General features: G+C 39.6%; 2 protein-coding genes and 1 pseudogene across 6 annotated transcripts; 2 read left to right on the forward strand and 1 right to left on the reverse strand.

The window, feature by feature from the left end:
- Window positions 1-30,370: 30,370 nt before the first annotated feature.
- On the forward strand, window positions 30,371-33,106 carry LOC103328381 (G-type lectin S-receptor-like serine/threonine-protein kinase At2g19130 pseudogene; annotated as a pseudogene). Its single transcript, XR_016126390.1, has one exon. The product of XR_016126390.1 is annotated as a G-type lectin S-receptor-like serine/threonine-protein kinase At2g19130 pseudogene (transcript).
- A 3,245-nt stretch (window positions 33,107-36,351) lies between these two features.
- On the forward strand, window positions 36,352-40,582 carry PYR4 (pyrimidin 4). 4 transcript variants are annotated; one of them, XM_008230773.2, is made up of 9 exons: window positions 36,352-36,432; window positions 36,681-36,757; window positions 36,860-37,005; window positions 37,095-37,276; window positions 37,867-38,003; window positions 38,780-38,945; window positions 39,088-39,204; window positions 39,419-39,579; window positions 40,134-40,582. In XM_008230773.2, the coding sequence occupies exons 2-9, from the start codon at window positions 36,728-36,730 to the stop codon at window positions 40,326-40,328; spliced, it is 1,134 nt and encodes a 377-aa protein (XP_008228995.2). In that variant the 5' UTR covers window positions 36,352-36,432; window positions 36,681-36,727; the 3' UTR covers window positions 40,329-40,582. The 4 variants fall into 4 exon arrangements, with proteins under 4 accessions (XP_008228995.2, XP_008228994.2, XP_088906816.1 ...); XM_008230772.2 differs by having other exon boundaries at window positions 36,359-36,501; XM_089050690.1 differs by having other exon boundaries at window positions 36,379-36,501; window positions 36,624-36,757.
- Window positions 40,583-43,299: 2,717 nt separating this feature from the next.
- Window positions 43,300-44,317, reverse strand: LOC103328383 (ubiquitin-like domain-containing protein). Its single transcript, XM_008230775.2, has one exon. The coding sequence runs from the start codon at window positions 44,189-44,191 to the stop codon at window positions 43,427-43,429; it is 765 nt and encodes a 254-aa protein (XP_008228997.2). The 5' UTR covers window positions 44,192-44,317; the 3' UTR covers window positions 43,300-43,426.
- Window positions 44,318-72,089: the final 27,772 nt, after the last annotated feature.

Here is a 72,089-nt window from a genome sequence, read left to right on the forward strand (position 1 = left end):
TCCTATAACCTTAACCCTAGGGTTCGCGATTTCGGAGTATCTGGGACCCCGATTCACGATCCGTCGATTCCTACACGGTCTTGGAATTAATTGGTTCAACATATCTGAAAAGGATTACGATCCAACGACTTAACTATATTGAACCCGAAAATCACACGCTATGCGAGATCCGTTCAGGGCTCAAACGTTATCCAAATTGAATCCGAGCATACCATCATACTCGGGACGACGTGGGGAACATTCTAGGACAAAAACCCAACATTGAGACCCCGGTGATGCGCCGCCACTAGCCGCCACCATCTGCGGGTGTATTGAGTAATTTTCCGGTGATCGGAAAACTCCAAACCGTCAGCCAATAATCATACCTACGGATTAAGCACATCAAGGGGAGTAACTTTATACCTTGGCTCGATGATCAATTCCACCTCTAAAGCCCTCGAACGAAGCTTTTTGTATCTTGAAAAACCTAAAAAGTGCTAGTTTGGGGTTTGCCAATTTCTACTTGAAATTGGGTCGAGTCTTTGAAGGAAATTCTAGAGAAGGTAGGGAAGTGTTTTGGAATTGATTGGGTGGCTGGTGGTGGGAGATGGCGGAAAAGACCACGAAATTTTCAAGAGATAAGTAGAGAACAAGAGTTTGCAAGTTGTGGCACTCGATTTGGTTGGACGGACGGAGGAGAAAACTGAGTTTGAAGATGCTTTCATGAGAAGAAGAAAAATTTGGGTTTAAGAAATCAGGAAAAGCAAACTGACCATCATGGCATATTGTGTTCTTTCTCTCTACAAGGAACAACAAGGAACAAAGTAGAGTTGGGAAATTAATGAGGGCAGGTCTTACAGAAAGACTTTCTTTCAGCCAAAAAGCAATATATATATATATAGGAAAAGAGAGAGAGAGAGAGAGAGAGAAGCTACCTCCATGAAGAGATAAGTAGAGAACTGATAGGAAAAGCAAACTATTGATGGTTCTTGCCAAAACGGATAATGAAAACTGATTATTGATGGTTCTTCCCCTTTTCTTTGACATTTAAAAATAAATATCCTGCTTTTAGAAAATCTGCCGCCCATTATTTAAAGACTAGAAAACCCACTCTAGTATTTCCTATAAATATGAGAGGAGGTGAACAGATCAAAGGACAGCCAAAAAAATCAATCAAAACAAAAACTCAAAATGATCATTTGATCCCAAAAAACCTCCAAAACACTGAAGCAACCAATAGCTCATTGAGCCACAAGAAACAAGTCAGCTACAATTCAGAATCTCTAACTTCGCTTTAGTTTCAGAGACATAGTCATTCAAAGCGAGGTTTCCCTCGTTACAAATTTGGTTCAGCATAAGCCAAAACAAGTAGAGTTTGGGTTTACAAATATGAAAACCTCAACAAATTTATGGAGAGCCCTGATCAAGCAGAACATGTGCTACATTGCATAATAATCATAAAATCCAGCCACTTCGCCCTTCCAGATGAAGAGGTCCCAATTCCACCCATTTAAAAAGCCTTCCAAGGCTTGAAATAGATTAAAGCTCTGCCAAACTCGAACGTTGGTATCGATTTACAGCTAAAACTTGACAATTGAAGGTGTTGATAGTCCATCCAGCACAGGCATACCCAATCTAGCCCAGGATCGAAGCATTTATCCAGGCAGAAATTAAAGTCCAAAAGCTCTTTTTGTCTTTTTAGAGTTGGTCTTCCTTTTTGAGCTTTGTAAAAGGCAGTTCTGCCTAAAACATTTCACTTTCTTATCATTTATTCTGCTAAGAACTTACCAATTTTGTATCTGTGAAAAATTGTGAAGTCATCACCAGTCTAAAGCAAGAAAAAAACTTACTTGGGAGATATTCCTTACCCAAATTCATAATCGCTTGTTTAAAAATCAGTAACTTAGGGCGCAAGTTATCTTTTTTTAAGAAATCTGCTAGAATTTTCATTACTAGCAGTGGCACACTCGCACATCAAAGAAAGTTGACTTGTAGACCAGTCAATGGTTTTCAAGACAATTAGGAACTTTACCTTACCATCACATGAATAAATCTAAAACGGGTGAACAGTATGGCCTACTGTTACACCCTGTATCTCCCTAAGGATGCGGCTTATAGGCGATTGTCTCGGAGGATGCTTTATGCCCTACGTCTTCCGGAATACACGGCTTATGGGCAAAGGTGTGTACGGCCTATTTTTACACCCTGCATCTCCATGAGGATGTAGCTTATGGGTGATAATCCTACAGGTGCTTTATGCCCTACGTATCTCGAATGCAAGGCTTAGGGAAAGGCGTGTATGGCCTCATCACGCCCTACATCTCTTTAAGGATGTGGCTTATGGGAGATTGTCCCGGAGAATGCTTTATGCCCTGCGTCTTCCAAAGCACGCGGCTTAGGGGCAAAGGCGTGTAAGGCATATTTTTACACCCTGCATCTCCCTGAGGATGCTACTTATGGGTGATTTTTCGGAGGGTGCTTTATGCCCTACGTATTCCGAATGTGCGGCTTAGGGGTAAAGGCATGAATGGCCTATTTTGTAGTTTACACCCTGCATCTCCTCGAGGATGCAGCTTATGGGTAATGGTCTCGAAGGACACTTTGTGGAGAACTATACACTTCTTTTAACAAAAAGCTGAACATTGCATGATTACATTACTTTATTTGAAATAACTAGTAGTAATCTGATAACTGTATTTTCTTCTTCACGATTCTGGAAGATTAGTCACCTACAGAGGGCTAAGCTTGTAGGTGGAAGTCTTATGGGTAATATCTTTGAAGGTGTGGGCATTCCAATGTCTTGGAATATCCTTCCCTTCCATAGTGTCGAGTGTATAGCTCCCTTTGCCCCCGACTGGCTGATTACGTAAGGGTCTTCCCAATTGGGTTTCATCTTTTTGGACCCATGTCTTTGTGCGGTAATGAATGTCTTTCTTAGCACAAAATTACCTGGTTGAAACTGTCTGATCTTGGCTCTTTTATTGTAGTAAGACTTCAACTACTGTTAGTAGGAGACGACTCAGATAATGGCCTTCTCGCACTCACCTTCAAGTAAGTCAAGGTTGAGCCTCATCTACTTGGAGTTCTGCTCAATACTGCCCACTTCAATGCCTATAGAGGAGACAGTGACATGATGAGGAATGATTGCTTCAGTTCCATAGGCGAGGGAAAATGGGGTTACGACAATTGATCTCATTTTGGTGGTTCAATAAGCCCATAATACTCCAAGGAGCTCATCTAGCCGTTTCCCATCGGCGGCTCCTAATCTCTTCTTTAGACAGTCCAATATAATTTTGTTGGATGCCTCGACTTGGCCATTGCCCTGTGGATATCTTGAGGTAGACAGATGCTGCTTGATGCCATATTTTTAAAGAAGGCGATGATCTACTTGCAGATGAATTGTGAGCCATTGTCGATAACCAGTGATTGTGGATAGCCAAATCAGTAGATAATGTTTCTCCAGATAAATCTTTCCACATCGACTTCTTTAGTAGAGGATAAAGCTTCGGCCTCAATTCATTTAGTAAAGTAGTCAGTGGCGACAATCATCATTCCTTCTTGGTAGGTGCTAATGGCATAGGGGCCACTAAGTTGATGGCCCATTGCATGAAAGCCCATGGACTGTTCTGCTGATGGTAGACTGCGACAGGTAGGTTAGGAACTGGTTTGTATCGTTGGCAACAATCACATCTTTTGACATATTCAGTGGAGTCATGGCTCATGGTAGGCCAAAAATAGCCTATGTTTAAAGCCTTCTAGCGAGTAACATGCCCCAAGAGTGGTTGCCACACTAGCAGTCATGCATTTTGCAGAGGACCTCAAATGTTTAAGGGTATTTTATGTAGGTGAGATGAGGGTTGGATTATAATCTGTGAATGAGAACACAATATGAGTCCCTGCTCCACACATATTCCAGAAGAAGTCGCATACCATCTATGGAACTCGCTAGTCCCTCGCTCCCCTTGCCTCTACAGACCCAGCTTCTACTCTTGTATGTTGACGAGATTGTGATTACTGGCAGTGATTCCTCTATTTTACAGAATTTTATATCTCTTTTGAGCCACCAATTTGACATCAAGGACCTTGGTCTTCTTAGTTACTTCTTCGGTTTACAGGTTGTTTCTCATGATGGTGCTCTTCATCTCAATCAAATCAAGTATGTTCATGATTTGTTACACAAGTGTAATCTCCTACATGCCAAGCCAACTTCCACTCCTCTTGTTGCCAAGCCTATTCTAACTGCCAGTGATGGTGACTTGCTCGATTCTCCCACAGAATATCGTGAACTTGTAGGGAGTCTTCAATACCTCACCCTTACCCGCCCAGATATTTCCTTTGCAATCAACATTGTGGCCCAATTTATGAGCTCTCCTTGCTCTCCTCACATGGTTGCCATCAGGAGGATTCTCCGCTATGTTAAGGGCATCATTGACTTTGGCCTCTATTTTACACCCAGGGTCCTTCCACTCGTCTCATCGTTTACTCAAATGCCAATTGGGCTGTGTGCCCAGACTCCCGCTCGACAACCGCTACCTCATCTACTTGGGCTCCAATCTTATTTCCTGGTGCTCCAAAAAGCAGCCAACAGCCAAGGCCCAACGCTGAATCTGAGTATCATGCTCTTGGGCATGCCTCGAATCTCTTGGCTCTATTCTCTATTACATGAACTGGGTGTTCGACTGCCTTTTCCAGCTCTCATGCATTTTGACAATCTCAGCACAACTTATATGGCGGCAAACCTGGTTTTCCATGCTCGTACTCGCCACATTGAACTTGACTACCACTTTGTTCGCGAGAAGGTAGCCCGTGGGATTCATCAAGTTTGCTTCATCCCTTCTGTTGATCAACCTGAGGATCTTCTCACTAAACCACTTCACAACCCACACCACCATCTCTTATGTTCCAAACTTGTTCGTCCAAGGCCGCTCAGTTTGTGGCGAGGTGTTAAACCACACGCACTCATCAAGGAAGAACAATCTGAAACGGATTCTTCTTAATCACAATAGTTGACTTGCTCTCCAAATATTTTGTATTTACTGCCATTCAAGGCTCTTAACGTTTATATCTTTATTGTACAATTATAAATATTGTAATATATACACAAAGGAATATAATCAGAATTCAAACTTCTACATATATATTTAAAAGAGAAGCATGTTGCTTACATGACTATGTAAAATAGGATGATCAAAGTTGGATGCGATTCAGCTTACAGTTGGAATCTCTGTGGTTTTGCTTCCATTTAGAATGGGGGAGAGAAACTACAGTAGGCAATGAATTGAATGGCCTAGAGCCTTCTTCTGATTTACATATATGCATCCTATATAATAAATAATTAACATCATTGACGCCACTAGTGGTCCAGAAGTCATGTAAGTATAGAAAATTGAAAGTAGCTGAGTAATTAACAAATGTAAAAAATGTATCATATGATGCAAGTGTACTGACATAAATTCAGGTCTTTATTTATTCCTGCATTATTTTTTGTACTTATATTGCATCTTGTTGCAGTCTTGCTTGGATTTACTTGTCAGTCAACAATGCCACCGAGATTCTGTTTTTGAATGGGTAGAAGGAATTATATAAGGTTTCATGGAGACATCCTATGGTTACTTTGGATTATATATACACATTTCGTTTATCACGTGTAAGTTTGGATTATTATGATTTAAAATGGAAATATCTCCATAAATCAACGATCTGATTTTCATTAAATCTAATTGATTTACCCAATCTCCTTATTTATGGAAAAAAATAATAATTCCCTTAAAAAAGGAATTATTCTCCCATAAATCATACCAAAGATAGCACAAGATGAGAAGGCTATATAAAGATAGCATTCTATCACAATGAAGTAACTTCCACACCCTAACACAAGATCAAAGCTCATGCCACACACACACACACACACTCTCTCTCTCTCTCTCTCTCTCTCCCCCCCATAGAGAAAACTGAAGGGAATATTGTGGGAATGGTGTTGTGTAGAGATTTCTAAACACTCTACAACCAAACTTTGAGAGTATAAATCATCCTAGCATTCCATATCTAATATGAAATCAAAGTAGGAGCGGAAGAATTAAATAAACTAGGGATTCATGCAAGTCTCATTTAGTCTCCAATCTTTATAAGTCTATGAAAGTGTGCACCAAAGACTCTCTAAATCCTATTTGAGAGAAAGATAAGAATGTTCATACCCTTGGAGTGAATCTTGAAACCAAGAATGGTGTTCAAGTAGAGGGAGTGGTCCCTTTGTTGTTGGCTCTCCCTCCGATGTTGATTCTCTACCTTGTAGCTTTCTAAATAGGTACAAAGATATGCATCTCCCCAAAGCTCTTCACCAAGGATTGAATGGGATGAGAGAATGAGCAGACAACAAAGAAGAGTGTTGTTATCACCCTCACTTGATGTGATAGATTCAAGGGGTCAAGGAGAGAAAGCTTGATGTTTTCTCTCTTCCAATTTCACCAACGTAACTTAAATTGAATAATTAAATTAATCTAATCAATTTAATTACTCCAGTGACTTGACTAATTTAATCACTCACTTGTCTAACGAGTGTGTCTCCATGAAACCTTATTTAATTACTCCAGTGACTTGACTAATTCAATCTCTCTTAGTTGACTGTTTCAAGTGTCTGGTCAACCGTTTGACCTTTGACTTTGACATTGACATAGACCAAGTCACAAAATCATTCATTCTTTTCTTAATTTCCCAATCAATTCTTTTTTGGTGTGCAATCTTATAGGTTCTAATTAGCGAGGCAATAGGTATAAATGATTCACTCTAAATCAAGTGTGAATTGTATCCCTCCATACAATTCTCCCTATTGGCAAAAGATAATTATAATTAGTCCTTACAGGGCTTCCACAAGCTATGAGTGACACCTAACAATAAGTCATAGCTTCCCAAACTAAAAAGAATTCATTTAGAGAACCTAGTCAATTTGTGATTACAATGCAATTCAATACTCTATGTCATATTCTCGAGGATATGGTAAACTTGTGTCAAAATCCCTCATATGACATCTCTAGATTATATGATTTAATTTGATGAAATTGCAAACATTCTTGTTTCAGTTTCCATCCCATACTTTGGCCAAAGATTCACGAATCATATCTTTAAAGTATTCTCTCTTCTTACTAAGAGCATAGATTCCTTGTGGTACATTCGCCTGTCTTTGTGTACATGCTGAGAATCCTGAGGAACACCTTTAAGTCACATTATTTTGATATGACCATATGGTGCTCTCAAAGAGAAACAACATATATACAAGACAATTGTGATGTCTCAAGTCTAAGGATTAATTTGCATTATCAGAACTTAGAATTCTTTGTTTGACACTTGTGAGTAAGACTTCCATGCAAGAATTCCAGAGTTGATCGCATTCAATATGTTAGTATGAAAATTGTGTTCTCATATCCTAGACTCTAGCATGGATTGAAAACTAGTGTGTGAAGAATTGTTACTGGATATTTTGGCACAACTCGCTCAACCCCATACTTCAGAGGCATGACTTGACCGATATGAGAAACTGATTTCAGGTGAATCATGACATAATCATGCATTCATTATAGGATTCCTAATTAGAGTTATTTTCAATCAAGTACTTTATTATTAGCCCTATTTTTAATAGGATTAGATTTTATCTCTTGATATTATTTCCTACTTGTTTGGTCTAATTAATATGTTTAGGTAGATATTGTTTTTCTATTAAAGATTAGTTGGTTGGCATATTTACTAAGAATCCATATTGAATCAAATCTCTTGGTCAAAAGTGAATAAGAGATGTGGTCCTGCTTTGACGTCCTGGCTAAGAGATTATATTGGATCAGTCTTGTAGAGTCATAGTTGAATAGGATTCATGGTCTGTTGGGTTTTCCTTTTTGAAGTGAAAAACTCCTTTCAATAAAATGTAGGCTTTTCCTTTCATATGTACAGCCTTTGACATATTTATGTGGAGCATATAGAATTCTTAGAAAAAAAGTTGTTGTGCATTTATTTGAGATAAATCATCAAGTGTTCCTTGTTTACTTGGTGATTTATCAAATCCTTTCATCAATCATATTGTAGTCATATGCATGTCGATAACTCATACGGTTGAGGGCACCAAGACCGTGGTGGCGGTTTTCCTTCGGTGAGCTTGAAACAATTGTGACCAGTATTGCGTTCAACATAAGGAGTGTCGAAGATCATCTCGTGACAGAAGTTGAGTTACGAAGAAGTCGATAAACATTATCTAGAATAGGTCTAGGATAAGTGTGTGAGTACTTCTTGTAATCATCGTTCTATAGTGGATTTGTGTTGGATTGAGGAGTTCCGTGGATTTTCCCCAGAGGTGGGGTTTTACCATTTAAAATAATTCTCTGCGTATTCTTTTATTTTATGCCTAGCACGTTTCAGGATTGATAAGCCATATCAATCATGCTACCAAAGTTTATTTTTATTTATTCTGTTATAATCTTAAATTGGCCTATTCACCTTCCTCTAGGCATTTTTAGTCATTCTACAGGTAATTTCACAATAGATTCCATCTTCTATAGAGCACCTACACATCTGTCTTAGTGTCTCTACACGAATGACTTGAGACTAATCATCCTCCCAATTGCCCAAACATAATGTGTATTAGTCTTTGCGGGTCACCATTGTCCAATTGATAATCCTATGACCAGGAACATTTTAGGATACGATATTCATATGTATGGAAAGGTCTCGTGCATCTAACTTCTTTAGAAACTTTCCATTTATATCTTGATCCATGGACTTATTACTTTGTGTACGTTATGTATTTAAAGTAACGTTCTTACCCCTTTGATTGTTATATATTATTTCCTTAGAATATCCATTTTTATATTGGTTTCTAGGGCATATATCTAACAAAAACTCCCTTCCTTTCAAAAATATCTATATCTTCTTGAGACTATATTATGACTTAGGCATCGAAGAGCCCCCTGGCCAACACCACGCTAGTGTTCTCCAATTGGCCCTTTTTATTTTGCAAGGTTCTTGGAAGAATTCATTAAAGAGGTGCGAGCATCTTCTATGAATCTACTTGAGGAGAAAATTGCATCCACAACTATTAAAGAGGTGCGAGCATCTTCTGAAGTCCACTTAAATAAATTTAGGTCTTTATTTATTCCAACATTATTTTTTGTACTTATATTGCATCTTGTTGCAGTCTTGCTTGGATTTACTTGTAGGTCAACAATGCCACCGGAGATTCGGTTTTCGAGTAGGTAGAAGGAATTATATAAGGTTTCATGGAGACACCCTGTAGTTACTTTGGATTATATGTACACGTTTCGATTATTATTCATGTATTATGTCATGTTAATCATTAGAAAATAAATAAACTGTTAACATAACTAAAATTGTCTCGTCCTTCACCCGACACCGTCTCCAAAGATTGAAAAGATCATTTCTATATGTACACGTATTCATGTTTCATTTACTGTATTTACTACCCTCTATCTGTTAATCACCTGTAACATAAACTAAATAAACGAAAATGTTAATATAACTAAAACTCTCTCTGTCCTTCACCCGACGCCATCACCAAAGATCGAAAAGTTCATTTCTATAAACCCCTAGCCATCTACCACGAACAAAAATGTGACTCCACCGGAGGAAAAGTCAATTTTTAATGATAATAACAAAATGCATTTCATACTCAACAAAATAGTAGCAATAACAATTAAAACAAGGGGTCGTTCTTTCGCTACTCGAGGAGAGTCGTGCGTCAAATATTAGGGTTTAGGTTTTTCACGTTCAGTCGTAATCCCCTCCTCGGCCTAACCACGCTAGTTTTCATCCACGTTCAGCCACCATTGTCACCCTCCTCATCACTTTTCTTCCACATGTCGAGTCACTGCAGTCACTCCTCTCTTCGACTCTAAGATGTCGGCCTCATTGTTGTCTCTCTCATATCCTAGGCATTGGTTTCATCATTCTCTTTCTCCTCGGTGCGTCAACGTCTCTGGTGGTTGCGTTGGTACGGTGGTTTCAGCTAGTCTGCTCATGCTAGTATGCCTACGGTCTCCAAGTCAACAACGATCATGGTGCAATCTACTTCGTTGGAGTTGACAGTCAAGGTAGAGGTGGCTATCCTGTCACCCCCTCCATCATCCGATCTGCGATGTTACCTTTAGGGGAATAAGGCCGATGTCCAGAGATTTGGCATGACTGGCTCTTCACCTAGGGTCTATACCTTTGATCCTCTTTTTCACATTGTTGGGCTAGGTTTTTGGCCACTAGGTCTGTTGGGTACCATCCTTTTACCCATCTTTACTGATTTGGCTAGTTACTTTATAATGGGAACTGCGAATCTGGTTTATGTTGGTGTCCTTCTTGACAAACCTATGGAGTCTGGCCAAGTGGAGTCTTCCAGAAGCCTTCCTTAATGTGTTCTTAGAGCATTCGCTGGCTGGGCATCCGGCAAATGCTCTTATGCCTGATCCCCGTGTTTAGGTTAAGTGGCTAGGCCAGTTTTGTTATTGTTGCGTGGCGTTTTCTTCTTTCTCCCCTTAGCGGATCTTTAATTCTCCGTCTGTCTCAAGGACTATATTTTCATAAGAGGTTCTTTGTCAATGTTGAGATGATATGGCGTTCTTGGGGACTTTTTTATTTATTTTCTTTCTTGGCCTGTTTGCGGTTAATCTCTTATTTGTGTTGCTCCTTGAAGATTTCTCTTCTTTCATCACCAATTGCTATTGGGGGTAGCTGGAGATGGTAAGCTTAGTAACTATTTTCTTTATTCTTGGCGTATTGTGTTCTCTGTCGGATGTTCTCACTATCTTGTGGCTGTGCAAAGGACTATGATTTCATAGCATGACTCTTTTGACAATTGGATTGTGTTGTAGTATTCTCATCGGAGGTCTTTGCGTCAAAGGTCTAGGTGTCAGTTTGCTATTTTATTTTATCTTACTCTAGCATTGGTCATGTGTGACTGTTTCAGACTCTCTTATTAGTCTATGACATGTGTAGTACTCTTTCTTACCCTGAGGTTGTCCCTCATGAAGGTTTTAACGAGGCCACTGTTTCTTGTAGTTTGTTTTGAATTACTTGTACGTTATCACCACTATCGAGATTCTGATTTTGAGTGGTAGAAGCTGTTGGAAAGATTAGGCCTTGTTTGTAATGTCTTAGCGGCCCCAATTCTGATTTCCAAAAATGAAAACAAGAGTGAGTACCGTTAAACCAAAAAGTATAACAAATACTGGCAAACAGAAATTTTTTAAAAAAAATTCATCAATGCACTAGGTGTAACAGGGGTGAAAACCGCCTTTAATTTTTCGACCCTTGTCCGGCAAATCTTAGACTCTTCCTAAGTCAGCCTTCTCTACACCTCCAAACCGTGAGGCTTCAGAGTTCACGTAGCGGGATAATGACACAAGTGACACCAACACACACACAAGCAAGACTTGCCTCACGCAAGAAACTCTCACACATACACACATGTATGAGAAATTCCCAACCTTCTATTCACAAATAGCAAACGATTACAAGTTCTCACTTTTGGTTGGATACCACATCACTTGGTCATCTCAAACTTCACCTTCACAAGGTATTTATAAGCCTACACTATGTAGATGACACCCACATCTACTTAGGAAACTTTGACAACCGTTAGATTAGCCACCTAGACATGTTTCTCTAACTCAAAAACCTGTCTAGCCACACAAGGCGCCACCTCGTAGCCCACTTTGATCATGGGACTTATTTTTCCTCCTTAAAAATCTCCCCTACTCCTTGGAACATGCAGCCACTTTCTAGTAACCGCCCATTATTGCTCCAAGATTAGCCACAACCCGAGTTTTAAGCATACAGCCACTCTTGCCACGTCCAACTGCCCATGGACTGCTCAAAAATAGTTTTGCCACGTCCTAGACCCACTCCAGCATGTTTTCAGCCAAACTGCCACGTCGGCCATGATTTGCCTATGTGCGCAGACAAGACGCTGCGCTGCGCATAATCGCCTCGCGCTGCAACCTTGCGCCAAGTGTTGTCGTTATCCTTCTAGCATCCTGCGCTCATGCTGTGCGCGCTCCTATCGGCATCTTCTCTCGGCATCTGTCGCCGACAAGCTGTCGACATCTCTCGGCATCTGTCAGCAGATTTTGTCGACAGCTCGGCATCTACAGCTCCCATGCCATGTCGCCATCTGTTGTCTGCTGCCATGTCTTGCTGCGCCATGTCTTGGCTGCCAAGTCCCAGCCCAAAACACATGTCTTCCGACCTTGTCTTGCTTCACGAGTGCACCTCCCATGCACCTTGGCTTGCCTTGGCATGGTGCAAAACATCAAAATCATGCCATGGCCTATGCCAACTTGTAAGGGTCTTACACTAGGTGTCATTCAAATTTGGGACCGTCTTCATCATTAAAGAGAGGAGTATATCATTAAACCTAAAGTTTAACAAATACTAGCAAATGTGGCTTGTGCCAGTTTGCAAGGTAATGTGTTCGTTCCTTTGCATCTGAGTTCGAATCTCCTTCCCATATATAGAGTAGCTTAAAATTGTTTTGAATAAGAGTGTTGCTAAATGTTTTGTATCTGAGTTCGAACCTCCTTCCCATTTATTGAATTACTAATTTACAATGACCAAAAAAGATATACTGGATTATGAAACAAATATAATTTTAATAAGTACACCCTACTCACCATATTCGACCCTAATCAAACATAAAAGAAAAGAGAAGAGGAAGGACGACAAAGGAGAATGGGATTGGATTGGAAGTATTCAAGTATGCAAGAGTCACAAAGAAGAATAGTGTTGATTCAATTCCTAACAACTAAAATGAGTTATTAAAAACAGCAACTTTAATTCTCGCAAGTGCACGAACCGTTTATAGTATAGCTTATGTAAATACGAGGTCAATCCCACAGAGAATGGTAACTTGGTTCCAAGCTAAATTACTTAGAATGCTAGAAAAACATAGAACAAAGAAACTGACTAACTAGCTAAAGGCAAGGTCAAATTCAACAATGCCTCTTGCTAATTACTCAAGGTCTAGGACAGAATCCTAGCACCACAAACGCACTTTCGAAATGGGGTTTTGTTGTTTAAATGAAAAGAAGAACGTGAAATGAAAGTGCTCAAAAGTAAACACTGGCAGCAATCAAAAAGTTGTGAAACAAAGATTGAGATGTGTTAGAGCCTTGGAATCTACCACTAGTCTTCCTATCCAAGTTATGAATGCATAGAAATTGACTCAAGCTTCATCAACACTAGATTATCGCATACAAGCCTATGGTATCTAGGTGCAGGATGCATGATTCTCCGAGGCATGTGATTATGCATGGTATCTACACAACACGTGATCTCTAATACGCAACCTAAGCATGGTATCTACTTAGAATAAAGCATACAAGAGTCATTAAGCTCCTTGAGAATATGATAATCACACAAGTCCTAGAACATGGTATATGTCCTAGTCAACCTATGGTTATTAACCCCTTGAATGATTCTTAGGCCATTCATGTGTTGCTTGTGAAAGGAGAGTAGAATTGGTGAATCTAAACCCCTTCCCAACCTGTGCTAGATGCATAAAATCTTAGTTAGCTACTCCAAGAAAACATACATCAAGCACATAATAAACTAGAGATTAACAACTTGGTAGAAAGCAAGGAAATCAATTAACTATAAAATCATCCATAACATTGAATATTCATGACTAGGGCTTCATCCTAAGCCCTAACTAAATGGGTTAGTTAGACATAACTATGAGTACAGAAAATAAGAAATACATAGATAGGATAAAGAGAGGAGAAGAACTAGATGATGGCAGCAAGGAATTCCCAGGACAGCTCCAGCTCTCTTCTCTCTTTGTGGTGAATCTGAATGTGTGTTTGAGAGTAATGGATGAAGTGAATGTGTGTGTCTGCCTATATCCCTTGAATGAGTGAGCAGCTCTCTATTTATAGAGAGAAATTTCGTCCTCCCCTTTGGCTGGTGAAGCACACCTCTCTTAGTGCTCCCAACTGCTCCCTTCTGCCCATGCTTGCCACTTGCTCCAGCTGCCCATGCTTTGGTATGGTGTCTTTATGGAAAGCTTGACTTTTGTTCATCTTTCTGAGTTCCTGAGCTGATTTGACTCCCATGTATGGCTGCCCATGCTGAGCACATGGCTCTAGGGATGTAGATGTGATGGCAGCCAATCATGACATTTCTGTGACCTTAGTTCAGTCTTTGACGTGCTAAGGGCTCCAGATTTATCCAATTGGGGTGAAATTTGGATATGTTATAATAGACACCCATTGGAACAACTTCTATCAAGGATGTCTCCTCATCCGACCTGTGTAAGTTGCTAAAATGAGGCCTACAAGATGACCTACGAAACTGGACTGACAAGGAGTGTGGCCCAAATTGGGTTTGTCTTTAAGCCCATATTCCTCTTATCCCAATCAGCCCTTAACAAGCATGGTTTGCATCAAATGTGATCTCTTGCTGTCTTAACCTACAAAACACACAAACATAGGTAAGAGACTCAAAATAAAGAGAAGCTAAACAAAATTACTAAGCAAAGAAGGCATGCAAATGTGTGAAATTATGACCTTATCAAATAGAGAAAGAGAAAATCTGATAATCAAGCCCATTATTTTGCAATACCCTTACTGTTGTAGAGTTCAATGGTTCGATCATTTCATTCCCAGATCCACTGATCCATTAAGAGATATTTAGTCATATACCCATTCTTAGCACTAATAATATAGATAAACTCTACACATTTAATTTCTACAAACAAACCCAAAAAAAACCCAAACAATGACAGTTGGCCCTATTGAATTTAATTTTAATTATTAAATTACTGTGATGCCCGATTGAGTGTTTTAGGCTTTTTTATGAGATTTTGGGGTTGAGTTTGTTTTAAGAAATCAATGATAGTTTTGTAATTTAAAAGAAGTTAAAAGCCTTTTTGTTATGTTTTAAATGGGCTTTGGGTGTGTTTCTAAAGTCCATTTCATATATGATTTTTTTAAAAAATAATTTGGGCCCCTATATTTGGTATAATATTGAGTGTCCCATCTATTAATTTGAAGGGCTACTTTTCTCTTCATTGGCTTATTATGATTGCTAATGAATTCAAGCAATATAATTATTGATATTTAAAAGGAGGGAATTCCAGTAATACTACAGGAGTAATCTTGGTCTTATTTGGGGGGTCACAGAAGATCCAAAAAGAAGCAGAATAAGGTGTGATTTCTGGGCCTCTTTGATCTTCATCTTGGAATCACCCCATATTCTTTTCTTAGATCAAAGGTATAAGCGTAAACGGTTTCTTGTAAATTCTTGTGCTATCTGTTTGTGCCTAAATAAATCACGGTCGTCGAAGGACCCTTCTCGCCATGGCACTGCTCATGGACTGAAATGGCCACGTTTCATCAAACATTTAGCCTTTTCAAAATGAAGGAAAATACGAAGGCATGGTCTTCTTGGCCTCACAACCACAGCATTATGGGCCGAGGCCGAGGTCCATGAGAGACATGGCCAAAGATACTATGGTCAAATTGCCACGTGGCCTCGGGTCCCACACCCCATTTAATGAAGTAGTGCCTCACCACCACAGCAAAACCACTGGGTGCAAGAAATATTTAATGCACGAGGGCAGAAGGCAAGTGATTGAAGTCAGGATTTGGTAACAGGAACCAGAGTGGTTAGGCGCAAACATTCTCACAATGCATTCTCACAGCGAGGTCGATCACCAACCACTGGACGAGCATTAAATCGTTCCCACGGCCAAGAGTGCGGAGCCCACGATCAGGCGGTGGCGAGATTTAAGATTTATGGGGGTCACACCACTATGTTTCACGATCCCAAATGCCGATTTGACTACCCACTTGCCCCGATCAGACTCCACCATGCAGATATTTTCAAGCCATCAGGCAGATCTTTTTTCAGGCCTCGATTGGCCCTCCAGGACTCCTCCTATAAATACTAAGCTCAAGACCACGTTCAAAAGGTCCAGCACCAAACAAAAGCCTCCCACGGAGCAACTTATTTTTCCTGTAATGCACTTTCAATACCTTTACATGCTTTCCTAGGAGTAGTGGTAGATTGTAAGGAACATTCATTCATCAATATATCATACGACCCTTGATTTTCAAAGCGCTGAGCACCATCCTGTTATCGCCTCATTCACCCCATATATCATACGACCGTCGCTCTCCGAGCAACAGCGGCGGAGCATCGCCTAAAACCCACCACCAATACCACCACTAAACGGCCTTGTAGCTCGGGCCGTGAACACGGGCAACGAGACCAATTCCTCTCTCGGCCACAATCGTTTGATTAGAAGTCGAACCCAAACAGCGCATCATTTGAACATCTTATACCCAAATCCCATCATCATCTCGAAGCACGGTAGACCTTGCCGGCACACCCGCCATAACCGCACCGCATCCAAAAGGAGGATGCGTCACGTGTTGGCGCATCCCCTCGGCCGAGCACCGGGCGCGCGAGATTTGCGGCGGACCAACACTTTGCACGCCCGGTGGGACCATCGTCAAAAACCATGGTGGGAGCGATGTGGAGGATCGATGGCTAAGCGAGCCGACAGATAGAGGCGTCCTTCATGTGCCGCAATGGACAGATTCTCCTCGAACTACGGCGCTCTTTTAGGAAAGGATGCGCCCGTCATTCACGACACCTCGAGACGGACAAAGAAGCCAAGAGCATGAAAGGTTCGAGCTATACGGTGAAAGCAGCAGCCTCGGCACCTCTGCCCGTACCGCGTCGGGCTACGGCCGGCATTCTCGATCGCCCGACCGATGGCGGGGCAATCCCAGCCAACAGGTAAGTCCGGGCCGACCTACTCGGCAAAAACGGCGCGCGGCCCACTCTATGCTTTGGCCGTATCATTAGGGAGAAGCAGCCCCACGCGTTCGCGGCCTAGCAAACCGGCCCGATTTATTCCATGGCTGTCTAGCCCAACGCAACATGCACTTACCGGCCAAACCTACGGCGCTTACCTAATGCCGCCGCGGCTCGGCCGGCCGAGCCCTCGTTCGGATGGCCCGGCAGACTAAGCCATCGGACGATAGGCCGAGGTCCGGCGGCCACTTCTAACCCAGAGTCGCTCCCTCGGGGTTCTCGGACCGAAGGGTCCGGCGCGTGACCAAGGACGGCCTAGCCCAAAGTGGCCGGAAAGGCCGAGTTGCACTGAGCCGTACCCACTTAGAAAGCCAGGACTTGGTGCGACTTGCTCCTAAGGTTTTTGGGCGCGCCACACATCAAAACACTCGGCCATGGGCACATCCCCTTATGTCGAGACCTTCGGCCGTGGTATTAATAAACTAATAGAGCTAAAGGCTCAATTTCTTGGGCTTTTAAGCGAGTTGGGCGAAGACGAAGAGCTCTGTGTGATGCCCCAAGGTGTAGAAAAGTTAGAACGATCGGGGCTCGACGCTTACAAATCGGTGCAAGTGCAAGAAAAGATGGCACCAAGGGCCTACGACAAAAAGTCAAAAAGAAAAAAAGGTGGAAGTAGGCGAGCGAGTTAGACAAAACGGCGTGGTATAAAAAACAACATACAAGGCATTCAAAAAAAAAAAAGGCCGCGCCTTATATTTAAATTAAGAACATTGTTTTTACCAAGAGAAGAAAAAGAACGGCCAGTCATGGCCGACAAAGAAAAAATATATACATATACTTGTCTCTGAAAAAAGAAAATGTACAGAAATTATTAGACCCCCTCACTAAACATTCCCGATCAGGCAGGTTATCCTCGCCCGGATGAGCTTCCTCTCGGCCAATGCCATCTTCTTCTCGATCGCCGTCTTGAGGATTTGCCCGGCCGAAGACTTCAGCTCGGTGCCGACCGTAACCACACCATCTCAACGCTGAAGGATGAGGGCTCGACGGGCCTGGCGCTCAGGCAATCTGAGCCTCGACTGCGTAAGTTCTTCATTCTCTTGTTGGACAACGAGGTCGTTCTCCTTCAAATGAGCCATGGCAGGTTGGACTTGTTCTTTTATCGGCCGGCTCCGCTCGAGCGAGCACCCTTCGGTCATTCTCAAAGTTGGCCTCGGCGTATTGACCAATCATCTCCTCGCCCTCGGCCAGGCGTGCACTGAGCTCATCCACCGGTGAGCCGAATCCAGAGCCCATCGCCATGGCCGTATCCAGCAAGACTGAACTCCATGAATGCCTCGGCCGTGGTCATTTAGTGAACCCCAAAGAAGAGGAACTCCGGAGCTTTCAAGAACGGCCTGGAATCCTCGTCCCAAAGAAGCCGAGGCTGCCTCCCTCTTCATGGAGGTGGCGTATAACTCCTCGAGATCATCGGAGGAGGTGGTCTCTGAAGATAGGAAAAATGGGGTCATAAAGAAAGCAACCAGGTGGGACATAGGAATGACAAGGAGAAAAATCTAGTACTCACTTGGGTGGCTGGCGCACCTAGAGCTGGCGGAAGCTTCGGTCGGGACCGCCGAAGAGATAGGCGGTGAGCTCGACGCGTCGATGGCGAGGCCTCAACCACCGCTCACCACAATCGACTCACGAGGCAGCGGCTGGGGCATGCTAATAACGACGCGAATAACGGCGCGACGGCGGGAGGTGAAAGCAAAATTTTGGTCAATAGCGCGCGCCACAACTCCAAAGAATAAAATAAGACATAGTAAAAGCAAAGCACTTACCGAGCGAAACACGATGCCTCTTGGGCGATGGGGCGCGGAAGACGCAACAAGGCGGCCAGAAGAACTTCCGCCATGGTGGCCAGCGTCAGTTCTACGGCAGGAAGTTCATCATCCGGCATATCCGCGGCAGCTCCTCAATAGCGCACTTCTTCGGCACCCAACGCTTTGGTATCCTCGGCGGTAGCCACCTCCTCGGCGACTAACTCCTCGAGGTCGGCCGCCTCCTCGACACCGGTGCCTCGGCGATAGCCTCCTCCTCGACCTCTTCCTCACCACGAGAAAAGACCAGATCAACAAAATAAACAAGGAGGGAAGGCGTGGCTGGGAAAGGAAAAGGAGAAAAAGTTAAAGGAGAAGTACTTACACGGGAGGGGCTTCACTCACACCACCAAAGGGACTTCCTCCTCGTCCTCGCCCTCCGAAAGATCAAGCAGGGACACCTTACCTCGGCGGTCTAACGCCGCCATCTCAACCACAACGCCGGCGCGGCCTCAACCACTGCGGCCTCGGTGCTTGAGGCCTCTCGACCCTCTTGCGACCGGGCTGCATGTACAAAGAGAAGCAAAAAGTCAAGTAAATAAACAAAAAGGACAATGGCGGCTCGAAAGACCGACGGAAAAACATAGAAGAGGGCTTACCAGCGGCAATTGGTCGAGCCGGAAGATGGCACGATCCTATCGCTAATGTCTTCGCTCCCCACCACGGCCGGCGTTACGGAGGCTGGAGCCGCGGTTGAAGTCACGACCGCTGCTCTAAGCGAAGAAGCGGCGCCACCGGCACGGCCGCGGCTGGCGTGCTCGATGAAAGCACGGCGGGCTTTCTTCACCTTGCCTTGGGAAGAAGGGGTCCCATCGCATTCTTCAGGCCCTCCTCACGGCCTCTTCAATAGGCCGAATAAATCTGGCGAGATGCACTCCTCGTACCAAAGCCTTCCATCTTCGTCGACCGCGTTTCAACACATCCACGGCCTCGGCGTAAGAAAGGACATCCCTTTACGAAGGAAAATCGACCACGCCATGTCGCTAGGCGGCGTCGGCCCTCTAGGATGAGCGTTGATCGACAGCGGAGTGGTGCCATCTGGATCAAGTCGGTGCCGCACCACAAAATGCAGCAAATAGACTTGGCCCCGGCCTTGGATAGGCGCATGAAGGTCGCGCGACGAAAGGAGCCCAAATCTCCCTCAAGTCGTTCTCGTCCTCGCCATCGAATTATGGAGAGGTCGTGGCGCCGGTACAAGGGATACGGTCGAGCGAGGACACGGAATTGCGACCGGTCCTCTCGGTAAGCTCATAGAAAACTTGTAGCGAAGGTCGAGGCATTGTGCTTCTTGGGGCCCGGCAAATGCGTTGGCTGGCAACGGCTTGGTATTAGCGACGCGACCGCACCCTCGGCTCGGGAAGTAGGCAGCTGAAGGCTCACGGTGGACCACCGTGCTTCGGCTTCATCCGTCGGTAACCACATCGTGAAGCGTCGAGATGTGACCGAGAAGGCCGATGGGCAAACTCCATGGTGACTTTGTTCGCTGGGTGCAGAACACGAACTTGCATAGCCAATATAGCAAGAACGCGGCGTGCTCGACCTTGCCCAAGGAAGCAATAGAATCATCATCGGCGCTGTCCTTCACGCCGAAGTTGCTGTAGAAGCTGGAGTAGTTGATCATGTTCTTCGCCTTGCTCCCGGCAAGCTTGGCTACCGTAGGCCACGCGGCCTTAAAGCTCCCTTCGGCCTCGGGGCGGTCGAGCGGCATTCACCTCCACGCCTGAGGGATAGGCGAACAGGCACCATGTCTAGAACGGTCGGCGTCATCATGCCAAACCGAAAGTTCATGGTATTTGTGGCCGACGACCAGAAGCATAAGGCGGGGCCAAGAGCGACCGATCCATAACAAGCGGCCGATCGAACAGCTTGATCAAGTGGTAGATGCCTTGATCCTTCCATTGCTGGCCGAAGAAGTGCTCCATCCTCGGCAGCCACTTTTCCCTCTGGGGTCGAGGTTGGCCATTGGGGCTGCGGCACAGCAGCGTTCGATCTTGAAGTCCCCCATCAAAGGCCGAAATTCACCAAGTTGTCCCTCGGATGAACAGCCAATCTCTCGCATTCCCCCTTCCATAGAGGGGCCGAGGATGTAAGAATCGGTGTGACAGTCGTCATTAGCCTAGGCACGATGATATCGTAAAGGACCGAGGTCTGGATTTCTCGTAGATGTCCTCAAACTCGGTGCGGAAGGCTTGGGTCCGAGCTTCAGCAGATGTAGGGTGTTGGAGGCCATTGAGACGGATTGAAATGGGGTAAAAAGTCGAAGAGAGGGTGATGAACACGAAAAACACCAGAAACCAAGCACTCGAAAAAGAGTCTTCTAAGAAATGCGGAAGAAGCAATCGAGGGCGTTGGTCACTAACGAGGATAAGCTGGCGAAAGAGGTTGTGAGGCTCGAAATGGTTGAAGAATTGAGAGAAGAGTTTTGGTAGAGTTTGGGCGTCTGAAAATTCTGAAAGCATGAGGAGAGAATGAAGAAGGATAGGCTTTTATCTTGGCGCTCAAATTCAAAAGCGAAGGGCACGATCCTCTCGAGAGGCGTAACGGTCCGGTGTGCTCAAATCTGCGATGGCGTGTTAGAAGCTCGGAGGCTATCGTTTCAATTGAGGCAAGCGGCGGCTCGGCGAATCAAGGCAATGATGGCTTAAGGGACATGCTTGCGCATTTAATGCGTCGATGACCTTTGCATTTAAGACGCCAGCCGATCACTTCGGGGAAGGCAGAGTCCATCCCTTGACTCCATTCGGCCTCTGCCCGAGCCGCGACCAAGAATCGGGATGTGGGGCAATATTTGTGCCTAAATAAATCACGGTCGTCGGAAGGACCTCTTCTTGGCCATGGCACTGTTCATGGATTGAAACGGCCACGTTCGTCAAACATTTAGCCTTTTCGAAAATAGAAGGAAAATACGAAGGCAGGGTTTTCTCGGCCTCACAATCACGGCATTATGGGCCGAGGCCGAGGTCCATGAAATACACGGCCAAAGATACTATGGTCAAATCGTCACGTGGCCTCAGGGTCCCACGCCCCATTTAATGAAGTAGTTCCTTTGACCGCCACAGCAAAACCACTGGGTGCAAGAAGCATTTAATGCACGGGCAAAGGGAAGTGATTGAAGTCGGATTTGTGCAGGAACCGAGAGGTTAGGCGCAAACATTCTCACAATGCATTCTCACGGCAGGTCGGATCAACAACCACTGGACGAGCATTAAATGCGTTCCCACGGCCAAGAGTCAGAGCCCACGATCGGGGTAGTGGCGAGATTTGCCGAGATTTATGGGGTCACACCACCATGCTTCACGATCCCAAATGCCGATTTGACTACCCACTTACCCCGATCAGGACTCCACCATGCAGATATTTTCAAGCCATCAGGCAGATCTTTTTTCAGCCTCGATTGGCCCTCCAGGACTCCTTCTATAAATACTAAGCTCAAGACCACGTTCAAAAGGTCCAGCACCAAACAAAAGCCTCTCACGGAGCAACTTATTTTTCCTGTAATGCACTTTCAACACCTTTACATGCTTTCCTAGGAGTAGTGGCAGATTGTAAGGAAAATTCATTCATCAATATATCATACGACCCTTGATTTTCAAGGCGCCGGAGCACCATCCCTGTTATCGCCTCATTCACCCCATATATCATACGACCGTCGCTCTCCGAGCAACGCGCCGGAACACCGCCTAAAACCCACCACCACTAAACGGCCTTGTAGCTCAGGGCCGTGAACCCGGCGAGACCGGTTCCTCTCGGCCACGATCGTTTGATTAGAAGTCGAACCCAAGCAGGCGCATCATTTGAACATCTTCTACCCAAACCCCATCACCATCTCGACGCCTTACGGTAGACCGTCTTTACGCCGCTCACAATGCACCGCATCCAAAGGAGGGCGTCATGTGTTGACACACATCCCCTCGGCCCGGAGCACCAGGTCGCGAGATTTGTGACGGACCAACACTATCTCTATGTATTTTGTTTGATTCGGTTTTTCCAAAAAGTAATGTGTCAATTTCTTGACCAATTATAAACTAGGTATGTTTCATTTGTTGAATTAACTACTCATAATTAACTACTTAGGATTGGTATCAGGGTATTGTGTGATAGAGTGTATTAGGGTGTATCAGAGGTATTTCTGATAGTTAAATAGGGTGTACTTAGTTAATTTTACATTTTGATTAAAATATTAGGGTGTACTCAGATCATATGGTATACTCAGTTAATTTTAGGGTTCTTTTAGTAGCACTCATATAATGCTACTCTTACTATATTTGTATATCACATTTTCATACCATATTATATGGCATATCAGGTGGACAACCACATCAATTAAAATTAATTTAACATTTTCTTTTCTTTTATGATTTATTAATATTTTTTAATTGATATGGTTGTTCACTTCATCTATATTTGATGCATTTGTTACTTTCACATTTTGAGCATTAATTTCTAAAAAAATTCATAACCACATGTACAAAATCATAAAAACTAGACACTTTACTGTGGACATAATTAATATACATATAATCTACCTCGCCAAAAGGAAGGAAAAGAAAGAAGGTATTTGAAATCTTTAGATTCAGGTTATAAAATTCCATGTGAATTTGGCCCAAATCCAATCCAGTTCATTAAGGTGTACACAAACAACTGCATTTGGGTTTAAGGATTCAAATGCAAATCCACACCCCAAATCCTCCCATATTCAAATAGGCCCTAAATGTTGCTAAGAGCCCAAATTACGTGTCAATGGTAAAAGTTGATCAATGAGTTTGTCATTGAGTCGCCCATTATAGATAAACATTATTGTAAGGAAAAATTTAAAATTATAATTTTCAATATATCATAACATTTTGATAAAAAGAATAATGAAATCATAGTATATACAATTAAATAATTATAATATTTATGAAATATTGTTATTTATGATTTAATAAAACTATGAAATAATTATGTTGTATTTTAATATGTGATTAATTATGTAATAAACGTAGTTTGAGGGGAAAAAAAAACAAAAAACAATGATGTTACAATACACAAAAGGAAATAATTATTAATTTTGGCATCTGTAAAAATGGAATATAGTTATCTGAGAAGCTCCTAAGCATGAATGAACATGTGGCCCAATTGGTACCGTAAGATGAGCTTGTTACTTCAAAATGGTCTTGGTTCAAATTCTACCCTATTAGGGCATAGTCTAAAAGAGGTGATGAAAAACTTTGATTTGAGCATAGGTCAAAAGAAATCACCTCAAATGACTTTTTATTCAAAATGGCCATGAGACTTATTTATGAACCCAAAAGGAAACGGAAAATGAGAGAGGGAGGAGAGACAATGACGCTTCTTCCTCCTCCCATAGATAGTGTTTTATTTGACACTAGGAGAAATGATTTTGTAAAACATTACAAGATGAGCGCTAAGGTACTTCCGTTATGATGGAATATCTTTCTTTTTTTGCTAAATATAAATAAAGAAATGAATGCTTTCATTATCCAAGTAAGATACTAGCGCATATTTGGGTTGTGCTAGTTAATCAGGGTAATGTGTCAACCATTTTACACCAATTTCAAATTCCCTTTCACATATATTAGAGTAATTTTTAGAATAATTTAGATTATTACTTGTATTAAAAATAAAAATAAAAAATTAGCATTTCAAATATGGTGACACGATATTGTCGGTAGCAAATAAATAGCACTCTTTTTAGTTAGTTGTAGTTAAAAGACTTGGGCAAAATAAATAGCAAGATTAAGAATAACATCTCCTCATTCTGGTCGTGTTTGGTGACTAGTATTGGACTGAATTGGATACTCTCTATTAGGGGTGGGCACTCAAACCGGCGAATCGAAAATCCGAGCCCAATCACACCGAACCAAACTCGAAAAAACCGAGTTGACCAAAAAGTCAACAACGGTCAAAAACCAAACCGGACTGGTTTTGGATTCGGTTCTATGTCTTCAAAAATCGAACCGGGTCGAACCGAACCGGTCAAATTAAAAAATATATAATTTCAATATATATTTATATTTAATGCTATATTTTTAATTTCACAAAAAAACTAATATTTATCCAAGTTAAATTTCAAAATATCTCTCTTTTCTAACTTTAATATTTATTTTTATATGAAATTGAATAATTTGTTAATTTTCAAGTAAAAATAATAATATTTCAGTTGAGAATTGTATTAAAAAATAATTTTTATAATCCGGTTCAACCCGAACAATATAGTTTTTGACTTTTTTTTATTAAAACCGAACCGAACCAAACTAGATGAATAATACCGGATCGGTTCCAATTTGAGGCAAAAATCGGTCCAACCCGAACCATGCCCACCCCTACTCTCTATATTAGAAATGAAATTTTTTTTACTAAGTTGAAGGTAGAAGATAGATTATTCATGAAGAAAACTTATCTCATCGGACGGTCGAATCGCTCTCGATCGGACGGTCACCGATTTACGTAGTATTTGAATCATTGATTCGAGTATCTGGGACTCCGATTCTCGATCCGTGAGTTCCTTCCTAGAGGTACTTAGATCAACATACTTAGAATTAGAGCCGATCCAACGATCCAAACGTATCGAACCCAAATATCGCCTAATGTGAGTAAATCCATTTGACCGTCAAATGATAACCAAATTTGAATCCGAGCATACCGTCATACTTGGGACAACATGAGGAACATTTTAGAATGAAATGGACCATCTTACCATGGCCCACACGCCGACAACGCATGGGTGTCTTGAGAAACTTTCAGCGACTGGAAAATTTTCAAAACACCTGTCATTACCCATACCTACATGATCGTAACAACTAAAGGAGCAACTTTTGGTCTTGAGCCACTACCAAAAAGTGGTCGTAGCTTGTCGAAAAATCAACCTAAAAATCGATCAAAACCTAGGTTCTAGATCGAGCTTCAAAAACCCAAAATTGACCCAAACCACTTGTATAGATAGCTAGAGCACGTTGAGAGGGTGAGAAAACATATATGAATCGATGAATTTTGTCGTCGGAGTAGCCAAAAAGCTTCGACAGTCGTGTCGATTTTTGAGCTTGTGGAGGTGACGTGACGGCCTAAGGTGGTGGGCTTCAGCGCATTCTTGGCTCATCTTTGGTAATTTTGACCGGTCCCACGACCTAAGCGTGGCTGGAGCTGCTCGAATGTTGGCCAAACGTGGTTGGCCTAATTCGCGAAGGGAGAAAATCAAAGGAGGAGGAGAGAGACTGAGCTACCTTTTTAAAAGAGTAATGCTACACTTACTACATTTTTATCCCACATGATGTGGCATGTCCATATTATATGCCAAATCAATTAAATCAATGAAGTGTATTTTAATTAAGACAATTAGAAAAATAAATATTGGAATAAATCATAAAAGAAAAGAAAATATTAAATAATTTTAATTGATGTGGCTATCCACCTCAATTGCCACATAAGATAGTATAAAGATGTGGTATACAAATGTGGTAAGAGTAGCATTATTCCTTTTAAAATTTTGACTTTGAAATATTTACGATTGTGTCACTGCAGTTCCTTTGATCGTAACTTATTCGTTAAAACTCCGATTTGAGCCCACTATGTGTCTACGAACTTGTATCAACGTGCTCTACACAGCAATGCCACTCAAATCCCAAAAATCCTTATGGATTGAAAAGTGACTATTGTGACCTTACTCTAAGGCAAAATTGTAATTTTACAATTAAATAAATTAAATATAGTAAATAAATGGTTAAAATTGGGTTGGGGTGTCACATAGTAAGTCCAATATGTTGACATGGAAAAACATAAAGAAATGACGGGTGAAAAAGAGAAAAAAAAAACAACACGAATAAAGGGTAGTGGCTTTCGAAACGAACTTCTTTTTTCTTTCTTTTTTAAAGAAAAATAGGACAATTCATTCATACTCCAGAAAAGTTTACAGAGAACTGAAGAAGAATACATCCCCAAATCCAGGAGGGTCCTAGCAAATCTAAAGATTACATAGCAAGTGTTTGTACAAATAATTTCCGGAGGGAATATTCGGAAAAGATCCTCTTCTTCACCCGATTCTCTTCTTCCCCGATCCTTGCAAAATAGATTTGCTCAAAGAACCCAATGCTGGCCAAAGGCTCTACTATGCCAATAGGTCTTAGGAAGATACAACTACCTTATGTGTGTTGTGTAACCATCTATTTATAGAGTCTCCTCCTTGGCTAGGGTTTGTAGAGATAATTCTCATATGGAAGGGAATTATCTTTTCCTTAAAAGAAATGACAAGATAATATTAAGTGTCGGTTTGACATTACTTATTTTGGGTGATAAGTGATTTTTTAAAAAATTTGGGAAGCTCAGCCCATTTGGTAAACTATGAGAAAATCACTTATTGATAAAAATTGTTGTGAGAGAAATCTATAAGGGAAAGTAGCTAATGAGGTGCTTTCATTTTCTGATTATGCAAGGAATCAATTTTGAAGAGGCGCTGGATTTAATGATTATGTGGGAATCATTTTCTGTTTATACTGGGAATCAGATACTAACAACACTTTTAACAAAAAATTTACCAAACGCCAAACTACTTTCTCTCATGGTGATTTCTCTCATAAAATCTGACAATGATTAGTTTCACAGCACAGTAATGCCAAACTGACCCTAATAAGATTTGTTGGGAATTAGATTCTTAATTTGGGGAGATTTTCCAATCTTAAAAGCGGAAAGGGGAAAGAATTGGCACAAGAGCCGGTGAACGAACTAGGGAGTAACCAAAAAAACCCTGCCCAAAGCAAGCAGAAGACAAAATCCAACACAAAGGCTGAAAGGCAAAAACCGTTCACAATATATCGCGCGCGGGAATCAAAAGATTCCTTCTTCTTTTTCGTCCTGTAAGTCCAAAAAGGCAGCAGTGGAATGAAAGTTCTAGTTGTGTTTGGAGAAAGGGAGAGGTTTATGAGAAGAGAGGACTTTCCAGTGCAAAGCGACGTGAACATGAGGCAACATATTGGAACTTAAAACTCGTCATTATCCAAACAGGTATTCTCGGTAGCAGATAAGTAGCACTCATTTTGGTTAGTTGTAATGAAAAGACTTGGGCCAAAAAAAAAAAAAAAAAAGAAAGGCAAAAGGAAGAATTTCCTTTGGTCAATTTGGGTCCATTTCATTCCATTTCCAACTCCATCATACAAGAAAAGAAAAGTATTTAAAAATATTGCAAAAGGTCCAAGCTCTGCAGCGCATATGAAAAAGGTTGTTGAAAAACAAAAAAGAAGTGGGGCCGGATTTAAAAAAGAAAAAGCCAGGAAGGAGTCGAGTGGGGTTTGGTTTGCCCATTTTGGACTGCACCAAGCGTGGGGGAAATGCATACCTGTCCCTCAGGAAAAAGGTACAGCTTCAACAGATTCTTTTTCTTTTCTCCGAAAGTTAATTCAAATAGAAAAATAATCGTCCATGTCCATCTACTCCATCTTTTAGTTAAAAAGACATGCACTTGCAGACGACAAAAATTCAAGATATTATACAAAAATATTAATGTTTTTCTTATTTTATATTATTTTTCATAGCTTTTGTTTTGTCTTATCATTACTGTGATTGATTCCTATTGCTCTGCATTGGTACCTACCTCCATGCGCACACATGAGACACCACAATGCATATTGGTTATGATTGATGTGTTTTGGGTATTTATTTAGTTTTTTTTATATTTTATTTTATCAAGGGGTTTCATTTAATTAACTGAATTTATATGAGTATTTGTGAGTATAATTAGGGGCGGGCTAAAAATATGTGTACCAATAGTTCAAACTAAACGGAAAGTGTAATATTGAATTAAATCGCAATTCGACCGATTATATTTTCAATTCTACACATTTATTTATACCAACTATTTAATGCCAAAAATTGAAATCTCTAAACTATAATCTAGGTAGGGGTACTGAAAAAGCATCCTAATATGAAGAATTCCATCCGTAAGAGAGTGAGACTCCCCTACAAAAGCCGAATATTCCTTCAAGAATAGATGGGGATTAGTATAAACTTTAAGTCCTTGATTATTTAAATTTGGCTTAATCACTCTAGTTCTTCAATGATAAGAAGTTTTCTCAACTACTGATCAATTTACAATACGATGTTCCCTTTTATTTACGTTAGATAACATAGAATCTTTGCTTACTTATGAAGGGAAATGACATAACCAAACTGGTCATTAAATTGATCAGTTCGGTTTGGTTATATTATTAGTTTAAGGTTTGAAACCTAAATTAAGCCAAAACAGATCATGTCCACTCCTGTTAAAATATTAGCTTTTCATAAATACACCAATTCTAACATGACATTTTATATAAAAAAATCATTAAAGAGCTTATTTGAAGAGAAAAAATCCTGAATTAACCACTTGTTATTTTTTTAATTGTTTCTTAGTACGTTATAATTTTTTGTAAAGATTTTTGTGTAAAATGTCGTGTTAGAATGAGTCTATTTGTAATAGTAACTGATCAACATATATAAATTTTTATGTGTACGGAAAAATACTCAATATAATTTTCCTTTCGAATTAAGTGATATGCACATCACATCATGATATCACAAAGTTCAAAACATTTTAGTCACCATGAAAATTCCGTGCCACTCAGGTTGAAAATAAAGTTGACAATGTATTATCGACCATGTATACACGCACCAAAAAGGCTTTGTGATATCAAACTTGGCGGCTAAGGTTTGATTCTACTACCCAATGACAATTGATGTGGTTTCAGAAAAATTTTGGTGAGCTTTTTAAGGTCTGTTTCTAGAGGATATATCCACGGATTTGATTTTTAAATTTTTTATTTTTGTTTGTTGAGAAATATGATATTCTAAATTGTTCTAATATATGGGTTTGAGTTTGGATGCAAAGAAATGAGTGCACAATTTTAACCAACTGATCTAACTCACACTTACTATCCGCTGAATATTAGGGGACTCAAGTTGGTAATTCATGCTAACAAAGGAGCTGTTAAGTCACTATGGTGGCTTAACTGGCAGTTAATTTTAGATATTTTAGCCCTTCTCTTTTGTCTCTGTTGGAGTTTAAATTGGAGTATTTGTAAAGATAAGTTAATTTTATATTATCTGTTATTGGCGGGGTCTAACCCAGTAAAAAAGGACATTCACTTATAGATTAGTAGTGTGTGTGAGAAACTTTCTTTTTTTGTAATTTAAACTATCACTTGTATTAAGAAAAACAATTTATATTATGTCTGGAGGATATTCAAGGCTTAGGAGAGTATAAAGGTTGTACGTCCTAATTTTTCTTTAGTGAGCCAACTAACTCGATTAATTTTTTATAATAAGACTTGGAATCCATTAAGAAGATAATGGAAGACAACCAATACAAATTATGTTCTAAATACAAACTACCCACTAAAGACAAGCCAAACTGAGCAGTAACATGAGCTGCTGCTGCTCTGCTATGAGACATTTGTCATATTCTATATTGGAGGAGGAGATAATGGGGAGAGAAATGGGAGAGCGTCCAAGTCTTCTTTTTATTATTTTTATATTCATCAATTTTCATTACTAATATTATTTTTCTAATCTCAACAGTGGCCTAACATTGTGAGTAGTGTGACGATTTTGAGTAAAAATATGTGTTGGCTTTGAAAACTCATTGACCACACAGAAAGCAAAGTAGTCCGCATTGTAGCATAACACGTGATATGTATGAGCTCCTCTTTGTCAGTAAATATATACATATATATTTTATATATAATTATATATGTACTTTCCTCTTATGAGCTCCTTTAACAAGAAGGTGGCTGAGAACATTTCAGAGAGAGAGAGAAGCCAAGCTTGGGTTCTGGTCATAGAAAATATTCTAGCAGTTTTATGAAGAGATGGATATGAGTAGGAGGAACAGCTTTATTTCTCACTCTGTTCTGCTTCTGTTATGCTTTACCTTCAAAGATTATACTTCCATGGCATCTAACACCATCTCTCCAGGCCAATCTCTTTCTGGGAACCAGACAATCACATCACCAGGTGGTATATTTGAATTGGGTTTCTTCACACCAGGTAACTCTCAAAACCACTACATAGGCATCTGGTACAAAAAGCTACAAAAAGCAGTAGTTTGGGTGGCAAACAGAAACCAACCTATTTCTGATCCATCCTCTTCAGCATTGCATCTCTTCCAATATGGAAACCTAACCCTACTGAACCAATCCAAATCTGCAGTTTGGTCAACCCATGATCCTTCTCTCCCAGTATTTTCCAATTCTACAAAAGCAATGCTTCTTGACAATGGCAACTTTGTCATAACAGATGCATTTAATTCCTCTGTTATTATATGGCAGAGTTTTGATCACCCAACTGATACTTGGCTGCCAGGTGGAAAGCTTGGATACAGTAAGGTTACCAATGAAAAATTAACTCTTACTCCTTGGAGGAGCCCAGAAAATCCAGCACCTGGGATTTTTTCTCTTGAGATTGAACAAAATGGAACAAGTTTTTTGTTGCTGTATAATGGTTCTATTATGTACTGGACAACTGGGCCTTGGACAGGGAAGATTTTTACAAATGTTCCTGAAATACAGTTGAATCATTATGTTACAAATGTTACATATGTTTCGAATGAGATGGGGAGTTTTGTTTCTTATGATGCTGTCAACCCTGACGTATTTATTAGATACGTGCTTGACATCTCTGGCCAGTTCAAGGCCTATAAGTGGGGAAAAGACTTCCCCCAAGGGAATTCGATTTGGTTGCGACCCTCGGAACATTGCGATGTCTATGGATTCTGCGGTGCGTCCAGTATTTGCAACCAGCAGCAAGTACATCTTTGTGATTGCTTGGAAGGATTTCAACCCAAATCCCCAAATGATTGGGAATTGGCAGATCACACAGATGGGTGTGTGAGGAAAGTCCCTTTACAATGCAGTGCAGGCAATGGTGGAAATGACACGTTTGTGGTGGTACCGGATGTGCGCTTTCCTAATAATTCGAAGACTTTAGCAGCCGAGAACATCAATGAATGCAAATCAGCATGCTTAAGGAATTGCTCATGTACAGCTTTTGCTTATGATAATGGGTGTTTGGTTTGGACAGGGGGTCTGTTCAATGTACAACAACTTACACTTGATGAGAAAGTAGGCAAAGTGTTGCATCTAAGAATTGCAGCATCTGAGGCAATAGAGGTGAAGAAAGAGAGCAAGATCCTTTGGATTGTCATTGGAGTACTTGGAGGTTTGTTGGCTGTTTTACTCATTATTGCGGTAATTGCCAAGAATGAATGTTCTGGGGAAGGATTTGAGGCAGTTGAAGGCTCATTGGTGATGTTCAGGTACCGAGTTCTAAGAAGTGCAACAAAGAACTTCTCTTTAAAACTTGGGGAAGGAGGCTTCGGTTCTGTTTTCAAAGGGACATTGAAAAATTCTACGCCCATTGCAGTGAAGAGACTTAACTGTCCAAAGCAAGCAGATAAGCAATTCCTTACAGAAGTGAGGACTATTGGGAAAGTCCAACATATTAATCTTGTTCGCCTCCGCGGGTTTTGTGCAGAAACTTCAAAAAAATTCTTGGTTTATGATTACATGCCAAATGGTTCTCTAGAATCAGTTTTGTTTCAAAAGAGTCCCATTGTCTTGGATTGGAAAGCTAGATATAACATTGCAGCTGGAACTGCAAGAGGACTTGCTTACCTTCATGACGGGTGTAGAGAATGCATCATACACTGTGACATCAAACCTGAGAACATTCTGTTGGATGCAGAATATGCCCCAAAAATAGCAGATTTCGGTCTAGCAAAGCTCATGAGCAGAGACTTCAGCCGGATAATTACAACCATGCAAGGAACCAGAGGCTACATTGCACCAGAATGGATTTCAGGAGAAGCTATCACACCAAAAGCTGATGCTTTTAGCTATGGAATGCTGCTTTTTGAGCTCATATCAGGAAGGAGAAACAGAGATCTTTTAGGTGATGGGTTACAAAATTACTTCCCTACTCGCGTTGCGAATGTAGTAACCAAAGAGGAAGATGTTATCACCTTGTTGGACTGCAGGTTAGAAGGCAATGCTGACAAAGAAGAACTAATGAGAGCATGCAAAGCTGCTTGTTGGTGCATTCAAGATGATGAGAAGGATAGGCCAAGTATGGGGCAGGTTGTTCAACTTCTGGAGGGAGTTATAGAACTTGGCATACCACCTATTCCACAGTTCCTTGACCGTTTTTCGAAGAGTCTTGTTGAGGCCATTGATTACGACTATATTTCCAGTGCTTCAGATTCAAGGCATGGCTACTCAAGTAATATTACTATCTCTGGAGCTTAAACCTACCGACTGGACCTTCAAATTTCCAATTCTTTTGTTTGTTTCAATTAACTTGCAACTGATTGTGAGATCCCTCATCTCATCTTCATTAGTTTTGTAGTGTAAATATTCATGAAATAGTTACCCAAAATTCAGCTTTTTATATCTTGTTGTAAAGTTCTGTTTCTTCCATAAACATTGAAAGCAGAAAAATTGAGGAAAATGCAGTGCGGGGCCTTGTGAATGTTTTTTGTTTTTGTTTTTGGGGGTTAGTTTTAGTTGGTGTGGGAAATCTTGCAAAGAGAATATATCCACTAAAGAAATTCACCTTTTTTTAGTTTTAGTTGGTGCAGATTTTGTTTTCAGATGGTCATATCAAACCAATTCAGTTCTTTTGGGCACAACTTCCTATTTTTCTTCAAGTGTTTTTGTGGACCTCTGCCATTCCGGCAAAGCATAGCACAAAATGGGAAAGCCGTAATCTATCAACTCATGTGCAACTAAAGAAAGATTTCTAACTCGAGCTCAAATGAATAATGCTAGACTTATAGCGCATTTGTTTGTCATCTGAAGGATTCTTTCGGTGGAAGGAAGGTAGGAGTGCCAATGGAGTGCCTTCGGAGAGCGGGCAGATAGGGAAAGGGGACTGTAGATAGATGATCGAAAGGAGGAAAGCACTAGGAGAAGCAAACATGAAAGCTTATTAGGTCTAATTTTTCTCGGTTAATTTTTCAATTTTTTTATTAATTTAATATCTTATAAAAAGAAATAAAGGATTTTTAATTGATGTGATTATCAATCTCAACTTGCCACATAAGATGGTAGACAAATGCTTATAGCTCATGATCGTTATATCCATTGCGTCATGCAGTAGACCCAATCCCCTCATTTGTTATGCAGGACTATCTTGGCATGAGTTATGTTTAGGGACTATCTTGGCTTCGCTTGGTCCAAGTTGGATAACACTTATCATACATTTGGTATATGCTTGGACTATGACTAGATTTTTTATTTTTCAATATATATACACACATATTATATATATATATATATTATAAAATACATATATATACACATATATAAAATACTTCTTATAAAATACATATACATATATATATATTGTGTATATATACATACAGTCCCCTTTAGGGTACCCTACAATTTTTTTTCCAATGATCCAAACCATCTATTTTTTAGGTCTTCATTCATAGATCATCCTTACAAAAAATTAGACAAATCGAAAACCGTTTCGACATCTAATTGGGTCCTACAAAATCAATGAATACAGTGCTTCAAGAAAGTACTAAAATTTTCAATAACTCAATTGAATGGTCACATGATATCGGATTCAAATGATTTTTGTAGAGATGATCTTTGAATGTGTATCTACAAAATAGACGGTTTGGATTAGTGAAATACAATCCGAACATGTCCTCAAATAAGCTTATTTGAGGATCCTCAACATATACATATACATATATATAATCCCATTTCATTAAGGAATCCCTCAAATAATTTTATTTGAGGGACATCCTTTAAGGTACCTTACGAATTTTTTTCCAACAATTCAAACATTCTATTTTTTAAGTCTACATTCATAGATCATCCTTACAAAAAATTAGACAAACCAGAAACAGTTTCGACATCCAATTATATCCTACAAAATCAATAAACACGGTGCTTCAAAAAAGTACTAAAATTTCAATAACACAATTGAGTGGTCAAATGATATTGAATCCAAGTGATTTTTTTTGTAAAGATGATTTGGAAATGATTATCTAAAACATAGATAGTTTGAATTAGTGAAATACAGTGGGCCCTATAAAGATGTCCCTCAAATTATGGAAGCTAATTTGAGGGATCCCTCAGTGGGCCCTATATATAGGGATCCCTAAAATAATTATTTGATGGATACCCTTTAGGGTCCCCTATAAATATTTTTTCAACGATCGAAACCATTTATTTTTAAGTATACATTCATAGATCATTCTTGCAAAAAATTAGATAAATCAAAAACCGTTTCGATATCCAATTGTGTCCTACAAAATTAATAAACACAGTACTTTAAGAAAGTACTAAACTTTCAATAATTCAATTGAGTGGTCAAATGATATTGGATTCGTTGGCAAAACAAAATTGATATTTGATTCAAGTGATTTATTGTAGAGATAATCTTTGAGGGACATTCTTGTAGGGCTCACTTCGTATTGTATTTCAATAATCATCTCTACAATTAATCACTTGAATGCAAATTTCAACTCAAATGTGAGATATTGTTGGTTTTAGAAAGCAAGTTTGAGTTAAAATTTGTTGTCCCACATTGGCAGGAGAAAGGCACGAGGAGGGGAGAGATTATACAATGGTACCGTAGTATATACGAGGTAGTGATATGGCCCAATAGTTTTTTGACATGTAATAAAAACTTTGACATGTCAGCAATCAAACTGAAATCATAAAATATTAGCAATTAAATTTTACTTGGGCGGTATTTTAGAAATCTGAAATAATATAGTTAATTTTTTTATAAATATTTTATTTCGCCTAAGAAAAAAGTGTGCCTTGAAAATGACATTCATCCTTAACCTTATTTAAAACTAAATCAAAATAATATAATATGTAGGATAACTTAATAAACTTTTTGTTTTGTTTACATCTGTTAAGAAGTAAGGTAATTTTTTCAATGTTGTCTAAAAATTTGTAACAAAAAGTAATAAAAGACATTATATTACAACCAACATCGAAGTGCACTCGTTCATCTTATTGTATACTTAATTGAAATAATGTAATATGTAGCACAAATAAATAAACATTTTTTTTTTGTGTGTTAAACATGTTATGAACTAAGTTAATTTTTTAATGTTGTCTAAAAAATGGTAATAAAAAGTTATAAAAGACTTATTAAAAAAAAAAAAAAAGTTGGCCTGTCTAGGCCCATGTGTGGCCATCAAGCCCGTTAATTTGGGCTCTTGGACTTTGAAACCTCAGCCAGACCTAAGCCCAACTCAAAAAATTAAAAAGCATGTAAAGCCAGGTCCGAGCCTGGCCCAATGACGAACCCTAACTTAACGGATTGAGAGTGCAAGGATAACTGAAATTAACCCTATTTAATAAATTAAAAGATGGGCCTTAGAATATTGGGCTTATGATTTAATAAACCAAAAAATTAATTAAATATTTAAATTATTTTAAAAATTCAAATATCATGCATAATTTTAAAAATTTTCCCCAGTTTAATTAATTAACTATTTGAATTGATTTAAAATTAGGTTTTTTAGGTTTTAGACATAAAAAAAATTTTGAATATGTCTTCTTTTAAAAATTTTCTCTCTACTTTTGCTTTTTCCAAAATGTCCCTTTAAAATTCGAATCTGGTATAATTTTATAAAATTGTCTGATCGGATTATATCTCTAATAAATACATGTTTCAACACGTGCCAGTTTTTATATTTAAACACAAGTCCCCAAATTTTGAATCCTCACTAGAAAACTCGTGTTTTTTTTTTTTTTTTCTGCACATTCCCAACGTCTTGGACTATGAGGTAAAGTTCTTATTTTTCTGCTTTCTCAAACTATCAGCTTCAAGCATCAGCCCTTCCAATTGGGACTCTGTAAGTAATATAGACTAAGCTCGGAATTTAACGCCATTTCTTTGGGTTTGGATTTTCGCACACCAACTGTTTGAATTATTGTCTGAGACATGAGTTCACAACATTTGTTGCATTTCTTCAAGGATTAGGGCCCTGTTCAGAATATTTTATGATGTAGTCTTGTACCTCTATGGAAACAGTCAAAATTGTTCAAATTCAAGAGGACTGGCATTTGGGGGCATTTGGAATGATAAAGAGTTTGGTCTTGCCTTGCAAGGTGTGTTTATTATCTTCTTCTTAAGATACTATGGCATTTAAGTTTTTATCTGCCAAGTTTCTCTACTTTTGATTTTGTTCAATATTTTTTGTTGTGACATAGGCATTGAAGTTTCCCTCTGCAAAGTTTGAAGGGTCTAACCAGTTACAGCACAAAGGAACAAAAATGGAGCTCACTATAACACGCCCTGATGATTGGCATCTTCACCTTCGTGACGGGGAACTTCTTCAAGCTGTAGTTCCTCACAGGTTACTTTAGATTGATAATGAAAATATATGCGCGTATATGTTCTTGTAGATTATGGGTTGTTGTTTTCTGATGTCAATATTACCTGCAGTGCTAGTCACTTTGCGAGAGGAATAGTGATGCCAAATCTGAAACCTCCCATCACCACCACAGCTGCAGCTGTGTCTTACCGAGAATCCATCTTGAAAGCACTGCCTGCCGGTAGCGACTTCACTCCTCTTATGACTCTCTATTTGACAGATACCACAAATCGTAATGAGATCAAGCTTGCAAGTAAGCCCCCCACTTTATTTGATAATGCAGCCAGCTTTTGATGCCGTTTTTAAAATTAAATCATGCTTCAACTCTAGTCAACCCATTTAAAGCTTCAAAAATCTTCGTTTTATCATTCTTTTTGTTTTTCACGATTCAAAATGATAGCATAACTGAGAGTTGATATTATCCGTGGTGATATAGTTGTCCATTTTCTAGTATTTGTTTTCTTTAAGTATAACAAATTGATGGTATGTTTCTACTGCTAAACCTTGTATGCCTCATCAAAGTTTTTCCTTTCTAATATTGCCACCGTATGTATCAACCTTTTATTCTTTTTTGTTTTTTTTTTCCTTCATTTAATTTTTTTTCTTGTCTGTTTGTTTGTGATAAGTTTATATGATTTATCAGTGGTCCAATTTGTATGATTTATCGTTCATTTGTCTAGTTAGATGCATGCAGGCATTTTTTTAATTTTTATTTATTTATATATAGAGCTTTTCTTCTCAAAATGGAATATGCGCTTTTGTTTTTAAATTTTTTCTTTCTTTTTCTTTACTTTCTTAGATTAGAGAATAGTGTCCCCTTGTTGATTCTGATTATATCAACAGAAAGAAGTGGGGTTGTGTATGCTGTAAAGTTGTACCCTGCTGGCGCCACAACAAATTCTCAAGATGGGGTTACAGATCTTTTTGGAAAATGCCTACCTGTCCTCGAGGAGATGGCCCAACAGAATATGCCTCTGCTGGTATTCTTACTACCTCAAAAGCTTGAACTCTTTTCTTTGTCTGCTTGTACCGAAGTGTTGATTAGGGAGTTTTGATCATATGTTTTCTTTCAATTATAATTGAGGGCATGAAAAGAAAATTCATTAAAGCAGCTATTTCCTTATAGTCACAACGTTAGGCTGGCCAGCATTGTTTTTAAAGTAAATTAAGTCAAGTAAAATCAGACCCCAATTTTAGGTTGATGTCTTCACAATTTACATCCTGCTGGCATGTTTGTAGAAAAAAGCATTTAATTTTAGGTAGAAGAGGAAGCTCAGAAATTAACTTTTTCTTTATTATTCAGAATTGGAATTTAAGATAAATTGTTATGTTTTCTTTATAATTATACCGGAGGTTTCCCATTGTAGGCACATGCAGAAGCTGAGAAAATTGTGTTTATATTTCCTAGAATTTGAATACTATAATTACTTGCCTTTTGTGTTATCATTTAGGGTTTTAATTTTACGTTTTGTTAAATCTTATTTAAGGCTTTTCTTGTCATTATGGAATTGCCTACATGTAGGCCTTATTGTAATAGATTTTACAGATATTTCCTATATCTGTGCATGGTTTTAGCTAATTTCGAGCTGTTAACTGACTCATTGTTTAACTTTGATGTAAGTTGTACTACAACGTATAACAGATTACATGTTGAAGTGTACTTCTTTCCTTCACAAGTTGTGTTGTTAGTCCATTTGTTGACAACATCATCTGGAATGACAACCTGTAACGAACATCATGTGCTATTTTATTTTAGGTTCATGGAGAGGTTACAGATGCTGACATTGATGTATTTGATCGTGAAAAGGTTTTCATTGACACTGTTTTACGACCTTTAATCCAAAGACTTCCACAGCTGAAGGTTGTGATGGAGCATGTCACTACTAAGGATGCTGTTAAGTTCGTAGAGTCTTGCAAAGAAGGTATGCGTAATCAGTTAAACGCAACACATCTGGGTTCTTGCATTCATGATTTTCCTCCTCTTTTTGGACAAGAGATGCATTTCAACAACTGGATCCAAGTTTTGAATTGAACATGCCAATCTCATGTAGTTTTATTTTCTAGGTTTTGTAGCAGCAACAGTTACTCCACAACATCTTCTTCTCAATAGAAATTCTCTTTTCCAAGGAGGATTGCAGCCTCACAATTACTGTCTGCCTGTACTCAAAAGAGAGATTCACAGTAAGTTACATTAAAATATTTTGGATGCTGCAAACCTTTATGTGCTCAATTGGACTTTCAAGCATTGTTGCTGGTTTGTCCTCGTGGTGCACTCTCAAATTATTTGATCTTGCAGAGTTGCATGTTTCACTTGTGATTTATAAACAACAAAATAAGTAATCAAGTAATTTTTTAGTTCTCTCTCTCTCGAGCTGATTTATTATTCCTCATTTAGGACAGGCTATTGTGTCAGCTGTAACCAGTGGAAGTAAAAGATTTTTTATTGGAACTGATAGTGCTCCTCATGAGAGACGAAGAAAAGAATCTTCTTGTGGGTGTGCTGGTATATACAGTGCCCCTGTTGCTCTATCGTTATATGCCAAGGTCTTTGAAGAGGTAATAATTCGGATATCTGCTTATGTTGATAGCTACCTGTTTGCACTTATGTTTCACTTTCTTTTTGCTAATGGTTAATTTCATATGTAACCAGTGAGGCATCATAAAAACATAGTTTGGTCATGTGTATATAGGAAAAATTGGGAAGTTTGGGAAATCTTTGAGGATCTAAAAGGTTGGTGATTAAATATAGATTGGTCATGTGTAATGTTGAGATACAAATACACAGTGCAACAGAGTGAGCTGATCCAAGTAGGAGAATCAAGGAGTGAAGGAAGGTCAAGATAATCATGCAGTGAAATCTAGTTATTACACTTGGAAAAATAAATAAATATAGTTATGATAAATTCTACCAAATAAGGATCTTTGTAGCCGACCCTATACATTTGGTATTCCAGTTGAGTTGAGTAGATAGGTTGGTAGTTTCATCAACTTACTCTGTGTCTGTTCTATTATATATTTAAATGAAAACTGTGATATTTGCTACATTTCTGCTGCCAATAGGTTTACATGTCAGTGACACAGCATGGTATTACAAACTTTTCTTATTTCAGGCAGGTGCTCTTGACAAGCTAGAGGCCTTTGTAAGCTTCAATGGGCCAGACTTCTATGGACTTCCTCGAAACACTTCAAAGATAAAGCTGAGCAAGACTTCATTTAAGGTACCAGACTGCTTCTTGTTTCCATTTGGAGAAATCATTCCAATGTTTGCTGGGGAAACACTTGAATGGCAGCCATCCTTCAACTGATTCATCTTTCCGTACTCACAGACCAAGTTGTTGGAATTTACTTGTTAATCATTCATCTTTCTCCTAATTTTCACCCCTGCAATGCTGGAAATTCGAATTAGAAGGGACCCGGTTTTTATGCTCATTTCATGTATACGGATTGTGAAGCTTAATTTAAAATTGATAACATATTTTAAATGCTTGATCGATCTTCTGATTGTGATTTCCGGGAAATAAATGAAGACTGAATTGAATATTAGAAAGATTCTTTGCTACTCGTCCGTGTGGGAGAAGCTTTAATAAATTACTGATTAGGTATCTGGTTTTTGCAACACTGCAGCTTGTATCTCTTCTTTAGTGGATATTACAGTCTTTCTTCCTTCAAAGAAAATGACCTCTCTGTAAATCCTCTCCGTTTCAAATCCATCTCTACACAAAGCTTTTCCTTCCTTTTGACAAATGATACAATTTCGTTCACTTGTTTCACATATTTTCATTGCGTTGCGATATTGCTCAATTTCATTTCGTTGCATAAACAAGTACCCATTATTTTTTTCATTTATTGCCATTTTATCTGCGTGCACTCCCATATGCTTTGTTTCCTCATACATTCTTGTTTGAGCTTGCATGGCCAAAAACTTATTAGTTTCTTTACACTTAGAAATCCAATCTAATCCGGAGTTACGATTTGTTTTTTAATGTAACACTTGCTTGGTGTTGTCAACCAACAAAATTATAAGATGTGATAGTAATATGTATATATTTTAAGGTATAACATTAATAATTGATAACATCGCGTGGCGTGACGGTGTTATTATCAGATCGCAAAATTTACCCAATCAGGAAAAGCATTAAATTATCACACTTGCTTAACACTAAAAATCAGCCCATTCCATCAGCATGCAACAAACTAACTACCGAGAATGCAGCATACGTGACCACCTTTCAATTCCTACGCAATTGCCTCTCTCTCTCTCTCTCTCTCTCTCTTAAATGTGTTTGATAAGTAGAAATGGAAAAAGGTAGCATTTGTCTTGTACAATGAAGGTGGTGGTAGAGAATTTGACAGGAAGTCTCTTTTATGTTCAAGTGGGCAACAATGCCACGGTTGCTGATCTAAAGCGAGAGATTGAAACCCAACAGAAACTCCCTTACGACCGTATGATCTTGATTCTCGGCGCTGATGATCATAAACTTATGATGAAGGATGATGGCGATGATGGGGTTTCGCTGGTTGATCATGGAGTTCAAGATGAGTCCCACATCTATATCTTCTTTGATCCCCTTGATGATGGCTCCAGTCACCGTTTTGTACTTACCTGGCCTGATTCTCTCTTGGGGTGGGCATAGCTGAGCTCCCATGCCGAAGACCAAACATTCCAAGGGAGAAATCACGGAAAAATGAGAGGGAGACTAAAATAGCAGATAGTGAATCTGGGATTCATATATTTCTTATTTTTATTCATGACCTTCTGATGGTATGGATAATCATTTGTTACCTAGTGCTTTACAAACATTAGATAAGAGGCTTTTCGTAGTACAAATTAAATTGTTTTTGTAATATGTAGAGTAATATGCTTTTATGCAGGTTTCTTTATTTTTTTTCTCTTTTAGAAATTTACACACAGCATTAATTCATTTTAAAATATCTTTTTATATATAACCGATAGTCTAAACAACTTTTTGTTTTGTTGAGAAAATAGTATAAACTACTTTCTATGTTAAATTAATCTAATTTACCGAGAGGAAAATTTGAACTTGAGTGCAAGAGGACGGGATAATTGACCTAACCATGTTGACAGGACCCGCTCTGAGCCGAACCATGCGTGCACCGAATTCCATTTTGGAATATGAGTCGAACCCTATCGTGCCCGACACCTACACCTAGGTGTCGGGCATGCATTCAGATTCTAAAGCCGAATTTGGGTCGGGTCCTATCACATGTAGTGTCAAATGGCCTAACCGACGTATGTTCATTAAATTTTAACATAGAATCACAGTGTTGAGTAGTCTCAAATAAATTGATTAGGGCAAAATTAACTTTGAGTACTTATGAAAATACTTTTTTTGTACTTAATAGTTGGGAAAGTTTCAGCAATACTATGTGGACTTTAAGTCGTCGGACACTTTGACCACCTAAACTTTGTTTGTATTTTTATTTATTTGCGACATTTTATGACCTAAACTAAACTTTGGTAGAAAAATATCATATGTTGTCAAGACTGTTAGGATTTCCTTTATAAAGAGTCGTATGCAAGTCACATAGCACATGTACTTTCTTTTTTGTGCCAGCTGTCATATAAATTTTTTAAAGTTAAATATCACACCTATAGGTCCATTGGGCATAACTCAACCCAAGATATTGGATCTAGGTGGTTAAGGAGGACAATATCGGTGCATACTTTGGACAGGAGTGGGCTCCTATTAGACCCGTTGGTACAACAATTAGTATCATAGCCTGATTCGGACACACTACACTTGGTTCAAGGTGGAGCCATTAACATGCTTGATGAGGTGACTCAAGCAAATTTGTAGACCAAGCAAATTTGTACCATCGGAGAAAGGTTGAGTGGGCTAGTGAAGCAAAGTCAAAGGCTCTAGGAAGTCATAGTGGCGGCCAACTAGGCGGAGTAAGGGCTCCTAGCAAAGGAAGGCTCAAGAAATCCTTGTGGGACGAGGTGGAGTTGCGGGGGATATGTCATCCTTGGAAAATGCAAGTGTTCTAACGGGCGGGTTACCTTAGCTTGGATCTCATTGGAGAATACAACAATAAACTACAAGTTTAAATATAGATTATCCACTTCTAATTGCACCGATACATTTTAAGTTAAAAATCCCCACCTAAAGGTTCATTGGGCCTAACCAGCCCATGATATTGAACCTAGATGTGATTAAGATGGGGACAATAATGGTGCATGGTTTGAACAGGAGTCGGCTCCTATTGGGCTGTTGGTACAAGACAAATGTCGCAAAAAAGTAAATGAATGGATAAATAATTGAGGTGGTCAAGTGTCATGCTAAAATTTTGCCTTACTAATTTTGTCTAAAGTCAATACAATTACCATAAAACTTCTATAGATGGTTAAACCAAGACTATTGTAGCTAATAATTCTTGCATATCAATATCCACTGCGACAAACAGCACCTTTAAATACATATAACAAATCTCCATCATCAACACCATGCCATCTGAGGCTGCAATTGTCCCTCATGATCCTCTGCTTGTGTATGAACAAATACTCATCAATTGGCAGAGTTTTACTGCTCAAAAGCAATTGCCTCAGGTCATTAACTGTGCTTGAGTCCTTCATTTCCAATGGAATCATGGCAGCATTAAGTAAACTCGAAGAAGTTTGTACCACTACACTCAACCTTCTCACGGGAAGCTCATCCCTTACACGACTCATGCCCTTGAGGAACACAATGATTTCGGAAAATTCACGTATGCCATACTCACTTAAATTGCGAAAATCTTCATGTAGCTCAATCCCAGAGAAGAAGAGTGACATTCTTTTGATGGGGGTACCATCCATGATCTGTAATTTTTCTTTAAGGCTACGCACGGTTTCGGATCTATCCACCTCTATGTGAAGTTGCCTTGCTGAAAACTTTATGGTAATTATAATTTTACTAGAATGGTATGAATTTAAAGGAGGCCCCATCCATTTGATGGTGAGGTGAATATTTGTACCTTCAGTGATAATTGGATAATCTTCCATGTCTAGTCCATCTAATAACTCCCAGCCAGAGACTACAAGGATTTGTGAAGCCACTGGGGCACCCAAGATTTGTTCTATCTTTCTTTTGATTTCAACAACGGGTTCTTTGAGACTCACTTCTATGCTAAATTTGTGTCCCCATGAAGTTATAATAATCACCCTCATCCTATCCTTATTAATATGCTAAAGACTAGATGTGTGATAGTGTTTTTATTTTTCTGTTATGTGCCAAACTAGCTTCAAGAACACTCAAATACCACCTTTTAGTGGCTGGGCAACGAGCGGTTTTTATGGTCTAGATTGAGAAAGGAAAATCAAATTTTGATGTTAAGAGTCATGTCAAAGGAATGAGCATTCCCATATATTAATCGCATGCCATTGTATTCTAATTCATTCAGAAAGCATTCTCGGATGCTTTGACCAAAAGAAAAAAAAAGCATTCTCAAATTTTGTTCATGATTCATGACCAAGATTCATGCTTGCATGAAACACACTCTCTCTCTCTCTCTCTCTCTCATGCATGCATGAGCTTAAAGAAAAAATCCCAATCTGGGATTTCGTTTGACCGTTTGAGTATTCTTTTATATGTGTGTCTGGTTTCATTTCTTTTAGGGTCTCCTTGGTTAAGACCTTTGTCGTTAACTTATCGAGCCATCCCAATGCAATTGCCTTCTATGACCGTAGCCATGTCAGCTAAATACATATAAATGTATTTAAGATTCATACACTATCTGATCAAATTATTAAAATTTAGCTTAACCCCATTCAAAGTCATTTTTCCTCAACTACAACCCATATATTTATTTTTGTTTGAATAAAATCCTACTTTTTTCTAAATGAAACCCGATGAGTAGGATTCAACTCGGTAAGTTACCTAATCAAGCGCAAAATCGAATTTATTGTACTTTTTGATTCCTAAAATACCCCCAACTAAGCCATGAGTGCATTTTGTATATTAATGTAGGAACCAATATATAAACAATTTTTGATTGGATTGTAACTAATGACACACGTTGAATTTGGAAAGATCCCCAAATGGATGCAGGAATTAATTTGGAAACTTTTTTAAATTTAACAATAAGATATAACATACCTAATCGGTTTATTTAATTAAAAAAATAAATATTTATTTATTTATGAAATATATGTGATTAATTATCTATTGTATAGTTTTTTATTTATTTATTTATAAATATAATAGTGTACATACAATTTTATGTTGAAAAAATAATGTACCTATTACTTTCTTTTACGAAAAATAATGTATCTAATATAAGTTTACTTATTATTCAAATAATATATCCAACTTTAATAAACATATTTTGGATATAATTTACCAAATAATTTCCTATTATGCAATAATATAACTTGTAATTGACCTATTATGGGGATATTTTAGGTATATTAAAGCCAACACATTTATAGGTATAATGTGAAAATAATTTACCTACTCGTATTGGATATATACAAGATATAAAGGCAAATTTGTAGGTATATTATATTGTATTGGTAATAATTTACCTATTATATTTTATTGGGATGAAATTTGAAGGATTTTTTATTGGTTGAAAATTTAAGGATTTTTTTATTGGTCGAAATTTTAGGTATTAGAGGAAATGCCCCAAAAAAAGAAAAAAAAATCAGATTAATTGATATGCTATAAATGAGGAAGTATTAATTAGAAATGAGGGACTTAATGACATGCTTGAAAATCGTTAGGTTGACTTATCTGAAGTCTGGTGGCAAACAATGTAAATATGTAGGAGTACTATGACCTTTTATATCTTACGAGGCATTTTAGTTTGAATTTCTATTTTATACATAGATTTGAAATTAATGGGTTGATGTCTAGGAAATGGAAATTGTAGGGGCATATATTATACCAGCCCTAAAATATGTCTAAAGTGATATTGAAACTCACGCAGACGATGATATTGACTAAAAATTGTCGTCTCAATAGTACATAGACGACTGTATTGAACAAAAAATGTCGTCTAATGGTACATAGAGTGAATCACCGTCGTCTTAAGTGTCACAATAAACGATGGTCATCTATACGACAATCTAGTAGTACATTAGTAGACGGTGGCCCACTGTCTTGTGATACGTTTTTTGTTCTAGTTTGATCTCTTGGATTGGAGCTACATAAGAGCTTATTTAATTAAGTTTGGTTTCATTGCTGTTTGATGTGACATGATCATGAATTGCATTTCAACAGTTTCTTTCTCTATTCTTATTAACGAAACCGTGAGGGTTTTGTCCCTTCTAAAGGTACAAGGCAGGGTGACCTCCTTTCTCCCTACCTTATTCTCTACATGGAGCCTTTCATCAGGAACTTGAACAATTTGGTTAATTCCACTAGAACTCAGGTTGGTTTAGTATCATCCCCTTTTGGTTTTCGAATTTCGAATTTAGTCTTTGCATATGATTGTCTAATCTTTTTTCTAAAGCTACGCCCGCAGCCGCTAGAAATATTTGGACAATTCTTGAGGCTTTCACTACTCAGGCCAGCATATTAATTTCCATATGTCTACCATTTACTTCTCATCCAAAGTCTCCACCAATGTAAAAAATAATATTAGTACTATCTTGCAAATTCAACACAAAACCACTGTAGGGAGATACTTAGGTTTATATCCACAATATTGTTTTTTGGAAAGATCACCAAAATGCTAAAGAGTTAGGGCCCGTTTGGTAACGTTTTCGGAGAGTGTTTTATGAGAATATTTTCAGAGAATGAAAACAAGAAAACGAATTTGCATTTTCATGAATTGAAAATGCGTCTGGTAGATTAATTAGAAAACATCTTCAGAAAACAAAAATAATGAAAACGTGTCTGGTAGTACAATTTGAAAATAATAATATGTGAGTTATTTTGAAGTGTATTTTTGCTAATTTCAGTTTTTTTTTTTAAATTTTTCAAAGACAAAATTTTATAAACAATAAAAAATGTATAATTTAACAAATAATAAACTCTAATGTCTTTTTTAAAGACTAAAACTATCTTTATCTCAATTTTTTTCCTCTCTTTCTTTCTTCCTTTCCTTCCTTCCCAGGCCCATGCCCTTCCTTTTTCTCTTTTTCTTTCTTTTTCCTATTTTCTTCTTCTTTTCCTTCCCAGACCGTTTCTTTTTTCTTTCTTTCTTCCTTTTTCTCTCTTTTCTCTTCTTCTTCCTCTCTTAATTTTTTCTTTTCTTCTTCTCCCTTTTTTATTTTTTCTTTTCTTCTTCTTCCTCTCTTATTTTTTCTTTTCTTCTTCCTCTCTTTGATTCTTCCTGTTCTTCTTCTTTCTTCATAACCATCCTCTCTCTGTTTCCATTTGTCAATGGTTGGTGGTGGTCCGATTGGGTGGCAGTTATGGTTTCAATTGCTTTGGTGGTGATTGTACTTTGGAGGTACCGGTGCGGTAAACTAGACGATGGGTCTGGATTTGGGGAGATGGGTTTCCACAGTGGTGCTCCTCGGTTGAATTTTTTTTTTGGTCAAGTGCTTGATAAGTAAATCAAGATCTCAGTGATTTTAGAAGAAGAAGAATAGCTATGGAGAATTTCAAAGACAAGAATCGATGTTGATTGGAGAAAGAGAGATGGAAAAAATGAATTACCATATGGACTTGTTTGGGGCTGTTGAAAATCATGGCCGAATTTAAAGCTCGGGAAGAGATGGCGGCTGGGCTTGGAGGGCTTACGAAACGGCTGGGCACGGTTGGGAAAAGCTGGGCCTGCGAGACGTGGGCGAATAGTTTAGATAGAGATTGAGGTCGGCCGGATCCTTTCTTGCAAGGCTACAGCCAAATGAAATTGTCGGCCGGGTTTTGGAGGGCTTGGCTGGAGGGTTATAGCCGGGGTATGTAAGGTTTATGCGACCGGATTTTTGTTGCCCAAGAAGATGCGGTCGGGGTTGCCCAAGGAGATGCGCCTGGGTTTTCTCGAATGGTTGAATGAGGCTGGAGCTTTGTTTGGTCTCCAAAACTGGGCTAAAAGGGTTTTGAGTCGGAAGATTGACTGACTTATTAATATATATTAAATATATTAAAGTCCTATACATATAATAGGGCAATAAGGTTTGGGAAATACAAGGCTTTGCCCCCGGCGCACATTTTTTCTTCACTAATATCCCCTCTTTCAAACCTAATCACAAATGCCCCATATAAAAACTCCCTAGTGCCAGCGTATTGCCCTTATGTCACTCTTTTTTTGGTTCTGAGCTCAGAGCTCTCACTCTCGCTTACTCACTCACTCACTCACCTCTCCTCTCTTGTTTTCTCTCTCCCTGTCACCCACATCGGCAATGGCAACTGTCACCTCCTCAAAACCCACATCGGCGACGGCGACCTCACTCTCTCGCTTTCACCGCTGTTCTCCACCTCCATCTCTCACTCTCTCACCTATTTCAACTGCCGTTCTTCCCCTCCGGTTTGACAAATTTCTCAATTTTCTACCTAGAGATGACGTCCCAGTACCTAGCTTAGCTTTTCGCCTTTACTTTCATACCCATATGTAATTTGGGTTTTCTTCTGCTTGTTTCAATTTCATACAGTGTTCTAGAAAGTTGTTCAAAATCCAAATTCTTGGTACATTATTTTATTTATCATGCTTATTTGCTTGTTCTGAATATATGGTTCTATTTGTTTGGTTAGGCTGAGTTGATGAGTGCATGAAAAAAAAGGCATGCAGGTGTTCGACGAATCACCTTAATGAGTGCACTATGGTTTTCTTTGAGATACAAACCAGTTGGGACAATTCTCCTAGTATATACTTAAAGGTGAACTTCTAGGAGGACCCAATGAACCCATCTAAATGGAAGGAAGAACATGTGAGTTTTATTATAATTTGTTTACGAAGATGTCTTTACAGTGCATTATGGTTTTGTTAGATCACCTTTGACATTAGTTTGATTACCTTTTAACAATGGTTGAGAAATGTTCCTGTTTTTATATGAAGACCTACACAAGTGCCATATTATGTCAGTTTCTAGTGAATGGATACTTGGTTGTGTCATTTGATATTTGGAATTCTATTATATCTTGTTTTCTTATTTTTCAACTTTTGTGTCATGTCTTGAGTTTCTTTTGTTTCTACGTCGCCATTTAACTTGTGCTGTGAACAAGTTAATACTACACTGTTTTGTGTCATTGTGAAATTGAGAAATAAAGTTCATGTTATTATTTTGCAGGAATTCTAAGGGCTATGATATGGCAAAAAAGTATGTGAGCAAACAAAAGAAACATAGAAAGGGTTTGATGTTGCTGCTTCACATGGCTAGGTTTTGCTACTGCTACCTCTTCCTCATTTACCTAAAAGAAAGGGTCTATATCTCTAGCATTTGCATCCAAATGTCCCTTGCCATGCCCTGCCCTACCCTACCCTGCAATACTAGCTAGCACTACTGCCTCTATTGTATGTGGTCCCCTGATTTGGTTTCTTTGAGCCATGTGATGCTTTCAGCTCCCTAGATCCAACTCCAATGGCTATTTTTTTATTAAGTCATAATTTACTGTTTATAATTAGGACCTGCGGTTTGAATTTTTTAATTTGGAACAATCCATGTATGCTGTTAAAACATGAAATGGTGCAAAGCCAATGCTGAGAATAGAAAAAAAAATAAGCAATATGATCATACGGGGGTTAACGTCTATGTAGATGTGTGTTGATCAAGCTTGAGCAGTAAGGCCTTTCGTCTTGTGCTTAGTAGGTTTGCTTTTCCTCGTCCATTAGATGTTTTCCAATTCTGAGATGATATGATACTCTTCATCTTGGCATTATTCTCATGGCTGTGAAATTTCAGTTTGCAATGAATGGCTATATCAATCTAAAAGATTATTTTGTGTAGAAATTGAATGAAAGTAACTTGTACTGCATACCTCTGTGGTGTCTATGTTCTGGAGTTAATGTTGTTGATCAATGATCAGCCTCTTTCATAATTCTTTCATTGATTAATATTGTTGTTCTCTCATTGTTCTGGAGTTAACTTGATTGAGTTGTCATGCACTACTGAAATTTTGGATACCATGTGAGTTATAAGTTGCAAATGAAGCACAGAAGAAAAAAATTGTACTCTATTTTTATAAGAAACTTAGTCTGCTTTGAGTTTAAGTTTGTCTTTTCTTGATACATAAGTAGGAGATTTTAAATTGGGCTTGTTTGTGCTTTTGCGCATCTGCATATATAGCAATAAAAGGAAGGTGATGGTTCCAATAGAGCAGATCAAAGATGTACCTCATTAATACCAATTTGTCTTTTGTATTACTTTGTATATACATATTTATATATGTACATATTGACATTGCTTTATTTTGTTTCCATTGTAGATGAAGATGATGGATGAATTTGAGAAGGTGAAGGAACAATTGGTAGAGTACGAGATCATGTCACGGCCCATATCCCACAAGCTTGGTCTCTAGTGATTCGAAACCCTAACTCTTAAGTCTTGAGATAATTGACTCTTTTTTTTTCGTGACAGTTGGACCTAGATTTTTGGCTTCTAGAAGATTGTTGTCATTGAGAACCTTCACCAATTTGGGGTGGGACAAGATTCCATTTAGTTGCAAGAAGTGTACTGTAGTTATAAGGAAAAAAAACATGCAATTGAGGGACTATTTGTGTATCAAACAGACCATGTAATTATCTAGTCCTCATGGAATGAAATTGAGTTCAAGTTTACCTCAGAAATTTCAGTCTTGAATATGTTGTTTTTATGATATATTCGCAAGTGTATGCAATGGAAAAATACTTTTATTTATATTATACATTGAAGAGAGCACATTATTATGTGTATATATAGCTCATTCTTCTTGCCTTTTGCATAGGGATGGCGATGGGTCGAATTGGGGGTGAGTATGCCATTCCCACCCCATCCCCGTGAAGCTTTTTTCCCCCATCCCTACCTTTTTACTTGCAATATAGACTTTAAAAAAAAAAAAAGGATATACGAGGGCAATATAGTAGCAATACACAAGCAATAAAGGGCTATACAATGACAATGCACAAACTCCATACTCCCCTATAAATTTATTCCAAAATAGACTTGAAGAAGAAAAAAAAGATATGCGGGGGCAATACAGTAGCAGTACACAAGCAATAAAAGGCTATACAATGGCAATACACATACTTCATATTCCCCCTATAAATTTATTCTAATAGACTTTAAAAAAAAGGACATACATGGGCAATACACAAGCAATAAAGAGCTATACATGTGCAATACATATTTGTCATGGCATTTGTCAATTAAATCACTTATTTGGTTACATTTGTACTTTTTTCTTCTTTGCAAGGGGAACGATGAAACCATGGAAACTAGAGATTGAAAAATTTCCTTCTAACTTGACTTTCATAAATTGATGAACTAATTATGTTATCTCATTACATCTTAAGATATACCCTGCCACCATCACAACCCTCCCTCTCTCGATCTCCAACCAACCTTAACACCCAACTTCAAATCTGGGTTGTTTGAAACCCAGCCCCCTTCCCCAACCTCAACCCCTCTCTCCCCTTCCTCTCTCTCTCTCTCTCTCTCTCTCTCTCTCTCTCTCTCTCTCAGATTACCATCTCAAGCCCATAGGAGCCCCAAAAATCAAGCTAATCTGATTCAGGTATACCCAACAAAAACAAACCCAAATTCATATACGTGTTGTTTTTATCCCAATTAAATTGAATCTATTTAAAAAATATATATTTAAATGAGTTATTTTGTAGTTAACATTGTTCTTACCAAAAATAGGGATAAATAGATTCAATTTTCAAAAACAAACAAACCAGAGCAAGACTGTTATGATTTCCTTGGTGAGCTTCAGCCAAGAAACAAAAAGAAAATAAGAAAATGAGAGAACTTTGTCTCCTCTGATACGAATCTGAGAGAGAGAGAGAGAGATGGTGGGATCTGGGTGGGGGTTGGATTGTACTGGGTACATTTTTAATTATTTGAATATTTTTGTCTTATTTAATTTATAGTTATTTTTTAATTATTAGAATATTTAATTATTTTTTTATGTGGAGGTGGGCTCCATTTGCCACATCACTCTTCTAATTGGTGGATATGATCCATGTGTATGAAATTACAAAAACACCCTTGCCACGTCATCAAAGTTAACAGACTTTTAGATGGAGTTGACTGCATGGGGCAAAGTGAGTCACCAAACCTCGGTCAAGGGATGAAAATGGGTCATTTTAAGTTTGGGAGGGCAAAGTGAGATTTGACCAAAGTTTCAGGAGGCGCTACAGTAAATAAGCCTAGTTTATATGTATATATATATATATATATATAAATGAATATAAAGTTTGAATCGGGCAGACCAATTTAGAGATTCACGAATTCGGAAATTATGAGGGGCATCATCATGCCATTCCAAAGATTGAAGTTCTAAGCCACCAATTTCAAGCCCAAGATTCTCGGAGGATTATATGAACATAACGGAGGCCTCACAAGGGAAGAAATCAAGGGATTTTTTATTGTAACTCCGACTGTTCCAAAGCAAGAAAGAATCAAGCATGTCAGAATATCTCAATCAATACAATCCTACGGATTTAGGGGGCCTTGGAAGGAAAGAAGTTGTAAAAAGAGTTGACCTTTGGCCATTCAATGGCCAGCCTATGGGCTGACGAGTGCCCTATATAAACCTTGCTCGATAAAGGCAGAAGACACACAACATCAGACATAGTAGGGAGACTAGCCCTAATTAAGTCTAATGTTTCTGGCATGCTAATCATGTTATGTCCTGTTTTAGATGTGCCCCCAAGTGGCGAAAGAAATGAACAAATCTTGTAGTACCTTTTTCTGGGGTAGTGATAGGATTCCTCCTATCTCTTGGAAAAAAGTCTGCCTTCCCAAAGATCTAGGTGGTTCATAGGTTTAACTTGCTAACCCTTGCAAGTTTGGCTAAGTTGGGGTGGAAATGCCTTCCTGGGCTATAGCCAATGGCAGCCCTTGCCTTGTTTCCACCCATAATTGGTTGGTTAAAATTGTTACTCAAAAGAAACTCAGGCATAACGATTTCTTTACTATAATTAAAGAAAAATCAAATAATTGTTTTTTGCGGAGATATATCTTGGATGCTAGACATGTCTTATGTAAAGGTCTTAGGTGGGTGGTGAGAAATGGCAGTTCTATCTTTTTCTAGAGAGTACTACTATTTCTACCCACATGTCGTATTTTCTACCCACCTTTATCGTCAAAATTTAAAAACAAATTTATCCATTTGTAAAATGACTTTTAAGGACTTAGATAAAAAATAAAAAAATAAAAAATCTATTCTCCTTCATCCCTATCAGCCCCAACCCCTCCCTTCTCTCCCTCATCCAGACCAACCCCAAATCAAAGTTCCAATAAAGCTTCAAAATTTCCAACTGGGTCCAATAGAATTCCATCAGATTTCTCCTCAGTTTCTAAACCCAAGGACACAAGCTTTCTATTTCATTTGCTCAATTTGCTCTTCGTCTTCTTTCTAATTCTAGCATTTCTCTTTGTTATTGTTTTCGTTCAATGGAGAGACGATGAACATTGAGAGCGATTTATTTTTATTTTTAATAATACTTTACAGAGGATATCACGCGTTTTGATTGACAGAGGTTGAAGGTTTGAAGCATGCTTTGAATGAAAGTAAGGAGAATTTATTTGAATTAATAATTAAAAGATATTTTAGGAATAATGGTGGGTGTAAAAATAAAAGGGCAATGATTTCCCCACTCCTATTTTATCCACTTACACTCCTTTTTTAGTTATAAAAAAGGAATGTAAATGGATAAAATAGGAAAAAAAGGAGTGAGGAAATCACCACTCAAATAAAATTGTGTTTTTTCAAATTTACATGGTGGGTGGGAATATAAGGTGGGTGGGGAAATAACCCATTGGGTTTTGCCTTTCCCACTTCTTGACCTAATTTCTCAACATTAAAGACTCCCCTTAAATCTTAAAAGAAAGTCTAAGATTTTATTACCAATCACAAATGGGACAGAAACAAATTTTTTCAAGTTTTGGACGATGATTTGGTTGATAAAATTTTAACAACTCCTCTTCTTATCTCTGTGGGAGCAGATATTTTCGTCTCCAATCACAGCACGCCACGTGGAAAAGAAGATTATCTTTTTTAATTAATTAATTGAACCAGTTTATCTGGCCAATTAATTAAGGGAGTTTCACTAAAACACCCAAAATGGAGGTTGAAATTATAAAAAAACCCAAGCACTATTTAAACATATAAACACACCCAAAACCCATCATTATACACACTCAAAACCTATTTATAAACACACCCAAAAAGTTGACTTTGGGGTTAATTTTGGGTGTGTTTCTATGTTTAAATAGTGCTTGGGTTTTTTTATAAATACATGTCTAGGATTGAGTTTTTTTTATAAATTTGTAATTAATTAATTGGGATAAATATCTTAATTAAATGATATTATCTTTATTTAATAACATAATATCATTAATTAAGATATTATCATAATAAAGAGAAGATAATGTCATTATCTCAGAGGCTCCTATAAATATCAGCATATTCTCTACGAAACCCTAGCCCCGAGGCTCCTATAAATAGATGACTTCATTCATTATTCAAGGTACATCTAAACCTACTCCTTATACCCGAGAAAAATACCCGAAACTCTTTCTCCCTCTTCACTCTCCAAATTTTCTCCACACGGCTCCGGCCGCCCGGTTCACACCCTACATAAACACTACTCCGTACCCTTTGCTTGGCTATTGTTTTTCTACAAACACTCGAACTAACTTAGGCATCGGAGGGCCTTTGGCCAACACCCCCCGGGTGTGGTCTATTTACTCCAATATGTTTACAGGAATCGAGAAGAGAGAGAAGGAAGATCGAAGGTTGAAGGATCTAGAAGCGAATATTCTCCCTTGAGATTATTTGCACAAACATTTGGTGCTTTCATTGAGAGCACGAGTTATACTCAACGCGTGCTCAAGGAATTCGTTCCTCCTATTGTCCAATCCACCGAAGCCTTCCAAACAACCATGGTTGGAAGCAAGCGCACGAGGAGCAAAACCGCCGCGATGTAAATCTGCGACGACCCAAAGCCACTCCACCCACGATCCCGCGATCGACATGGTGGCACCACCACCTCTCACCACCGTGCCACCTACCAGACCCGCAGTCGGATCTTAGCAACCTCCGTGGCACGGCCACCGAGCATGGTGGAACCTCCCATCAAGGTGGGCTCGTTACCACCACCGACTTAGGCCCGGTCTTGGAGCAACTTCAAGCATTCCCTCCATTGCCTCCACGCTCGACGCATGCTCCTCCATACACATCCAATGAAACCCTAGCCCATGTGCAATTGGGCTCCACACACTTCTCTTCTCCCGATCCACGAAGTCAAGCAGATCTTGATATGAGAGTTGACCAGCTAGCTCAGAGGATGGACGACCAAACCAATCTGATGAGGCAGCTCCTCCACCAAATAAACTTGGTTCAAAACCTTGACCTTGGACAACCGGGCGAAGAGAGAATGATGGATGAACGCACCTATCAGGCAGCTCGATGGGTACCAAGCGGTCGAGCAGGAATGGGCAGACAAGGAGAGGGACAACAACGTGATCGACTTGCTGTCATGTCACAAGCATCTGCAAGCCACACACAAAGCAACGTGCAAGAAAGACTCGGCCCACGACTTGACGTTTGCACTCGCCTGGGCCCGCAGGAAATGTTCATGAAAGGCTAGGTTCCCGGGAGGTCAAATTGATAATCGCTGCAATCGGGATCATGAAGAGAGGTGCTCCGCTACCCGCTCGCAAAGAAATATTCACGAAATGCTAGGCCCCCAAGGAGGTCAACTTAGTAACCCGCATAATGAGGACTGTGAAGAAAGGCACTCCACTAACCGCTCTCGAAGAACCAATTCTCATCGCCAAGTTACAGAAAATCCCTCGCAAGCACGGTCCACTAACACGCCGCCTAGGCAGCGCAGCCGAGAAGATCAACCCTTGCAAACCAACGAGGAAGTTACTCGGTCTCACCCAAATCGTAAAGGTCATCAACGTGACCGACTAGCCATGTGTGCGGAAGACGTTGAGAAGTTTGTGAATAACCGACTTCGAGACTTAAAGATTGGTGGAAATTTCGAAGATGCACTACGTGTTGAGGTAGACCGAGCAAACTCATCACCTTTCACCGTCGAAATTGAGCAGGCTGCTCCCCCGAAACGATTCTCAATGCCCTATTTTACATGCTTCAAAGGCGATTCCGATCCCGAAAGCCATCTGAAGCATTTTAAGAGCCTTATGATCCTCTACAAAGCCGAAGATGCGCTAATGTGCAAGGTGTTTGCAATGACTTTGCAAGGAGCAGCTCAAGACTAGTTCCACACCCTGCCATCCGGGTCGATTAGCAGATTCAAGGAGCTTGCTTATGTCTTCACTAAAGAATACACTTCTTATCGGTCAATCAAGAAGAATCCTGACCATCTGTTCAACATGCACAAGAAGTCCAATGAATCCCTGCGAGACTACATCAAGAGATTCAAAGCGGAGAGGGCAAACATTGTAGGATGTGATGACCAAATTGCGTCCTCTGCCTTCAAGAGGGGTTTCAAACGAATGTGAGTGTATCGCGAGTGACCATTTATCTCGCCAAACACGGTAGAAGTCTTCGCTATAGCAGAGCGCTACGCATTATGGGACGACGACCGGATCGCCACAAAGAAGGCTGATCAAGTAGGTGGCGAGCAAGCCAAGAGAACGGCAAGCATAGATCACACCTCGGGAAGGTGCTTGCAGCGGAAAGCTACACCAAGTTCACTATCCCGATACACCAGATCCTGGCCCAAGTAAAAGACATGCCTTGGTTGAAGAAACCATCGCCTTTAAAGGGAAACCCAACCAAGAAGGATACCAGTAGATACTGCACATTCCATGAAGGGCATGGTCATTACACAAACGACTGCTTCGCCTGGAAAAGGCACCTTGAAGATCTAGTCAGAGACGGCCATTGCATGGAATTCATCAGAAGGAGGGCTATCCAGCAAATCAAGGATTGTGACGCGGCTAATGATGAACCTCCACGAAAAAGGTCATATGGATCAACACGATCCTAGCTGACTCCAAAAGCCTAGACTGACCACCAGGGGGCAAAAGAGAAAGATCAAGCAGGCGACTTCCGTCTCCTAAGCCGTCACTAGCTACCAAGTTGTGGAAGACGAACCTTTCATCATCTTTCAATGGAAGGAAGTTCTAAGACAATGAAATACCCATCACCTCCAAGGGTACTATCCATGAAGCTCTTCACCTATCAGCTCGGCTCTAAGCAGGCGACCAAGCCTTCCTCACCTTCATTGAAGACAAGTTACTTTTGATGTTACTCATGCACTCATCTTTTTTGTTCAATAAGGCAATGTAGTCACACAGATATCAATACAAGTTCAAGCTTTTCTTTCCAATGAAGTATTCACAAAAGCAATCAACACGTTTCCGGACGTATGACAAACGGGCCACTCTCAACGACACGTCTCTTGACGTAGGCCAAACGGGCCACTCTCATCGATAAGTCTCTGAACGTAGGCCAAACGGGTCACTATCATCGACACGTCTTCGGACGTAGGCCAAACGGGTCACACACATCGACACGTCCCCGGACGTAGACCAAACGGGCCACTATCGCCGACACGTCTCGGACGTAGGCTAAACGGGTCACACATCGACACGTCTTCCGACTTAGGCCAAACGGGCCACTATCATCGACACGTCCCGACGTAGGCCAAACGGGCCACTATCATCGACATGTCTCCGGACATAGATCAAACGGGTCACACACATCGACACGTCTTTGGACGTAGGCCAAGGGTCACTTTCATCGACACGTCTCGGGCGTAGGCCAAACGGGCCACTATCATCGACACGTCTCGGACGTAAGGCCAAACGGATCACTCTCGCGACAAGTCTCGGACGGACATAGGCCAAACGGGCTACTATCATCGACATGTCTCCGGACGTAGACGAAACGGGTCACACACATCGACACGTCTTTAGACGTAAGCCAAACGGGTCACTATCGCCGACACGTCTCGGGCGTAGGTCAAACGGGCCCCTATCGCCGACACGTCTCGGGCGTAGGCCAAACGGGTCACTCATCGACACGTCTCGGACATAGGTCAAACAAGCCACCCTCATCCACACGTCTCGGACGTAAGCAAAACATGCCTTAACCCAGAAACACTCAAGCAGTTCACAAGACACTATGCAAATTGAAGTTGAAAAAATAACTGAAATTTCCTTAGTAAAGTGACCAACCGGCCAAAGTTCAACAAAAAGAAGATGGTCAGGCAAGACTAATTACTATAAATGAGAAAGCAGACTACAAAAGCTAAAAAGAGATAAAGAAGTCTTCATCTACTCCGAGACACCAGCAGGAGATCACGATCTGCAGCCACTTGTCTGTCGATCACCACACTCTCAGCTCCACCTGATCCTCTCCGTCCCCCCACCTCCTTTTTGAAGGAGAAGAAATGTTGCTTCCTTTTGTTTTTCCAAGGAAAGACTTGGGAAAGTACCAAGATCGCCAGCCTACGGATTTGATGAACTAACTCAGCACAAGTGGATGGACTTGACAGAAAGTTCGTCTTGAGCGATCGGACACGCTGCATCCTCTGCAAGGGTGGACTTGTCCACCTTGGGATCAACTGCTGACGTTGCAAAAGAGCCCTTCGCCCAGGCAAATGACTCTCTTGCTTTCTTAGCCTCTGTCAACCTCATTTCCAAAGGAATTGGCGACGATGAATCCACTCCATGCTTGATTGCTCGTGACTCAACACTTGAAACGTGATGGTTGAATGGATGAGCAGACTGCCCAGATCGACTTCCAATCTTCGACTGGTACAAACGACTCAAATTTCGAAAATGAGCATCCGCATCTCTTTGCCTCTCAACAAGTGAGCTAGATCGCGCACGGACTACTTTACGGAGCATATCACGATCTCCAAACTCATCAGGCTTGAGCTCTCGAAGACTGACATCAGCCTTCCTCTTTTAGGGGAGTTTAGCAAAACACTCCTCATGTCCAGCAGGCAAATCATCAAGGTTCGGACCATCCTGCTTCCATCTATCGACATCCTTAGCAGGGGGCAGTCCACCAACTTCCTCCCGATCGTCGCTCACAGACTCGATTTACTTTGGGATGCACGACAACTCCTCTCTTCGACAAGCAGTACAAAATTCTCCAAGATCTTTCTCAAGCTAGAAAGTAGAGAAGTTAAGTTTGCGATGTAAGAAAGAGTGAAGAGAAGCCCTGTATTTATACAAGTTGGACAACCCGGGTCAAGAAGGAATCTCAAGCTCTTTCCTACTGGGAATCCAACTCCAACAACAGTCAGAAGCCTACACCAATTGAGAATCTGATCTGCAAAAGGAGTCCAACTCACGAAGAAAGCCCGAATCGGTTGGAGGGCCCAAAAAAATAATTTCATCTCCTACATGCCACACAAGTGTCACGCAGGTGGGGGCATTTGTGGAGTAGATATTTTCATCTCCAATCACAAAGACGCCACGTGGAAAAGAAGATTATCTCTTTTAATTAATTAATTGAACCAGTTTATCTGGCCAATTAATTAATTGGGATAAATATCTTAATTAAATGATATTATCTTTATTTAATAAGATAATATCATTAATTAAGATATTATCCTAATAAAGAGAAGATAATGTCATTATCTCAGATATTATCTTCATAAAAAGAGATAATATCATTTAATTCAGATATTATCTCCATAAAAAGAGATAATATCATTAAATCAGATATTATCTCAGTCCGACTCAATCCCTACGAAGTTGGGTAGAGAATAAACTCAGCATATTCTCTACGAAACCCTAGCCCCGAGGCTCCTATAAATAGATGACTTCATTCATCATTCAAGGTACATCTAAACCTACTCCTTATACCCGAGAAAAATACCCGAAACTCTTTCTCCCTCTTCACTCTCCAAATTTTCTCCACACGGCTCCGGCCTCCCGGTTCACACCCTACATAAACACTACTCCATACCCTTTGCTTAGCTAATTGTTTTTCTACAAACACTCGAACTTAACTTAGGCATCGGATGGCCTTTGGCCAACACCCCCGGGTGTGGTCTATTTACTCCAATCTGTTTTACAAGAATCGAGAAGAGAGATAAGGAAGATCGAAGGTTGAAGGATCTAGAAGCGAATATTCTCCCTTGAGATTATTTGCACAAATAATCTCCATGTTGCAAGATCAAATGGTTTGGGGCCCTAACCTAGTGGCTCCTTCACCATTAACAGGGCCTACAAATCTCCAAGTTCAGAGCATCTCTCCTATCCTCCAGCCCATCTTCTCAAGAAAATGTGGAAGCTTGAAATTCCTATTGAAGTTAAGTTTTTGCCTAGATGCTTATAAGAAAAAGGCTTCAAGTGAGAACTAGACTTCATAGATTTATGCCTCAGCAGTGCCATGATTGCCCTTTTTATCAGGAGCAGTTTCAGACCATTCAACACGTTTTTGTGGACTCTGATTTTTCCAAGATTTTTTAGGAAGTTCATCAACTTTCCTCTCTCTCCCTGCGCAAGATGGTGACTTCATTAATTGGTTGTCCTCTTTGGCTTGTACTACTCAACCCTTGGTCTGGATTATTCTCATTTGCTGGCAGATTTGGGAAACTAGGAACAATCTATTATTCCGAGACACTCAGCCGCACCCTGCTAGTTGTATTCATATTGCGGCTACTGCAGGTATGGATTATTGGCAATAACCACCTAGTAAAAAATAAAAATAATACCCTTACGGTGATAAAATGGCATCCGCCTCCTGTAGAATGGATCAAATTAAACTTCGATGGTTCTGTCATTAATTCTCAAGCCACCATTGGTTTTGTCATTAAGCATAGTGAGGGCCATGTTTTATTGGTTGGTGCCAATTGTTGGGTGACTTGTGGATATTGACTTACTTTCTTTACATACCAAGAATTCATATTATAATTATAATTGATTTACTTTAATTCTTGATTTCCTATTGTAAATAGAATTAGGAATTTATTATTTACTTGCTCCATTCAGGTTTCGTTGTATTATAAATATGACCTCCTATAAGGAGAAGAATACACAGAAAATTCCCACAAACAAATATTCTCTCATAGTTTTCATATTTTAGCATGGTATCATAGCGGCGATCTTGGAATTGCTGACTCTAGTTTCAAACCCTCGCCGCCGCTATGGAGGTTGATGATTTTTTCAACCTTCATGGAGGTAGCACTACCGACTCCTTCTCTCCTTCTCAACCACCCATAGCCAAGTTGAGTGCCCAAATGGCTCAGCTCTTACATATGCAGACTTTGACCTCGAATTTGATCATGAATCAGGATCTTATTTTGATGACCTCGAACCCGATCCGGAATCAAGATCCTATTTTGACGACCCCGACCCCGACCCCGACTATGATGACGACGACCCGACCCGACTCAAGACGACCCGACCCGACTCCGATGATGACCACGACCCGAATTTGTCTATGATTGACCTTGATCCCGATTTCGACTCGACTCTAGCTCCGACTCGAGCTTAGATCCCGATCCAATTCCTACTAAACAGTATCCTATGCATCTTCCGCTGCATGATTATGACTTCTCGACTAACGACCCGACACATGGACTAGATTGCGCATATTATGGTGATCCGAGACACACTCGTGAGACTTGTTTTAAATTGCATGGCTACCCCGATTGGTGGGCTACTCTTAAAGATCGAGGACAATGCAATACGACCAGTAATGGTACTGTTTATGGATTCCATACTTCCGATAAGATTGATTCCAAGAGTTGGATAATTGATTCCGGTGCAACTGATCATATGACGTTTGATCCTGATGATTTTTTGAATACTACACAACCTCGACGAACCTGTATTGCAAATGCCAATAGCGTTACTTATCCTGTGACATGGGCTGGCACTGTTGCACTCTCATTCTCTCTCACTGTCTAATACTTTACTTGTTCCATCTTTATCTACTAAATTGTTGTCCGTTAGTCAACTTACTGAATAATTGAATTGTTGTGTACTCATTTACCCGAGTTTTTGTTTGCTTCAGGATATTCACACTAAGGAGATTATTGGTCGTGGTACTAAGAGAGGGGGGCTATATTATGTCGATGACTTCAGTCCTGGCGTGGCTAATAGTGTGACACATCCCTTTAATAGCAAACAAAAGCAAATCTGGTTGTGGCACCGTCGATTGGGACATCCGTGTTTTAGTTATATGAAGCATCTTATACCAGATTTATTCTCAGGTTTCAAGGACTCCGACTTCACATGTGATACTTGTATTTTGGCCAAGAGTCACCGTTGTGTCCCTACCCGTTGAGTACGAACAAGTGTACTACTCCATTTACGTTAATTCACTCTGATGTCTGGGGACCTTCACCTATCACTGCTCGTTCTAGTGTTTGATGGCTTGTCACATTCATAGATGATTGTACACGAATGACATGGCTTTATTTGCTAAAGAATAAAAACGAAGTGTTTTCCCATTTTCAGTCCTTCCACAAACATATGGAAACTCAGTTTAATGCTCAAATCCAGATTTTTCGCTCCGACAATGGTGGAGAATTTGTCAATCATGACTTTCAAACTTACTTCCAACAACATGGAATTATCCATGAGACGACTTGTCCTCAGACACCGCAACAAAATGGTGTTGTTGAACGAAAGAATCGACATCTTCTTGAAACCGCCCGAGCACTTCTGATTGGCGCTCATGTTCCTCGCCATCACTGGGATGATGCTATTGTCACTGCAGTTCACCTAATCAACCGCATGCCTTCTCGTGTATTGACCTTTAAAACTCCCTTACAGGTGTTTGCGTAACACAGACCTCTACCCTCTATTTTGGTACTCACACCCCGAATCTTTGGATGTGTGGCTTTCGTTCATCTCCATAAAAATCAACGTAGCAAACTTGATCCTTGTGCGCTTCGTTGTGTTTTTGTGGGTTATGCCACTCATCAGAAAGGCTACCGTTGTTATCACCCTCTTACCCGACGTACCTATGTCATTTTGGATGTGTCCTTTCTGGAATTTGAGCTGTTCTTCCATGACCCATCATCCAATTCTACGCTTCAGGGGGAGATACGAAGTGAAGAGTAGAATTGGAGCAACTTGGAAAACGAAGAAATTCTCCTATGTACAGAAATGATTGATCATCCCGAGTCTGGAGCACAAGATTACTCTTTGCCGAAAAGCGACCAATCGCCTATTCATAGCGATCAATTACCAATAACATAGGTGAAAATTCTATAAATGTGGCAGAAAGTGTTGCTCTTCAGGATGGTCTTGCTACTGCGATTGATAAAGGTTGGCGTCAGATTATTGTTGAAGGTGACTCTAAACTTGTTATTGACAGTGTCCTCAGAACAATTAGGCCCCTTGGAGTATCCAAGAAATTATTCAAGATGCTGGCATCTGAGTTTTTCTGTAGTGTCTATTCGCTTTCATCCTGTGTTCAAGGAAGCAAACTTCACTGCGGATGCTGTAGCTAATTTGGATCATGGGCTCTCTTCGCAAGTTGTTTGGGAGCTTGGGCTTCCTTTATCAGATGTATATCCTTTTTATTTAGACCTCTTTGGGCTCTCTTGCCCCAAAGGTTTCGCTTTCCTAGTTTGCATTAAAAACTGGTGAGGACTTCACAATTTTTCTTGCCTCGGACTGGTGAGGACTTCACAATTTTTCTTAGTATAAAAACTGGTAGTTCTGGCTAGAATAAATGATAAGAAAATGAACTATTTTAGGTATAACTGCCTTTTACAAAGCTCAAAAAGGGAAAGACCAACTCTAAAAAAGACGAAAGAACATTGGACTTCAATTTCTGCCTAGATAGCTGCTTTTGATCCAGACTAGACTAGGTGTATCTATGTTGGATTGGACCATCAACACCTTCAATTGTCAAGTTTCAGCTGTAAATCGATACCAACGTTTGAGTTTCGCATAGCTTTAATCTATTTCAAGCCTTGGAAGGCTTTTTGAATGGACAGAATTAGAGCCTCTTCGGTCTAAAAGGCGTATGGTCGGACTTGATGATTACTTGGAATTGCACTATAGTACATGTTATGCTTGATCATGGCTTTCCATAAATTTGTTGAGGTTTTCATGTTTGTAAAAACCCAGACTTTGCTTGATTTGGCTTATGCTAAACCAAATTTGTAACGAGAGAAATCTCGCTTTGTATAACTATCTCTCTGAACTGAACTGAAAATCAGAGGTTTTGAATCATAGCTAACTTCTTTCTTGTGGCTCAATGAGCTTTGGCTACTTCAGTGTTTGAAGGCTTTTGAGATCAAGTATTTTGCGTTTGTTAATTGTGACCTTCAGAGTTTTTATTTTGATTGATTTTTTGGTTGTCCTTCTCTATTCACCCTCTCTCTTATTTTATAGGAAATGCTGGAGTGGGGTTTTTAATCTTTGAATAATGGGCAGCAAATCTTTTCAAAAGATCTTTCTTTTTAAATGCCACAAAAAGAGGAAGTTATCTATTTTGGCAGAGAAGAACCATCAACAGTCAGTTCCCATGGTGGTCCTTTCCTTGCTTTTCCCAAAAAAAAAAATCAACTCCTTTTGGTCTCTATTTGTTCCTTGTGAAGACTGAAAGACACAACCTATCATGATGGTCATTTTGCTTTTTCTATTTGAACAACCCCCCTTACTTCCTACTTATCTTTTGAGATCGTAGTCTGCTTATCTGTTGGAAAGATCACCTGCTTTGGTGTAGAGTTTCTCTGTATGTATTAAAAAATGAATTTTGATCTTTTTGTTTGCAAAGATTTGAAGAAGCCTTCCTTTTATACCTGCCTTCATTAACTGTCTATCAATTATTCTGTGATAGTTGAAATTTTTGACATTTCAAAGTCAAGTAGTCACGTAGGGCTCTTCTGGGAAAACTATTTTTTTAGTAAGAAAAGATCTGCTGACTTGCTTTTGAGATCAAGTGGTGAGAATTCTTCAAAAGCTGGGCTTAATCCAATTTCTTAGAGGTTTTTGACTTGCTTAGTGATGATTTGCCATTTAATTGGCATTTTTATTGATTTATTTACTCATTATTTTTTGTGTTCTTAAACCTCTGCCATTTTTGAAAAAGAAGTGGGCTTTTAATGTTGATTGGGATGCTTTCCTTTTCTTCAAAGCCCAAGATTGTTCTTTTATCACGGGTTTGACAAATTTTGGGTTGGGCTCGCAGAATTTCGAGAAATTAGTCTGGGCTTTCTCTATTTTGGGCTGCTCTTCAGCTTCTTTTAAATATCAAGTCCAAGCTGTGCTCATGTTTGTGGGCTGCATAAATAGGCTGGGCTTGCAGAATTTAGGCCCAAACAAATACTATTTAATTAGGGAAATTATCATTGATTTAAGATGAGAATATCTCCCCAAATCAAGGATGAGATTTCCATCAAATCTCCTTGATTAATTCCAATCTCCTATTTATGGATAAGAATAATCTCAACCAAATAAGGATTATTCTTCAAACCCTAGCACACAAGGAGCCAATAAATACATGGCCACACAAGGCATTCAAGGTAACTCTTTAACACCTGAAAAACAATCTTGCCGCCACACACACACACACACTCTCTCTCTCTCTCTCTCTCTCTCTCTCTCTCTCTCTCTCTACACGACTAAATGCTACCATACATAGCTCTGGGCACCTGGCTCTCCTCGTGAGAGTCTTTATCAAGATCCAATCGAACTAACTTAGGCATCAGAGGGCCTTTTGCCAACACCCCATGATTTATTTTGCAGGGATCGAGGAAGAGAGAGAAGGAAGATCGAAGGTCGAGGAATCAACCCGCGAATATTTCCCGTGCGGAACTTTGCTCAAACATTTTGGTGCTTTCATAGAGAGCACGAGTTATAGCCAATGCGTGCTCTTGAATCAAAGGAATTCATTTCCTACTATTAATCACTCAACCAAAGCCTTCCAAACAACAATGGTTGGAAGCAAGCGTTTGAGGAGTAAGAGCGCCATGACAAATCCAAGCTTTCCTCCTCTCCATGGCTGGAACCGCACCACAGCTACAAGGCTTTGGGACTTGAACCAGCGTGGCCCTGCACGTCACCATGGCTGGATCCACCTCACAGTCGCATAGCCCCGTGGCCGGATCCACCTCGCAGCCGTTGCACACCACCATGGTCGAGTCCACCTTACAACTGCACGGCCTTATAGCCAAGACAACCTTGCTGCTATAAGCCTTAATTGCCGGATTCGGTGAATGTCCACCATGACCCCGACATCCATGTTGGCCCAACCACTCACAGCAATCCTATTGCCACCACATGTCGCAGTCCGATCTTAGACCAACATAATTCATTTCCTCCTTTGCCATCACGCTCGACATATGCTCCCTTGTACATCTCCAATGATACCCTAGCCCGTGTGCAATTGGGCTAAAAACAATTTTCTCATCCTGATCCACGAAGTCAAGTAGACCTCAGTCTTAGAGTTGACCAGCTGGCTCAAAAAGTGGACGACCAAACCAATTGGGCAGCCCTTTAACCAAATTAACTTGGTCCGAGACATTGTCCTTAGACCGGAAGGTGAAGAGAGAAGGTTGGATGAAAGCACGTGCATGCAGTTCGAGAGGTCCCGTATAGGTCGATCAGGAGTGAGCAACCAAGGAGAAGGACAGGAGCGTGCTGCTTAGCACGTTGGCTTGTCTCAGATCAAGATTAAGTCCAAGGATCAATGTGCACGAGAGGTTGGGCCCGCGCAACAGCCAACGTTCACAAGAAGATGTTGCACAACTACCGAACTGCAGAGAAGCCACACCCGAGGCGAATTCACGATGCGCTCGATAAGAAGATGCTGCGATAGCCACCGATGCCCTACGACCATCCAACGCGGCCTCTACCACCAACTAACGTCTCACGAGGACAACCACAGGCCAGCCCCAGCTTGGTCCTCGCACAAGCAAACAAAAAAAAAAAAAAAAATTAGGGCGTCGTCGATCACCGCGGTAACCACCATGTTGCCACCTCTGCCGTCACTATGACAACCGTCCGAGCCCACCTGGTTGGTCCTCGCCGCGAAGAAGAAAAATAATTATATTCAAATTACCTTGGGGTACATGGCAACTCCTCTCTTCAACAAGCAGTACAATTCTCCAAGATCTTTCTCAAGTTAGAAAGTATAGAAGACAAGTTTGCAATTTGAAGAAGAGTGAAGAGAAGCCTTGTATTGATAAAGGTTGGGCATCCTAGGTCAAGGAGGAATCACAAGCCTATTCCTATTAGGAGCCCAACTTCAAGAAAAGTCAAAAGGCTACTCCAATTAGGAGCCCAATTTGCAAAACGAATCCAACTCAAGGAAGCAAGCCCAGATGCAGTTCAAAGCTCGTAGAGTATTTCTAACCTCCTCCATGCCTCACTAGAGCCATGCAAAAGCTGGGGGGTCATTTGTGGGAGCAAATATTCGGACTTCCAATCACAAGATGCCACGTAGACAAGAAGAATATCTCTAAAGTCAATTAATTGACCCATTTATTTGGCCAATTAATTGATACTAAAAATAGGGATATTATCTTAAATATGAGATGTTATCTTCATTTGGGAATATATGATCAATTAAAAGATAATATCATCAATTGAGGATATTATCTCATTTTAGGGATATTATCATCAATTAGGAAGATATTCTTTGAAAACCCTAAATGGTTAGAGCCCTATAAATACATAGTCATATTGAACACACAAGGTAATTCCGAAACTTAGCAAAATCCTTGAAACCTCTCTCTCTCTCCCCTAGTCGATGGCCTTCCTAGCCGCTGGCCTCTCCCACACTCATCTCTCCCACACAGCTAAGTGCCATCACAGACTGCTCTCCCCGTAAGAGAAAACTACGTACCCTTTTAGCTAATTGCTGCATCTTTTCTCAAAGATCCAATTGAACTAACTTAGGCATCGAAGGGCCTTTGGCCAACACCCTCGGGGTGTGGTCTTTTACTCCTGCTTGTTTCATAGTAATCGAGGAAGAGAGAGAAGGAAACTCAAAAGGTGAAGGAGATATACATGTGAACCCACTTTAACTATAAACAATTACTTCAAAAACAAAATTATAATCAGTTAAAATTTCTAATACTATAATCAAGAGAGAATTTCCCACATTTTTAACCTGCAGAAAAATAATAGAATAATTTCCCAACTTTCATCATGCAATGTCTACCATCCATGCACAATCACGAACAGTTATAAGGGTTGAGGCCCTTTACACCATACAATCAAATCCAAAATCATTCATCAATTCAAAACGGTCTTAGACTCGTCATAACTATATATACATTCTATTAACATTCATTCAGTAATAACTGATAAATAAACAACATTTAATCTCGCCCAAGTTTCAATTGGGCTTAAGGCCCATCCGACATATACAAAACCAAACCCACAAAAATAATAAATAGGATTTGAATCCAATAACTATATTAAAATCCCAAAAATATATTTTATTTCGCTGCTGCACCTAGGTGAAACCTCATGCTACCTACGTACTCCTTTTCTTAAGGGGTCAAGCCATACGTAGTTCTTTCTACCATAAAACTGAAAAGAAATTATCCATATACGCAACTGAAGACATCAATTGCTTTTGCTACCATCAAATTATATACATACTTTTATATCGCGAGACCTTACTAACTCATTCGTTGAATCCCGTTATAGTTTGAACTTTGTAAACCTTTCCTCAGATCATCCTGTTATAAACGATAATTAAACAAGAAATCAAACTTGCCCAATTAAAAAACGAGCTGTAAACTATCAAACAAATTCAATCCAAACATCCCATTTTCAATCTATAAATTCTTACATGGCCCTAGAGATCCTGGTAAAGACATATTCTAAAATAGGACTGATCCGATAATCCGATCATAATAACCCAAAAATTACATAATAGGCGAAATTCCAATTCGCTGACCAAATGGTGGAATCTCAAGTATTGAGGCATACCATCATGCTCAGGATGACACGAGAATAATTTTGGGACCAAAATATAATTTCAATAGTGGCCCATGAGCTGCCACACGCCGCTGGCCTTAATGGTTGCCCACAACAAACCGTCAAACTATAAAATCAAGCCCAAAAACCTATATCAATAGTTTAGAGCATGAAAAGAAGATGAAGTTTCATACCTCAATCAACGAAAATGGTGCCCGAAAACGCTCCCTGAAACTCCCTAAACACTTGGCTTTTCTTCTAGCTCGCACTGCCACTGTGTGGCCTAGGGTGGCAGGTTCTTTGTCTAGCCATGATAATTGGCTTAGGACAGTCTTTTCCCGACCAACGGCTTGACAGAGATGATCATTGGCCTGGAAGGCTCGGTGTCGTTGTTCAGAGAGAGAGAGAGAGAGAGGAAGGTCGAGGAGAGAGTAAATGAGGAAGAAGGGTGACACACGCTGGGCTGGGGTATTTAGGGGTTTTAAAGAACAAAATTTCAAATTCCCAACACACCTTTTTGATTTCTTGACCTGAATTTCCTCGTTTAAACTCGGAAGCCTGCCCCTATCTACGAACTCATATCGTCGAGCTATACTCAATGGTGTGACTCAATCTCCCAAAACTGATCCCGAGCAAAAAGTAACTAAAATATCCTCATGCCCAAGGGAAAAATTGTAATTTCAAACTGATTTTCCAAAATAAAAGATTGTTTTGGGTAGGGATGTTACACTAAGTCTAAATCCCAACTTCACATCTAATTAAGCTAAAGCCGAATAATAACCCTACCTCTCTGTCCCACTCAACCCTACCATTCTTCTCTCAAGCCTCCCATCTTTTAAAAAAAAGAAAAAAAAAATCTCTCTCTCTCTCTCTCTATCTCAACTTTCCTCTTCATCATGGTTCCCTCTTTCTTTCTTTATTCTCTATGTCTTTATCTTTCTTGACACAGTTTGAAACAAAATTAAGAGTGAAGGAACACAAGAAGCATGCGCTTCTTTTTCTTCCTCTTAGGCAAACTAGTGAGCAGTTGGAAGGCATTTCGTGTAGTTGTTCAAATGATTCAGGTGGGCCTCCAAGCCTATTTCCACTACTTTCATGGGGGTCGTTCGACCCTAGTGACCTCACTGTGGGTCAGTCTTTGAGTGTGGGAACACATATTTTTGCACAAAAATAAGCAATCTTTCTTGGTCACAAACTCATGATCTTCCTATGTGTCCCAAGTAAATTAGCATCCACAACTTCAACTATTGTTGCATATAGTAATAGAGAGTTTGCAATCCCTTGCTTTAAACTCAGTTCCGCACCAAACATCTCTTCTATTGGCTTCCTTCTTGTGAATGTTTCCATAACTACAATTCCAAAACTGTACATCCCCTCTTCATAATTAAGGACAATATGTATGTTTTTTAAAATATATTAAACTAGCAAGTGCATCTGGAGCCTGCATATACCCAACTATGGCTAGGGTCATTGTTTGCCATAGGACAAAATATGATTTATAATAGGTTATTGGCCAAAAGTCACTTTTGGTCCTTATAGTTTGATACTTCAATCACTTTTTATCCTATAGTTTTAATTTTGTTCCTTTTGACTATGTAGTTTCATATTTGTAGCAATTCAAAGACATATTAAAATTTATGTCAATTTCTTTAACAGAGCAACCACATGCAATTACTGCTTGAGATAGGGTTCCAATGCTTTTGTTTATTCCATTCTTTTATGGCCTTGTTTTTTTTGTCTTTTTGTTCAAATGGCCTTGTTTTGTTCTGTAACTTTGGGTTTGGAAAGTTATTGCTTTGTTGCTTTAGCAGTTACTGTTTGAGATGGTGGTTGAAAATTTTATAAAATATTATGTGTGTATTGGGAGTGGTTCCATACATGTTTGAACCAGTAAAACCTTTAGGAAACACAATGGTCCCCTATTTGCATAAAGCAAAGAAATATGCATTCCATTTGTTATTTAAAAGCTTTGAATGCTCTGATTCACATAAAGTGAAGCAATATTTTCATTCTCATAGCATTGATTTTTCATATGCTGGCCCTCCACACCACTCCTATGCAAAGACAAAAGTTTCCTGTAAGTGTTTTCATTTTTCCTATAATATGTTTATATGTAAATGTATATATTAATATATATTTTATGTGGCTATGCAAATTAGGAAAGATTAAATAAATGCTCCAAATGCACTAGGAACAACTTCTCTTATGCCCACTCCAAGGCCAACTCCTCTTATGTCCGCTCCAAGACCCAAGGCCTATTCCTAATATGCAAATTGGAAATTCAAGCTCTGTGAATCAATGACAAATTGGAGGTGCAAGATCAATGAATCTGTTTCCGTCTTTTCGGCCGGGGCGGCCGATGGAATGAACGTTTGGTCATTCTTCGTTTGAGTGCGGGGCATGCCACCACCAAGCCCCGAATTTGGGCTTGAATGGAATATGAATAGATGGATGTGTTGCACTTCTAACTTCTGACCAAACGATTGATCGGCCAAGCAAGGAACCTCATCTTGGCCTAGATTCTTTCACTTCCTCAGGCTCGAGGATGGTTAGGTTTCGTATGGATGTTTTTGTGATTTTTAGGGTTTTATGTAAAAATAATGCAATTAAACTAAATATGCGTATAAACGTAAAGACAAGAATTGAAGTGCGATAAAATAAATCAAAGCGATAAATAAAGCAAGAACGAGATAAAAGCGATAAGAACGATAAAAGGAAATAAACTTGAAATTAAACTTAATTGAAGTGCGATAACAATGAAAAAGCAATAGAAATAAACTTGAATTTAGATGACAAGGAATATAAATCGAAACAAGAATTTACATGACAAGAAAAATATAAACTTACACTAGAAATATGAAGAACTCACTACACTAGCTGCTTGAAAAGTAAAATCCTAAGTCTAGGAAAAGAAAAGTGCGAGACGAAAGATAAGTTTGTTTGTCTGATGTTGTGTGTCTAATATCTTCATCGAGCAAGGTTTATATAGGGCACTCGTCAACCCATGGGCTGGCCACTGAATAGCCAAAGGTCAACTCTTTTAAAACTTCTTTCCTTCCAAGGCCCCCCTAAATTCGTAGGATTGCATTGATTGAAATATTCTGACATGCTTGATTCTTCCTTGCTTTGGAACACT

This window comes from Prunus mume, linkage group LG4 (assembly GCF_029339155.1).
Source record: "Prunus mume cultivar Tortuosa linkage group LG4, ASM2933915v1, whole genome shotgun sequence".
NCBI classification, from domain to species: domain Eukaryota; kingdom Viridiplantae; phylum Streptophyta; class Magnoliopsida; order Rosales; family Rosaceae; genus Prunus; species Prunus mume.

What these genes read in the sequence shown, in the direction of transcription:
- PYR4 (XM_089050690.1), top strand. Translation starts at nt 36,671, where the DNA reads ATGGAAACAGTCAAAATTGTTCAAATTCAAGAGGACTGGCATTTGGGG. An exon ending in TAATGAGATCAAGCTTGCAA is followed by an intron (nt 37,277 to 37,866) that starts GTAAGCCCCCCA and finishes TTATATCAACAG; the next exon opens with AAAGAAGTGGGGTTGTGTAT. An exon ending in ATGCCAAGGTCTTTGAAGAG is followed by an intron (nt 39,580 to 40,133) that starts GTAATAATTCGG and finishes TTCTTATTTCAG; the next exon opens with GCAGGTGCTCTTGACAAGCT.
- LOC103328383 (XM_008230775.2), bottom strand. Translation starts at nt 44,191, where the DNA reads ATGAGGGTGATTATTATAACTTCATGGGGACACAAATTTAGCATAGAA.